The sequence below is a fragment of the Zalophus californianus genome, chromosome 5 (genome assembly GCF_009762305.2).
Source record: "Zalophus californianus isolate mZalCal1 chromosome 5, mZalCal1.pri.v2, whole genome shotgun sequence".
Taxonomy (NCBI): Eukaryota; Metazoa; Chordata; class Mammalia; order Carnivora; family Otariidae; genus Zalophus; species Zalophus californianus.
The window spans coordinates 3,121,958-3,194,046 of record NC_045599.1 but is presented as its reverse complement, the minus strand read 5'-3'; the positions used below and the strand labels follow the sequence as shown (position 1 = coordinate 3,194,046).

The 72,089-nt window shown below is 37.2% G+C and overlaps 1 protein-coding gene across 1 annotated transcript; it reads right to left on the bottom strand.

Annotated features, from left to right (window-relative positions):
• Window positions 1-44,921: 44,921 nt before the first annotated feature.
• Window positions 44,922-63,910, bottom strand: LOC113928443 (erythroid membrane-associated protein-like). The gene is made up of 7 exons (XM_035727775.1): window positions 63,895-63,910; window positions 56,861-56,881; window positions 55,496-55,516; window positions 47,466-47,486; window positions 47,362-47,388; window positions 47,197-47,223; window positions 44,922-45,531 (listed from the first exon to the last, which is right to left on the bottom strand). Exons 5-7 carry the CDS (start codon window positions 47,372-47,374, stop codon window positions 44,963-44,965), a joined length of 609 nt encoding a protein of 202 aa, XP_035583668.1. The 5' UTR covers window positions 47,375-47,388; window positions 47,466-47,486; window positions 55,496-55,516; window positions 56,861-56,881; window positions 63,895-63,910; the 3' UTR covers window positions 44,922-44,962.
• Between the last annotated feature and the right edge of the window lie 8,179 nt (window positions 63,911-72,089).

The following is a 72,089-nucleotide window of genomic DNA, read 5'->3' as shown; positions in this document are numbered from 1 at the left end:
GTGGTTCAACATTCACAAATCAATCAATGTGATAGGTCACATTAATAAAAGAAAAGACAAGGGCGTCTGGGTGGCTCAGTCGGTTAAGTGACTGCCTTCAGCTTAGGTCATGATCCTGGAGTCCTGGGATCGGGTCCCACATTGGGCTCCCTGCTCAGCAGGGAGTCTGCTTCTCCCTCTGACCCTTCCCCCTCTCATGTGCTCTCTCTTTCATTCACTCTCTCTCTCTCTCATTCTCGCTCTCGCAAATAAATAAATAAATAAATAAATAAATAAATAAAATCTTAAAAAAAGGAAAAGACAAGACAAGAACCATATGATCCTATTAATTGACGCAGAAAAAGTGTTTGACAAAATACAGCATCCTTTCTTGATTAAAACTCTTCAAAGTGTAGGGATAGAGGGAACATACCTCAACATCCTAAAATCCATCTATGAAAAGCCCACAGCAAATATCATTCTCAATGGGGAAAAAGTGAGAGCTTTTCCCTTAAGGCCAGGAACATGACAGGGATGCCCATACTCATCATTATTCTTCAACATAGTATTAAAAGTCTTAGCCTCAGCAATCAGAAAACAAAAAGAAATAAAAGGCATTCAATTTGGCAAAGAAGAAGTCAAACTCTTTCTTCTCACAGATGACTTGATATTCTATGTGGAAAACCCAAAAGACTCCACCCCAAAATTACTAGAACTCATAGAACAATTCAGCAACAAGGCAGGATATAAAATCAATGCACAGAAATTAGTTACATTTCTATACACTAACAAAGTGATGGGAGAAAGGGAAATTAAGGAATCGATCCCATTTACAATTGCACCAATAACCATGAGATACCTAGGAATAAACCTAACCAAAGAGGTAAAGGATCTGTACTCTAGAAGCTATAGAACACTTACAAAAGTAATTGAGGAAGACACAAAGAGATGGAAAAACATTCCATGCTAATGGATTGGAAGAACAATATTGTGTTTTTAGTCCATTTACATTCAGAGTGATTATTGATTTATATGTGTTTATTGCCATTTTGTTACTTATGTTTGGTTGTTTCTGAGGTTCTTCTCTATTCCTTTCTTCCCTTGCTCTTTTCTTTCATGATTAGTTGGTTTTCTTTAGTGATATACTTGGATTCCTTTCTTTTTATCTTCTGCCTGTCTATTACCAGCTTTGGTTTGTGGATACCACTACATTTGTGTATAACATCTTCTGCATATCACAGTCCATATGAAGCTGATAGTCACTTACATTTGAATCCATTCTTTACTCTTCACCCTCCACATTTTAGGTATATAGTGTTATATTTTTACCGACGTCCTTATTTTTACCTCTTTTTGCTTCCTACATTTCTTACTCTTACCTATGGTCTTTCCTTTCCCCTCAGAGTCCTCTTTAACCATTCTTATAGAGCTAGTTTAATGGTCATGAATTCCTTTAACTTTTGTTTGTCTGGGACACTATCTCTTCTAATCTGAAATATAGCTTTGATGCATAGAGCATTCTAGGCTGCAGATGTTTTCCTTTCAGACCTTTGAATATATCATTGCATTTTCTTCTGTCTTGCAAAATTTCTGCTAAGAAATCCGCCAATAGCCTTATGGGGTTACCCTTGTATGTAACTATTTTCTTTTCTCTTGCTGCTTTTAAAATTCTCTCTTTATTACTACGTTTTGCTGTTTTTTTTATTATGTTATGTTAGTCACCATACATCATTAGTTTTTGATGTAGTGATCCACGATTTGCTGTTTTAATTTTTTTTAAGATTGTATTTATTTTTCAACAGAGAGAGAGAGACAGTGAGAGAGGGAACATAAGCAGGGGGAGTGGGAGAGGGAGAAGCAGGCTTCCCGCGGAGCAGGGAGCCCGATGTGGGACTCGATCCCAGGATCTTGGGATCATGACCTGAGCTGAAAGCAGATGCTTAACGACTGAGCCACCCAGGTGCCCCACGATTTGCTGTTTTAAGTACTATGTGTCTTTGCATGGACCTCCTTGGGTTGATTTTGTTGGGGGCTCTCTGTTCTTCCTGCATCTGAATTTCTGTTTCCTTTCCCAGATTCATGTAGTTTTCAGCTATTACTTCTTCAAATAAATTTTCCCATCCTCTCTCTTCTCTTTCTGGGATCCCTATAATGCAAATGATATGCTTGATGGTATCATTGAGTTCCCAAAGTCTACTATAATTTTCAATAATATTTTTTCCCCTCTCATCTGCTGAGCTTGATTACCTTCCTTTACTCTATTCTCTGGGTAGCTGATTCACTCTTCTATTTCCTATATTGCAGTATTTATTCCATTTAGTGTATTTTTAATTTCATTTATTGTTTTGTTCATTTCTAATTGGTTCTTTTTTATCCCTTTGTTGAGGGTCTCACTGATGTCTTCCACTCTTTTCGCATGTCCAGTGAGTATCTTTATAACCATTACTTTATTCCTTCTGATATATATTACTTCTCTCCAACTCACTAAGGTCTTTTGCTGTCATGTGTCCTGTCCTCTCATATGGGACATCTTCTTCTGTCTCCTCATTTTGTCTATTTGTGTGTGTGTGTGTGTGTGTGTGTGTGTGTGTGTGTGTGTGTTTTCCCCTGTGTTAATAAAGTCAGCTGCATCTTCTCCTCTTGAAAGTAGTGACCTTAAGAAGAAGTGCTCTAGGCCCTGCAGTATAGTACCACCATGTCACAGTGGAAGCGCAGAGGAACCTGATGCTTGAGATGTGTCTCCTGTGTGTGATGTGAACGTCTGCTGTTGTGGCTGAGTCACTCTGTTCTTTGGTCCAGTCATCTGAAGTGACTCTCTTTGCCTGTTGTTGGCAGTGTTTGGTCCTGGGGTGTTAGCGAACCAGTCTGTGTCTGCTTAGGGTGGAGTTGAGTCAGACAGAGCTTTGTCAAAGATTCAGTAGCACCAAACTGCATGATATTTTCTCATGTTGTTCCCCAAGAAGCTTTCATTGACATATGTGGCCTGCAATCAGACTGCTGTCTACCCCCAGCCCACTGCTGGGGCAGCAGTTTGAGTGATGTGTTTGCTTATCATTCCCTTTCCCTAGGTCAAGGGTCAATTTGGAGTGGTGTGAGCCCTGTCAGTGCTTCATATATACTGCCAGGCCTGTAATTCCAATTTGGAAGGGCTCTGGCCAAGAGATTAATGGAGGGAACATATCCACAACTTTCATGGGGGTAGGACACACAGTGTTAACAAGGTCTGTGCTGAGGTCCTCTGTGAGAGTGGACCTGCATTGCTGAGATTCATCCAAGTCTGGCTGGCAAAGGTGGACCCACAGAGTACTGGGAGGGGGGGAGTGTGAGATGTGGTTTTAACAAGGTTTGTGTTGTTTTTTTGGGGTAGAGGACCAGCAGTGCTGGAACTGAGCAGGCCTCGTGGATGAGGCAGATCCACTGAAACATGGGGGTGGGGGCAAAATGCACAGTGTTAACAAGTTAACTAGGGAGTGTCAGCACCATGCTGGTTCCCACAGGTTGCTGTGTTTGGCTGGGTGATGGGGGCAGATAATGGTACTTTCCAGGTCCTTAGTTCCTGGAGAAGTCATCCAAAGATCCCTGGCCCCCCACCACATGCTCTAAGATTAGTATAAACAAATCTCCCTCCTCTTGCCCCGGGTGTTTCAAACTTTTTTTTTTCCTATGCCCTCTGTGGGCTTTTTGTTGTGTTGTCTCTCTAAGGGCAGGGACTCATTTTCCTCTCACCCTACTGACTCTCCCAGAGCTGAGCCCAGTAATTTTTAAAATTCCAAGTTTTAAGTCCCCAGGTTATAAGGAACTTACAAGATGTGGCCCCTCTGGTTTAAAGACCAAATGTTAAATTGTTTTCCTTAATCAGGGACCCCAGTGTGATAGTCAATTTCACTCTCCTCTCCATGTCTGTGGGTCCTTCCCTCCAGTGGACAGTCCCATGGTTCTGTTTAGATCTTCAACATGTTTCCACCCTACTTACCCTCTTTGATGTGTCCTTTTCTCTACATTTAGCTGTGGAGTTTGTTCTGTCTGTCTTCAGGTGGTTTTTGGAGTTATTCACACTGATTTGACTGTTAACTAGTTGTACTCATGGGATAATGTGAGCTTAGAGTCCTCCTACTCTGCCATCTTCCCTGATCTGAAAACTCTAGCTGATAGAATTCCTTATTAAAAAAATGTGGGTGCCTGGTTGGCTTACCCAGTTAAGTGTGTGCCTTTGGCTCAGGTCATGATCTTGGGGTCCTGGAATCAAGCCCCATGTTGGGCTTTCTGGTCAATAGGGAGTCTGCTTCTCCCTCTTTCACTGCCCCTTCCTCCTGCTCATGGTTTTTCTCTATCTCTCTCAAATGAATAAATAATATCTTTAAAAGTAAAAATAATAAAAAATAAATAAATAACCATTTAATTAATAAAACAATTCAGTGTATTATTGGATAAATTAATGGACAAACATTAATATTGATTTATGACTGTTAAAAATGTGGAAGAGTTATGGGTGTTATTCTCTATGACACTATAAAACATCAAGAAACATATTTGGAAATTATCTGAAAAACTATGTATAAAATCACTAGATTTTACTAAATGGCTTTAATGATATGAGTTACTAGAGAGAAAATTTATAATCCATGATTATGAAAAGCATATATTTTAAAGAAAGTTATCCTCCAAATTACTATATGTACACAAAGACATTTAAACAATTGAAAATTCTTCAGGGAAAGATGTATAAAGTTTGTTCCTGATGATTTGATTGCTCATAGAGGACTAAAATAAAATAAAATAAAATAACTGAAAAGAAAAAACATAACAGAAAATTCACTAAAGGCCGTTTAAAGCCATTAAGAAAACATGAACTACAACTAGATAATTAACAATGAGATTATATAAATCTCAAGATTTTACAGAAGTGCAAATAAAAACCATAATAATCTATAGTCAGTTTTTTTTTTTCATTCTCAGCCAGAGGAAAAATAAACTTGATAAATAAAATTGGCAACTTAATGCGGAAAATAAGACTCTCATTGTCTAAAGTGATGCAAGGTATTTACAAAATATTGGATCAGTTCTAATGAAATATAAAATAAAATTACCTGCAACACAGTAATTACTACAATATAAAAACTCTACACAACCACAATATCCATATTAGGTAGGATATTGTTAAACAAATTAAAGTGTCTGTAGATCTTTATGCAGCTGTTTAGCAAAGGTAATAGTTATTTGGCCCTCTTGTGGAATGACTTTCATGTAATATTGATGCATAAAAAATTAACTTACAGAATAATGTAGAATAGTATTTTTTGTGCATTGTATGTTGTTTGTTTATGCATGGTTTTGTTTGTACATTCATATCAGGGTGCTGTAAGAGTGTTTTCTTCTAGTCACTCAACTTAGTTTTAGTTACAAAATTCATAAAATAGAATCTAAGAAATCCCCCAACAAAAACACATACACACAGTTACTGCCACCACCAAAATGTCCCTCAAACATTTATGGCTTCTAAATCATCACTCAACACCACTGATTCCTCATATGTGTAAGTGAAGACTAGAGGAAAAAAGAAAAGATGACTAAGGGACTTTAAGCCATTCCATGCTTAGCTGTGCAATATTCTTTTTTTTTATGTGTGCATTATTCTTGTTGAAAAGTTATTCCATTCCATCCCAGCACAGAAGGCAATTGAATGCTTCTTATCCAGGGAAATAGGAGCATCTAAGAAATGGACTACCCATTTATTTAAAAAAAATCATCTTTGTTATATGCCAGGCTTTGTGTTAACAAAGGTGATATGTGGATATGTGTCTAATTCACAAGAGCTATGTCTAGTAAACATATTATGGTAACAAAGATGATAGAGTATCTGATTCTGGACACAATTCCTATGTGACATGGCATTTGAGGTTTATTTTGCTATAAGAAAACTTCTTGTGAATTTTGGTTTATTGTACAATCTCAAATGGACTATGTTTTCTCTCTCTCTCTTTTTAGTAATTCTGCAACCTCAATGATGCCTATTTTGATTGTTCTTTTAGGTTCTAATTTTTGCATTTATTTAGTATAGAATATGGGCCAACATTTGTATAGATACATCCCTGGGAACTCAGTTGAAAGAGAAGTAGATGCATGGTCCTGTATGTGGTGCTGGAATTCTTCCTTGAAGGCAAATAAATGATCCAAGAGTCCATGGGTAAAAAATTATTGAAAACATCAATATATTTCAGCAAAGTCCCAACATGATGAAGATTTACTCACCAAGACAAAGATTCCTATAAATAAGAGCCCCACAAATAAATCAGCCCTTTGGGTGTGAAATATAAAACTACCATTTTGTGGTTTCTGAAAGTTCTGGAATATGAAATTTGTATGTCTAGTGGGAAACAATTTAAGAATAAAAGGGAGAATTCCTCATATCAGTGAGGTCATATGATACATGTCTTTCTCTGATTGACTTATTTTGCTCAGCATAACACCCTCCAGTTCCATCCACATCATTGCAAATGGCAAGATCTCATTCCTTTTGATGGCTGCATAATATTCCATTAATCTCAGGAAACAAACTGAGGGTTGCTGGAGTGGTGGGGGGTGGGAGGGATGGGGTGGGTGGATGATAGACATTGGGGAGGGTATGTGTTATGGTGAGTAATGTGAAGTGTGCAAGACTGTTGAATCACAGATCTGTACCTCTGAAACAAATAATACAGTATATGTTAAAAGAAGAAGAAGAAGAAGAAGAAGAAGAAGAAGAAGAAGAAGAAGAAGAAGAAGAAGAAGAAGAAGAAGAAGAAGAAGATAGCAGGAGGGGAAGAATGGGGGGGAAATCGGAGGGGGAGATGAACCACGAGAGACGATGGACTCTGAAAAACAAACAGGGTTCTAGAGGGGTGGGGGGTGGGAGGATGGGTTAGCCTGGTGATGGGTATTAAAGAGGGCACATTCTGCGTGGGGCACTGGGTGTTATGCACAAACAATGAATCATGGAACACTACATCAAAAACTAATGATGTAATATATGGTGATTAACATAACAATAAAAATTTTAAAAAGAGAATAAAAGGGAGAAAACCCCTTAGCACCCTCATAGAAAAACATAATTCTACCCTGTCTTTTTTCCTGAACAATAAAAACTTATCCAGAACTACACAGCTTTGGTGTACTGGTGAAACTACGGGAAAAGAACAGAAAAATGTGGCAGGATATTTTACCACTCCTGGACCTTAACATAGTCATTGTTCTTACACTGTCTTGGAAGTAATTCTATCTTACAGTAATACGAGGTATCTTAGATTTTGTGAAGTATTTTACAACCCTCTGATAACTTTCCACAGTCTCTTTATTTATACATATATTACTCATACATGATAATCTTTTTCACTCCCCAATTATAAATAGGATAATATTATATGAGTTAGAGAAAGATAGCATTAGTTTAAGTGGAAATGAAAGTTGATGACACATTAAATTGATTATTGAACCTTTGGCAGTGCCACACTTCGAGGCCAACCTAGACATTTTAGCACATGCTGTCTCAGTGGGACATGGCTGCTCCAAGTGGTTGCAGCACCAAAGCTGGTACTGCTCATGCTGGTGCAGAAGCTGGAGCTACACCCTCTGTCACTGTGGTATGTGCTTGTTACTTCCTCCTACCACTCTCTCCAGGGAGAATTCCATGTTGGCCTTCATCTTCACATCACCAGTTTTGTTTTGTTTTGTTTTTCGTTCTAAGTAAGTTTTCTATGGAGGGGTACATTGCAAATACATAAATCATAAATAACAGCTCAATGAGTTTTTCATAAAGGAGAAACAGTCTTATAACCATCAGCCATATCAAGAAACAGACCTCACCAGACTTCCAGAGTTCCCTTTGCATGTCCTCGTGTTGCAATACCCTAGAAAGATAACTTATTCTCACTAATATCACTGTAGATGAAATTTCCCTGTTATTTTTAACTTTAGATGATGGAATCACTCATTTATATCTAAATTATTTCACTGAACATCATGCACATGAAATTTATCTGTATTATTGCATGTGTCTATTGGTAGTTGGTTCTCATTTCTGTGTAGTATCCTATTATATTATTATGATGCTATACTGTTATTGATGGACACTTGAATCATCTTTGGCTCAGGATTATTATAAACAATGGTTTTATATAGATGAATTTGGTATATATATGTACACATTATACATGGGATGTCAATTAATTATATTTGTAGATATGAAATTATCAAGCCATAGGTTTATCAGAAAATCCCAAACCTCCCAAAAAAGAAACTATTCCAAAGTAATTATAAATGAGAGTTCCCTATCACTTTGACAGTGCATTCTAACATGAATGCATATGATTGGAAAATATTGTTAATATTCCAGCAGTATAACTGCAAGAGAAGCTGGGGAAAATAGGCGCTGTCTTCCCTCTTGGAAAAGCATCAATACATATGCTGAGAAACCACACTTACAGGAAGAGTTTCCAAAATCACATGGCAGTGAAAACAAAAATAAATAAAAACTTTAAGAATGACAAAATGATAACATTGTACACCTAAAACTAATATAACACTATATGTTAACTATACTGCAATTAAAAATTAATAATAAAACTATAAATTTATATATATAGAATAGATGTTCATTAATTTTCTTTAATTCTTTATATCCATAGAATAAAATATAGAGACAATTGATTGTCTTTAGCTTAATGTTAATTAAATATTATATGGCAGGCATTTTCACTATTTGCACTAATGCTTTGAGGGAAATATTGCTATAATAATGCACTTTAATTGAAAAATTAGAAAACCACTGAAATAAAACAATCTAGTCAACAAACTATTGGCCTTAGACTGATACTCTTTGGGTCTATATTATTACTGTTTTCCATCAGAGCTTGCTACTCATAACTGAAAACGCAAAAGAGTGTTATCTTTCATTCAACTGGAAGGAGTTGAATTTGAACATTTCTGTTTTCAAAGTGGAACACTGGAGAATTATAGTGAATCAGTCCATGGAACTTGAGAGAGACTGCTGGCCTGCTCACCATATTCATTCCCTTCCCTGGGAGATTATTAGAATTTAACAGACTGAGATGGCAGGTTTGTCCATGACGTTTGCTTTGGTCAACAAATGGAAGTGAATGTCAATGAGACAAAAGTAATCAGTGTGTGTATTTGACCAAATTCTCTGCTCTCTGCCACAGCAACCAGGAAGATCCTGGTAGGTGCTACTTAGTCAGAATGAAGATGAAATTCCAGTGGGAACAAAGCTCTCAGATGGTTCATAATGGATTTGTCATATAAAAATAAAGCAATCTTTGTGGAATTAAGCTACGTCAAAAAAGTTATTTATTTTATCAACACCAAATAGTTTTTCTGACTAATATTTTACTCCTTTGTCAACACAGAAATTTGACAAGGGTGTATCTAGTTCTTATATTGTTAATAAAGCAGGTACACTCTAACTTGAACTGCTTACTTGGAGATTTTAAATATACATACTTTAATAGTTTTCACAACAAAGTACAGGTAATGGTGACATTTTTCCTGAGGCAAAGCTGTGTGGAAATCTGTATCATCTTATTAACCTGCAGTGGTCTTGGACTTGAAATTGGTAGTGGAAGGTGAAACTGGCCTTGTGTTAAATCAGGTGTCTATTTGGAGCAAAAGACAGAAAATATTCTGGCAGATTCTCAGAAGCACCATGAGTAATCATATCAATAACACCATGTTCATTCAAATGCCTTCTATTCTAGAACAGAAAGCTTTAATGGGTGGATGATTTAATTCTGCTTATTAGCTGATCCTTGGGACATTCAAGATGTTAAAAGTAGCTTGGCTCCAAGACTCTGGTTACAGTCTATTGGTTGCCTTCATTTTTCCTCTCATAAAAGTGACATATTTGAAACATTTAAATAGCATGTTTCATCTACAATTCCTGGTCTTGCCCACCTGTTCCTGGAATTTCAGCTTGCAGGATTTTTAAATTTCCTAATAACAGCGACCTTCTGTCAGTGTTTACAATACTTGGATAGTGAATGTAGAATATGTATCCAAGCTCCAGGAATTCTGTCATAGGTAAGAGACTTTAATCAACCCCAGAGAACAGCCATACACATATTTTCCAAATACAAGAAAATAACTAAGTACTATATATATGCTATATATCATATATATCATATATGATATATGATATATATCAGATATATATCTGTATCTATAAATCTCATATCTCCTTTAGCCAAACATTTATTGATGGACTGGACCCTTGGGTTGCTTCCAGACGTAAACTATTATAATAATGCTGTAATAAACATGGGGGTGCATATATCTTTTCTAATTTGTGTTTTTATTTTCTGTGTAAATACACAGTAATGGAATTACTGGATCATATGGTAATTCTATTTTAATTTTTTGAGGAATCTCCATACTCTTCCATCAGTGACTGTACCGATTTGCATTCCTATTACTAGTAAAAGGGTCCCCTTTTCTCCACACTTATTTCTGTGTGTCTGTGTGTTTGGTTTTGTTTTTAGCCATTCTAGCAGGTGTAATGTTATATCTCATTGTGATTTTAATTTGCATTTTCCTTATGATTAGGTATGTTGAGCATCTTTTCATGTGTCTATTGGCCATCTGAATGTTTTCTTTGAAAATATGTTTATTCGGGACCTCTTCCCATATTTTATTGGAGTTTTTGGGTTGTATAAGTTCTTTATGTATTTTGGATATTAACTCCTTATCAGATATATATTTGCAAATATCTTCTTATATTTATTAGGTTGCTGTTTTGTTTTGCTGTTGTCTTTCTTTGCTTTGCAGAAGCTTTTTATTTTGCTATAGTTCCAATTGTTTACTTTTGTTTTTGTTTATCTTGCCTGAGGACACATATCTAGAAAAAAGGTTTCTACTGCCAATACCAAAGAAATCACTGCATATGTTTCTTCTACAAGTTTTGTGGTTTCCAGTATCACATGAAGATCTTTAATCTATTTTGAGTTGACTTTTTCTGTATGGTGTAAGAAAGAGGTCCAACTTTTTTGGGTGGTGCTGTCAAGCTCTCTATTTTGTTCTGCCGATCTATGTGTCCAGATTTGTGCCATTGCCATACCGTTTTGATTATTATAGCATTTTAGTATACTTTGAAATCTTTAATTGTGATACCTTCAGCTTTGTTCTTCTTTCTCAAGATGGCTTTGGCTATTCAAGATTTTTTATGGTTTCATAAAAATGTTAGTATTATTTGTCATAGTTTTATGAAAATGTTGGTATTTTTTAAACTTGTGAATATTGACATTTCTTTTAATTTTTTATTATTGTGTTATGTTAATCACCATGCATTACATGATTAGTTTGTGATGTAGTGTTCCATGATTCATTGTTTGTGCATAACACCCAGTGCTCCATTCAATACATTCCCTCTTTAATACCCATCACCAGACTAACCCATCCTCCCAACCCCCTCCCTTCTAGAACCCTCAGTTTGTTTCTCAGAGTCCATAGTCTCTCATGGTTCATCTCTCCCTCTGATTTCCCCCCCTTCATGCTTCCCTTCCTGCTATCTTCTTCTTCTTCTTCTTCTTCTTCTTCTTCTTCTTCTTCTTCTTCTTCTTCTTCTTCTTCTTCTTCTTCTTCTGGTATTTTTAAAGGGATTGAAATAAATCTGTAGATTGTTTTAGGTAGTATGGACATTTTAACAATATGGATTCTCTCAAAGCATGGAATATCTTTCCATTTGTTTATATCATCAGTTTTTGTAATCAATATTTTACAGTTTTCAGAGTACAATTTCATCTCCTTGGTTCAGTTTATTTTTAGGTAAATTCTTGATGCATGGACAAATACAAATTTCTTAAATTATCTTTCTGCTAATTATTAGTGCATAGAAATGCAACAGATTTGTCTATTAATTTGGTATCCAGGGAATTTACTAAATTTATTTATCAGTTCCAGTAGTTTTTTTGGTTAAGTCTTAAGGTCTTTCTATATGTAGCATCATGTCATCTGCCAATAGTGACTGTTTTCCTTCTTCTGAATTTGGATGCCTTTTATTTCTCTATCTTGTCTGACTGCTGTGGCTGGAGTTCCAGTATTATACTGAAAAAATTGGTGAGAATGACATCCTTGCTTTGTTGCTTTTCTTAGAGTAAAAGCTCTACATTTTTCACCATTGTGTTCATGTTAGCTCTTAGGGTTTCACATATATCCTTTACTATGTTGAAGTATGTATCTTCTTTTTTTTAAATAATTTTTTATTGTTATGTTAATCACCATACATTACATCATTACTTTTTGATGTAGTGTTCCATGATTCATTGTTTGTGCATAACAGAAGTATGTATCTTCTAAACCTACTTTGAGTTTTTATCATGAATTGATGTTGTACATTGTTAAAAGCTTTTTCTGTGACACCTGGGTGGCTCAGTCAGTTAAATGTCCCACTCCTGATCTCAGTTAAGGTCTTGATCCCAGGGTTATGAGTTGGATATCTGTGTTGGGCTCCATGCAGGGTTGGAGACAGCTTAAAAAAAAAATTCCCTCTATCTGTTGAGGTAGTGCTATATTTTCATTCCTTTTTTTTTGTTTGTTACTCTGGTGTATCATATTGATTGATTTGCAAATATTGAACGACCCTTTCATATTCAGAATAAATCTGTTGATCATAGTGAACAATTTTTAAAACATATTGTTAGATTCGGTTTTGGTAATACCTGAAGATGTTTACGTCTATGTTCATCAGAGATATTGGCCCATACTTTTCTTTTTCTGTAGGGTTTTTTATCTGGTTTTGAAGTCAGGATAATGCTGGCCCTGTAGAACGAGTTTGGAAACTTTTCTTCCCCATCTTTTTTTTGGACTAGTTTGAGAAGAATACTACTATCCCTTCTTGAAATTTTTGGTAAAATGCACCTGTGAAGCCATTTGGTCCTTGACATTTGTTTATTGTGTATTTTTTTATTATTGATTCAATAATCAATTGATTCAATTCAATTGATTCATTGATACTAATCAGTGTATTCAAATGTTCTATTTCTTTCTAATTCAGTTTTGGAAGCTTGTATGCTTCTAGGTATATTACATTTCTTCTGAGTTATCCCAATTTTTTGGCATATACTTTTTTATGGTATTCTCGTAAACTTTTGAATTTCTGTGGTGGTTGTTATTGCTCTTCCTTTCTTTCTGTTTTGATTTATTTGAGTCCTCTCTGTCTCTTTCCTCTTTCTCTCTCAATAAATATGAATACAGGTGTATCAATTTTGTTTATCTTTTAAGATAGCCAGTTCAGGCTTCATTGATCTGTGTATTTTATTCTGTTTTGTTTTGTTTAATTTAATTCTATTTTATTTTCGATTGCATATTCTTTTCTACTCTAATCTTTATTATTTCCTTTTTGGGCTGGTTTGGATATTTGTCCTTCCTTTTCTAGCTCCTTTAATTGTAAAGTTATTGTTTACTTGAGGTTTTTCTTGGTCCCTAAGGTAATATTATATTGCTATTATCTTCCCTCTTACAACAGCTTTTGCTTTCAAAGATTTTGTATTTTTCTGTTAAGGCTTTACCATTTTAATGTTTGAAAATATATTTTTACTGGTGTGATATTACAGAGCCACTTCGTCTTTGCTGGAAACATTAAGAGTAAATAAATATAAAATTCAAATTTTCATAAGAGTTTTTTTTTGAAATTCCATTTTTATTAATATGTTATGTTAAACACCATACATTACACCATTAGGTTTTGATGTAGTGTTCCATGATTCATTGTTTGTGCATAACACCCAGTGCTCCAGGCAGAACGTGCCCTCTTTAATACCCATCACAGGCTAACCCATCCCCCCAACCCCCTCCCCTCTAGAACCCTCAGTCTGTATTTCAGGGTCCATCGACTCTCATGGTTCATTACCACTCCCCCTCGTTTCCCCCTTCATTCTTCCCCTCCTGCTATCTTCTTCTTTGTTTTTTTTTTTTAACATATAATATATTATTTGTTTTGGAGGTACAGGTCTGTGATTCAACAGTCGCACAATTCACAGCACTCACCATAGCACATACCGTCCCCAATGTCTATCACCCAGCCATCCCATCCCTCCCACCCCACCCACACTCCACCAACCCTCAGTTTGTTTCCTGAGATTAAGAATTCCTCATATCAGTGAGGTCATATGATACATGTTTTTCACGGATAGACTTATTGCGCTCAGCATAACACTCTCCAGTTCTATCCACGTCATTCCAATGGCAAGATTTCATTCCTTTTGATGGCTGCATAATATTCCATTGTATATATATATACCACAACTTCTTTATCCATTCATCTGTCGATGGACATCTTGGCTCTTTCCACAGTTTGGCTATGGTGGACATTGCTGCTATAAACATCAGGGTGCACATACCCCTTCCGATTCCTACATTTGTATCTTTGGGGTAAATACCCAGTGGTGCACAGTAGTGCAATTGCTGGATAGTATGGTAGCTCTATTTTCAACTTTTTGAAGAACATCCATACTGTTTTCCAGAGTGGTTGCACCAGCTAGCATTCCCACCAACAGAGTAGGAGGGTTCCCCTTTCTCTGTGTCCCTGTCAACATCTGTCATTTCCTGACTTGTTAATTTTGGCCATTCTGACTGGTGTGAGGTGATATCTCATTGAGGGTTTTATTTGGATTTCCCCGATTCCAAGCGATGTTGAACACTTTTTCCTGTATCTGTTGGCCATTTGGATGTCTTCTTTGGAAAAAATGTTCATGTCTTCTGCCCATTTCTTGATTGGATCATTTGTCCTTTGGGTGTTGAGTTTAAGAAGTTCTTGATAGATTTTGGATACTAGCCCTCTATCTGATATGTCATTTGCAAATATCTTCTCCCATTCTGTTGGTTGTCTTTTGGTTTTCCTGACTTTTTTACTGTGCAAAACTTTTTATCTTGTTGAGGTCCCAATAGTTCATTTTTGCCATTGCTTCCCTTGCCTTTGGAGATATTTCTAGCAAGAAGTTGCTGCGGATGAGGTCAAAGAGGTTGCTGCCTGTGTTCTCTTTAGGATGTTGATGGACTACTGTCTCACATTGAGGTCTTTCAACAATTTTGAGTCTATGTTTGTGTGTGGTGTAAGGAAATGGTCCAGTTTCATTTTTCTGCATGTGGCTGTCCAATTTTCCCAACACCATTTGTTGAAGAGACTGCCTTTTTTCCATTGGACATTCTTTCCTCCTTTGAAGAAGGTGAGTTGACCATAGAGTTGAGGGTCCATTTCTGGACTCTCTATTCTGTTCCATTGATCTATGTGTCTGTTTTTGTGCCAGTACCATACTGTCTTGATGATGACAGCTTTGTAATAGAGCTGGAAGTCCGGAATTGTGATGCCGCCAGCTTTGCTTTTCTTTTTCAACATTCTTCTGGCTATTTGAGGTATTTTCTGGTTCCATACAAATTTTAGGATTAGTTGTTCCATTTATTTGAAAAAAGTTGATGGTATTGTGATGGGGATTGCATTAAAAGTGTAGATTGCTCTAGGTAGCATTGACATCTTCACAATATTTGTTTTTCCAATCCATGGGCATGGAACGCTTTTACATCTCTGTGATTCCTCAATTTATTTCATGAGTATTTTATAGTTTTCTGTGTACAGATTCTTTACTTCTTTGGTTAGATTTATTCCTAGGTATCTTATGGTTTTGGGTGCAATTGTAAATGGGATCAAATCCTTAATTTCTTTGTTCTGTCTTGCTGTTGGTGTATAGGAATGCCACTGATTTCTGTGCATTGATTTTACATCCTGCCACTTGACTGAATTCCTGTATTAGTTCTAGCAGTTTTCGGGTGGGGTCTTTTGGGTTTTCCACATAAAGTATATCATCTGCAAACAGTGAGAGCTTGACTTCTTCTTTGCTGATTCGGATGCCTTTTATTTTTTTTCTGTCTGATTGCTGTGGCTAGGACTTCTAGTTCTATGTTGAATAGCAGTGGTGATAGTGGACATCCCTGCCGTGTTCCTGACCTTAGGGGTAAAGCTTTCAGTTTTTCCCCATTGAGAATGATATACCCTGTGGATTTTTCATAGATGGCTCTTATGATATTGAGGAATGGACCCTCTATCCCTGTACTCCGAAGAGTTTTGATTAAGAAAGGATGCTGTACTTTGTCAATGCTTTTTCTGCATCTATTGAGAGGATCATATGGTTCTTGTTCTTTCTTTTATTAATGTATGGTATCACACTGATTGATTTGTGGATGTTGAACCAACCTGGCAGCCCAGGGAAAAAGCCCACTTAGTCGTGGTGAATACTCCTTTTAATGTACTGTTGGATCCTATTGGCTAGTATTTTGTGAGAATTTTTCATCAGTGTTCATCAAGGATATTGGTCTGTAATTCTCCTTTTTGATGGGGTCTTTGTGTGGTTTGGGGATCAAGGTAATGGGGGCCTCCTAAAACGAGTTTGGAAGTATTCCTTCCATTTCTATTTCTTGGAACAGTTTCAGAAGAGTAGTTATTAATTCTTCTTTAAATGTTTGGTAGAATTCCCCTAGGAAGCCATCTGGCCCTGGGTTTTTGTTTGTTGGGAAATTTTTGATGACTGCTTCAATTTCCTTAGTGGTTAGGATCTGTTCAGATTTTGTGTTTCTTCCAGGTTCAGTTTTGGTAGTGGATACATCTCTAGGAATGCATCCATTTCTTCCAGATTATCTAATTTGCTGGCATATATTTGCTCATAACATGTTCTTATAAATGTTTGTATTTCCTTGGTGCTGCGTTGTGATCTCTCCTCTTTCATTCATGATTTTGTTGATTTGGGTCATTTCTCTTTTCTTTTTGATAAGTCTGGCCAGGGGTTTATCAATCTTGTTAATTCTTTCAAACAACCAGCTCCTTGTTTCATCGATCTGTTCTACTTTTCTTTTGGTTTCTATTTCATTGATTTCTGCTCTGATTTTTATTATTTCTCTTCTCCTGCTGGGTTTAGGCTTTATTTGCTATTCTCTCTCCAGCTCCTTTATGTGTAGGATTAGGTTGTGTATTTGAGACCTTTCTTGTTTCTTGAGAAAGGCTTGTGTTGCTATATATTTTCTTCTTAGGACTGCCTTTGCTGTATCCCAAAGATTTTGAACAGTTGTGTTTTCATTTTCATTGGTTTCCATGATTTTTTTAATTCTTTAATTTCCTGGTTGACCCATTCATTCTTTAGTAGGATGCTCTTTAGCCTCCATGTATTTTAGTTCTTTCTGACTTTCATCTTGTGATTGAGTTCTAGTTTCAAAGCATTGTGGTCTGAAAATATGCAGGGAATGGTCCCAATCTTTTGGGACCAGTTGAGACCTGATTTGTGACCTAGGATGTGATCTATTCTGGAGAATGTTCCATGGTCACTAGAGAAGAATATGTATTCTGTTGTTTTGGGATGGAATGTTCTGAATAGATCTGTGAAGTCCATTTGGTCCAGTGTGTCATTTAAAGTCTTTATTTCCTTGTTGTTTTTTTTGCTTAGATGATCTGTCCTTTTCAGTGAGGGGGGTGTTAAATTCCCCCACTATTATTGTATTGTTATTGATGTGTTTCTTTGCTTTTGTTATTAATTGCCTTGTCTACTTGTCTGCTCCCATGTAAGCGGCATAGATATTTACAATTGTTAAATCTTCTTGTTGGATAGACCCTTTAAATATGATATAGTGTCCTTCCTCATCTCTTATTACAGTCTTTGGTTTAAAATCTAATTTGTCTGATATAAGGATTGCCACCCCAGCTTTCTTTTGGTGTCCATTAGCATGGTAAATGGTTTTCCACCCCTTCACTTTCAACCTGGGGGTGCCTTTGGGTCTAAAATGAGTCTCTTGCAGACAGCATATCGATGGGTCTTGTTTTTTAATATAATCTGATAATTTGTGTCTTTTGATTTGGGCATTTAGCCCATATATACACAGGGTAACTATTGACAGATATGTATTTAGTGCCTTTTTATTGCCTATAAGGTGACTGTTACTGTATATTGTCTGTGTTCCTCTCTGGTCTATGTTGCTTTTAGGCTCTCTCTTTGCTTAGAGGACCCCTTTCAATATTTCTTATAGGACTGGTTTTGTGTTTGCAAATTCCTTTAGTTTTTGTTTGTCCTGGAAGCTTTTAATCTCTCCTTCTATTTTCAGTGGCAGCCTAGCTGGCTAGAGTATTCTTCACTGCATATTTTTCTCATTTAGTGCCCTGCATATATCATGCCAGTCCTTCCTGGCCTGCCAGGTTTCTGTGGATAGGTCTGTTGCCATCTAATGTTTTTACCATTGTAGGTTACATATCTCTTCTCCTGAGCTGCTTTCAGGATTTTTTCTTTGTCTCTGAGACTCGTAAGTTTTGCTATTAGATGTCAAGTTGTTGACCTATTTTTATTGATTTTTTGTGGGGTTCTCTGTGTCTCTTGGATTTTGATGCCTGTTTCCTTCCCAAATTAGGGACGTTCTCTGCTATAGTTTGCTCCAATATACCTTCTGCCCCTCTCTCTCTTTCCTCTTCTTCTGGGATCTCTATTATTCTAATGTTTCAACTTATGGTATCGCTTATTTCTTGTATTCTGCCCACATGATCCAGTAGTTGTTTATCTCTCTTTTTCTCAGCTTCTTTATTTTCCATCATTTAGTGTTCTATATTTCTAATTCTTCTGCTTCATTTATCCTAGCAGTTAGAGCCCCCATTTTTTATTGCACCTCATTAATAGCCTTTTTGATTTCGACTTGGTTAGATTTTAGTTTTTTAATTTCTCCAGAAAGCTTTCTCTAATAACACCTCTAATAACTTCCACACTTTTTTCAAGCCCAGGTCTTATCTTTAAAATCATCATTCTGAACTCTAGTTCTGACACCGTACTAATGTCCGTATTGAGTAGGTCCCTGGCAGTGGGTACTGCCTCTTTTTCATAGGTGATTTTTTCTGTCTTTTCTTTTGTCCAGAGGAAAATAGATGAATGAGAGAACAAAATGCTAACAGGGTAACAACATCAAAGAAAATATACTCTAAACAAATCAGAAAAGACCTGAAACTGGGGGAAAAGAAAGGGAAAGAAAGAATAAAGAAAAAGAAAAAAAAGGTAAAAACAAAAACAGAAAAAAACAAAAATAAAAACACAGAATATGATCTAATATGATCAGGCCGGTGCATAGATCAGTGCCACACATTAGATTCTGGGTGTATTTTGGGCTTAGAAGAAAGTGCCTCCCAAAATTTTAAAGAAAGAAAAACTTATATATATACAAAAATAAGGGTTAATACGATGAAGGGTTGGAATATGACTGTAAAGATGAAAATTATAAAAAGATTTTATAAAAGGAATTGATATGATAAGCAGTTGTTTGAAAAAAGAAAGAAGAGGACTAGAAAAAAAAGGGAGATAATGTGATCATGCAGGAGACTAGAACAATGCCATACTCTAGAGATTTAGGGTATATTTTGGTCTGTTAGAAGAAACTGTATCTCAAAATTCTAAAGAGAGAACAACTTATATATATATGCCAAAAATAAGGGTGACTACTATGAAGGGATAGAATATGACTCTATAAATGAAAAATAAAAATGTTTTTTAAAAAAGGGATTGATAAGATGTTGGTTGAAAAAGGGAAAAAGAAAAATTCAAAAAGAAAAGACAGTAAAAAAAATTAACTTTGAAAGACTAAAGAATCATGGTAAAAGAGCTATGCATTCTAAGGGCAGTATTCCCCTAGCACTGGAGTTCTGCCGTTCTCATTGAGCGGTAAACTTGGTCTTGGCTGGCCATTCTAGCTGATCTTCTGGGGGAGGGGCCTGTTGCCGTTGTTCCCAAATGTCTTTGCCAGAGGCGGAATTGCCCTGCCCTTGCCAGTCTGGGTTAAGTCATCTGTTCTGGTTTGCTCTCAGGAGATTTTGTTCCCTGCAAGCTTTCCAGTCGGCTTGGAGTTGGAGGATAAGAATGAAATGGCAGCCTCCCAATCTCCACCCCAGAGGACCCAAGAACTTGGGGCCCCACTCCTCAGTGCAGCTCCAGAGAAAAGCAGTCAATCACTCTCATCTCCCTGGTCTCTGCCACACTCCATGCTCACCCGGCCTGTGACCAAGCATTTCTATCTCTGGCACACAACCCCATGTGGAGTCTCCAAACCCAGCAGATCCCTGTGGTGTGCTCCCGTGCTGCTCCTCCCAAGGGAGGAAGGGGGTTCTCCCCGGATCTGCCGCTTGTTGGGTCCCTGCTGGAAGTGCAGGGGCCCAAATGTGCTGTGGATCAGGGTTTATGGCAACCCCGAGCTGAGTGCCCACTCCTCTGCTCCGTCTCTGCAGCCAGCTTCCCCGCTCTGATACCTGGGAGCTCTGCCACACTCAGGCACCCCCGGTCTTTCTGTGACCCCAAGGGTCCTGAGACCACACTGTCCCACAAGGGTTCCATCCCCCGCTTAGCCACTGGAGCGATGTCTCTCAGCAGAGCCAACTTCTAAAAGTTCCCATTTTGTGCTCTGCTGCTCTATCATTTGCCAGAAGCGGCCGCCAGAGGCCCCCTCCCCCGCCGTCTATCCTCCAGAATATCGTCTGGGATTCACTTCTCCGCATGTCCTACCTTCCAGAAAGTGGTCGCTTTTCTGTTCAGAGAGTTGTTGCTGTTCCTTTCTTTGATCTCCTGTTTGGGTTCATAGGTGTTCAGAATGGTTTGATCCCTATCCAGCTGAATTCCCTAGACCAGACAAAATCCAAGTCTCCTACTCCTCCGCCAACTTGCTCCGCTTGCTTTCAAAGATTTTAAACAGTTGTATTTTCATTTAATTTTTCTCCTGTAATTTATTTTTATCTTTCCTTTTATTTATTGGCTGCCCCATTCATTATTTGATAGCATGTTACTTAGCCTGCATGTGTGTGTTCTTTCCTGATTTTCTTTAAGTTGGTTTCCCGTTTCATATTGTTGCGATTGGAAAAGATGCATGATGTCATTCCAGTCTTTTATAATTGGTTGAGACTTGTTTGTGGTTTCAAATATGATCTATTTTCAAGAATATTACACATGCATTTGAAAAGAATGTATATTCTGCTGCTTCTGGATGAAATGTTCTGAATACAGCTTCTAGGGTCATCTGAACCCTAAATGTTCACATGTGTCATCAATGTGTCATCAAAGACACTGTTTCTTTGCTGCTTTTCTTTTTGGATAATCTATCCATTGATGTAAGTGGATGTTAAAGTCACTTATTATTATTGTATTACTGTCAATTTCTTCCTTTATATCTGTTAATAGTTGTTATGTATTTAGTTACTCCAATGTCGAGTGCATAAATCTTTACAATTATTGTGTCCTCCTGTTGGAATGTTCCCTTCATTACTATGTAGTGTTCTTATTTGTCTCTTGTTACTCTTTGTTTTAAGGTCCATTTTGTCTGATATATGTAGCGTTACCTAGCTTTCTTTTTGCTTCCATTTGCATGGTACCTGTTTTTCATTCCTTCATGTTCAATCTCCATGTGTCTATAGGCCTGAAATGAGCTTTTTTTAGATAGCACATAAATGGGTCTTATTTTTTCTCCTATGTCTCTTAACTGCAGGACTTAATCCATTTCCATTTAAACTAATTATTGATAGCTATGTACTTATTGCCATTTTGTCAGTTGTTTTATGATTATTTTTGTAGTTCTTCTATGTTCTTTTCTTGTTCTATTCCCTTATGCTGTAATGGCTTCTATAATAATGTGATTGGATTCCCTTTGTTTTTGTGTGTGCATTGATACAGGATTTTGATTTGTGATTACCATTCAGCTCATATATAAATTGTTATGCATACAACAGTTTATATTAAGTTGAAGGTCACTTAGATTTGAAACTATTCAAGGTCAAGTGGGTGGCTCATTCAGTTAGGCATTTGCTTTTGCCTCAGGTTGTGACTCCGGGCTCCTGGGAGCAGGCCCAGTGTCAGCTCCCTGTTCAGTGGGGAGTCTGTTTCTCCCTCTCCCTCTGCCCCTCTCCCTTTGCTTCTCTCCTTTTGCACCTCTCCCACTCATGCTCTCTCTCTCAAATAAATAAATACAATCTTTTTTAAAAATTGAAATTATTCTAAAAGCACTAAATTTTTACTCCTGGAGGGGCAGAGAGGGAGAAGGAGACTCTCCACAAAGCAGGGAGCCTGATGCAGGCTTCAATCCCAGGACCCCAGGATCATGACCTGAGCCAAAGGCAGATGTTTGGCTGATTGATCCACCCAGGTGTCCCATCTTTTCACCAATTTTTATAAATATAATTGATTTTAATGCTTTTATATTATGTTTGCACTTACCAGTGAAATTTTGTTCTTTCCTATTTTTTTCTTACTCCTGATTACAGCCTTTACTTCCACTCAAAGAATTCCTACTAATGTTTCTTATAAGGATGGCTTACTGGTGATAAACTCCTTTAACTTTTGTTTGGGAAACTCTTTATCTCTCCTTCTATACTGAATGATAACATTGCTGGATCAAGTATTCTTGGATGCAGGATTTTTGTTTGTTTTCCCTTTCAGTACTTTGAACTTGTCATGCCATTTCCTTATGGCTTGCAAAGCTTCTGCCAAAAAATAAATAGCTGATAACCTTAAGAGGTTTCTTGTTTTTTTTGAGAGATTTTTTATTTATTTATTGAGAGAGAGAGAGAATGGTAGAGAGAGAGCATGAAAGGGAAGGAGGTCAGAGGGAGATGCAGACTCCCTGCTGAGCAGGGAGCCCGATGTGGGACTCGATCCCGGGATTCCAGGATCAAGGGTTTTTTTTTATGTAACTATTTTCTTTGATCATGCTCCTTTTATAATTCTCTCTTATCACCACTTTTTTGCCACTTTAATTACTATGTCTCTTAGTGTGGACATCCTTGGGTTAATTATTTTTTGGGTGTCTCTGTGCCTCCTGTATCCAGGTGTCTGCTTCCTTCTTCAGATTGGAAAATTTTCAGCTACTATTTCTTCAAATACATTCTTTCTCTCTGCTTCTCTCTCTCTCTTCTCCCTCTGGGATCCCTATGATGTGGATATTATTACACTTGAAGATGTCACTGACTTCCCTTAACTTGTTCTCATTTTTGTTATCCTTTTATTCTTCCTGCTGTTTAGCTTGGTTGCTTTTCATTACCATGTCTTCCAGGTTGTTGACCATTCTTCTCTCTCCTCGAAACGTCTCTAAACTGCTATCAATTCCTTCTGGTATACTTTGTTGTTGTTGTTAACTCAGTTCTTGAGTTTCATTTCTAATTGGAGATATATATATATATATATATATATATATATATATATATATATATGAGAGAAAGGTGTCTTTCTGAATGTCTCACTGAGATCCTCCACTCTTTTCTGTAGTCTAATGATATCTTTATGATTATTATTTTTGATTCCTTATCAAGCGTATTGTTTATCTCTGTTTTACGTAGCTCGTTTGATGTGTTTTTGTTCTGTTCTTGCATCCGGGACCTGTTACTCTGTCTCTCCATTTTGTCTAACTTTGTGTTTATTTGTACATATTGGAAAGTCAGGTATGTCTCATGATCTTGCAAGTTGTGGCCTTGTGATGAAGAGGTCTCTTGGTGCCCTTTAGGGTATCAGAGTCAGGTGTTTCAGGGGTGTATCTTATGTGTTTTGTGCACCCTACTGTTGCATCTGGGCTGCCTGTGTTTTCAGTCCATCGCTGCAATAGCCCACTTTGTCTCATATGGTGCACCAGGCCAGGTTTGATCCCTGTTGTATTAAGGAGACAGTCTGGGGCTGCTGCAGGCTTGTAGTAGGGTGGTGTCAGCAGTCAGATAGGATGAATGTCCTCAATCCATCTGCCAGCTCTGCAGTAACACTGGCTTGCAGGCCTCTCTCCCTGTGCTCTCCCTCCCTGGGAAATGTTCATTGTTGGGCTGGGCCTGCCAGCAGACAGCTGTTTACCTTAGTCTGTCTGTTGAACCAGCAGTCACACTGAAATTTAGGGCTTCTCCCAAGGCTGCCCTCTGAGAGGTTTTGTTGTTGAGCAGAACCAGCAGCCTGACTATATGCCTGTCCCTCATCTGTCTCTGGGGCTCCAGTTGGCTGATTGGCTGGGCATTCTCTGCCCTGCAACCTATAAGGTTTGACTACTGGGCCTGCAAGCACACTGGTGTGGGGGGTTATTTTCTTTCTCTCAAGTTCAGGAGTCACTTTGGAGTGGCACAGTCCCTGCCTGTGTTGCTTGCATGGTGTGTCAGTGCAGGAGTTTCTTTGCAGGGAGGCCTATTGAGTAGGGCAGGTTGGATAGGGGTCCATCCACAGAAGATCAACGGGGTGGGGCATGTGTTGTTAGCAAGATACGTGGAGAGTGTTCATGCTGGTCCCCACAAGTGTCTGGCTATTTAAGCTGGGGGAAGAGGGAAAGAAAAGAGAAAAGGAGCCTGTCCAGTCTTTTGTTCTTGGAGAAATCTAAAAATCCCTGCACCCCTAGCACACATTCAGAGATTAGTAAATAAATCTACTTTATGGATACCCCAGGCTTATCCAACTACTGCTTCTATGCTATATTTTGGTGAGGTTATTTGTTATACTGTCTCCTTAAGGGCAGAGACTCAGTTTCCTATTGCCTTCCAGCTCACCCAGAACTAAACCTACTGATTTTTAAAGTACCCAGAATTAAGCTCTGTTGATTGTAAAAACCCACAAAGTTAAGTTCCACTGATTTTCAAAGCCAAGTATGAAGATGACTCATCTTCCCAGTGTGGGTCGCCCATGCCTGGGGTGCTCGGTGTGGGGTCTGATCCTCTCAATTCTCTATGCTTGTGGGGTCTCTCCCATTCATGGTTAGTCTGGCTGAGGGCTTGGTTCCCAGCCCTAACTCCACACTTCCTATTATTTTCAGTGTGGCTTCTCTATAATTAACTGTGGAATATCTGATCTGCCAGTCTTTGAGTCGTTACTGAGTTAGTTGAGGTGATGTGTCTGTTATCTCAGTGTGTCCGTGGAATTTGGTGAGCTTAGGATCCTCCTACTCTGGTATCTTGCCAGACTTCCTGACCTGGAGAGCCTAAACCTTTATTATATATCCTTTTTTTTTGTTCTTGTCAGTGAGATTGATCCTTTTAAAATTTTATTTAAATATACAATAGTACATAATGTGACAAAGACAAGTTGTTTTTGAACAACTTGTGTAGAACAAGAAGTTCTACATACTTACTACACAGAACTGACAGCTGTAAGAATTTTGTGTTACATGATTTTTAAAATATCTTTTGCATGTTGTTTTGGTCTGTTATCATTTTTTTCTTCTTTCTCTTTTGTCAAAGGCTATTGGCATCATATACTAATGTATATCATATAAATTTTTATTTTTTATTTAATTATGACATACATTTTTACATATTTATGCAACCATAAGTAATGCACAAGTTGATCAGTCAACCAGAAAACAGGGTCTCTATTATGTGTTTAGCTAGAAGCACTGGATATGCAGCATTGAACAATACAGAAAAGAGGCAGCATAACAGGAACTTAGGTTTTAGTTGAAGACAAATATTAAACTCATAGGTAATACAATGATAATATAAATTCAGATAGGCACAATTTATAGATAAATCACTAATTTAAATGACATGGCTTAGACATGCATCTTGTAGTAGGTGATGTTTGGACTGAGCATTGAATGAGATGTATTCAGCCATGATAAAACATGAGCAAAGACCCTGATATGGTATCCTTCTCATTGAATCCTACTGTTATAAAGAAGGGGAATAAACAAAGGGGAGAAAAGTTCTGTTATGAACAAAACTGTGTCCACCCCTCAAAAGCTTTTGAAGTCCTAGATCTACAGTATTTGATGGTAACTTGAAGCAGGATTCAGAACATGTTAGACATGTATAATGTTCAAGATGCATCCTTCCTTGGAGTCTAGGTGGACACTTACTTTAAAAAAATAATGCCACTTACTTAGACCCAGGAATATTTTACATTTATATATGAAAGGGTACAATTAAATGTTGGTATTTACAATTGCGGTATCTTTAGAAGATTTTAAGTACGATTTTACCATTAACAGCTTGTTTATTTTTATTTTTAAAATATTTTATTTATTTATTTGACAGGGATAGAGGATAGATAGATAGATAGATAGATAAATAGATAGATAGATAGATAATAGATGATACATAGAGAACAAACAGGGGGAGTGGCAGGCAGAGGGACAGGAAGAAACAGGCTCTCCCTTGAGCAAAGAGCCTAATGTGGGGCTTCATCCCAGGACCCTGGGATCATGACCTGAGCTGAAGGCAGACACTTAACTGACTGAGACACCCAGGCGCCCCCATTAACAGCTTGTTTAAAATATCTGCATCCAAGAAGCAGCTAAACTCCATCCTTCAGTGGCAGGTGGAGAAGGAGAAGGAAGCAGAGGAGATAACAGCTGACAATGATCCTGAGGAACTTTTCTGTGGCCTGGTTGTGTGGAGCTATCCCAGGGATTAGAACAAGATCTATGCCATGGGAAAAAGGACAGATTGAGAGTATCAGTCAAAATATGTTATTTTATTTTAAAAATGGGAGTTGGTGTATGTTTTTTTGTGTTGTGAATTATACAGTGAACAGATAAATATGTTTGAAGACGTCCGTGTAAGATCTATGAGAAAAGTACAAACTCCTATAAATAGTAATCAGGTAAAAAATAGAACTTTTTCAGGACACATTAATCTATTAATGCTCCTTATCACAGTCTCTTCCTTCAAACTAGAAATTCTCAAAAGGGCAAAATCCCTCCCCCCTCAAGGGGACATTTGGCAGAATATGGAATCAGTTTTAGTGGTCACTAAGGGCAAGGGCTAGGGTTGCCACTGGCATTCAGTGGGGAATGGATAGGGAAACCACTAAACATTCTACAATCCACAGAATAGGCCCCACAACAAAGAATCAATTGACCCAAAATGACAATGGTGGGGAGGTTAGGAAAGTTTCCTTATGGAAGTTTGTATAAATGTTTCTCATTGCCTTAGGGAAAAAATATTTATTTTCTATATTTAAGACTGTAATTTTTGGGCCATAGAGTGCTTCCTAATTTGAATAATGACAAAATATTTTCCACAATTACTATAGGAAGTTATAGTCACATCAGTACTTTATGAAATTTTCATTTGTTTTATTTCCTCACCAATATTTTGTATCCTATGAATATTTAATATGTGTAAATATGTTAGTTATAAGAAGATATCTCACTGTGGTTTTAATATGCATTTTCCTAATTGACAGTGGGTTGAATATTTGTTCATGTGTTTATTAGATATTTGGATTAGCTTTTTCTTGAAGTGTTTTTAGCTTTGCCTATTTTTTTATATTTCTTCATCAGACATGTGGAAAATACTCTTTTTCATTTGGGGGCTTCTTTGATCCCCTTTATGATTTCTTTTCATTAATAGAACTTGCTTATTTTAATATAGTCAGTATCATCCACTTGTTTTAGTGTCAGTAGATTTTGTGTCTTATTTGAAATATTTCCCTTAGAGTATAAAGACAGTGACCTACATGATTTCCTAAAAGCTGTATATTCTTTGGCTTATATTTAGAACTGAAATCCACTTAAATTTGACACTTATCTCAGATATGAAGTAAGAATGCATTAATACTTGTTCCATATGAATACCTACTTCCCTGATCATCATTTATTAAATGTGTTTTATTTCACTGCTGCTTTGCACCCCTCCCTTGGTCCCTGCATGTCTGTAGGTCTTGCTATGGCAGAAGGGATGAGAACCAGCACTTCATCCTCATTGAGCTCCAGGCAGAATCAGTCCTGTAGTGAACATTATATATCCTCATGAAAGCCATTAGCAGGAGTCACACTGAGCAAGCCCTCTTAGTGTGGGCTGCATTTTGCGCTATACTCCAAAAAGCTGCATTTTCTGTTCAGGCAAGTAAACCAGATGTAGAGCTGCCTTTGTCCCAATGCACTGAAGTCTCAAAATGTTTGTGTTCCAAAACTTTCATTGTAGTAACTTCTATGGTAGAGGAGGGGGGATGAGGTCACATAAGGGTGAAGGGACCCTCTAGTAAGAGATTGACAGAACTGTATAATGCTCCTTTCCATTGGGAAGTGACAGATTTACTGCCCTTTAGCAGACTTGTTGGGCAGACTGACAGGATGAGCCATCAAGATCTTTAAAAGGGGTGGCAGCCCCTTCTCCAAGGCCTCTCCACATCACAACCATCTGACACGTCCTTTCCTCCTCATTTCTTCTATTGATGACTTTCAGTTCTCGACAGTTATTTATAGCTTCCCTCTCATTATTTTTTTTTCCCATTTCTTCATATTGTAGCATCTTTCTCAGGCTGTATTCTGAAACCCAACATGTATATATGCTCCAGGCCATGAGCTTCCCTCATCCATCCATCTGCCTGGCAGCTTCAGCTGCCCTCAATATCTGGAAAGTTCTTTACTTCCCAAAGAATTAGATACTGGCACATTCCTGGGGAAAATGACTTTCAGAGTTTAGTATCAGGACTCAAGATCTATAAAGAACTTCTTAAATTCAACACCCAAAAACCAAATAATCAAGTCAAAAAGTGGGCAGAATATATGAAAAGACACTTCTCTGAAGAAGACATACAAATGGCTGACAGACACAAGAAAAACTCTTCATCATCATTAGCCATCAGGGAAATTCAAATCAGAATCACATTGAGATACCACCTTACACCAGTTAGAATGGCAAAAATGGACAGGGAAAGAAACAACAAATGTTGGAGAGGTTGTGGAGAAGGGGGAACCCTCTTACACTGTTGGTGGGAATGTAGGTTGGTACAGCCACTTTGGAAAACAGTGTGGAGGTGCCTCAAAAAATTAAAAATAGAGCTACCCTATGACCCAGCAATTATACTCCTGGGTATTTACCCCATAGACACAGATGTAGTGAAAAGAAGGGCCACATAGACCCCAATGTTCATAGCAGCAATGTCTGCAAGAGCCAAACTGTGGAAAGAGCTGAGATGCCCTTCAACAGATGAATGGATAAAGAAGATGTGGTCCATATATACAATGGAATATCACTCAGCCATTAGAAAGGATGAATACCCAACTTTTCCATCAACATGGATGGGACTGGAGGAGATTATGCTAAGTGAAATAAGTCAAGCAGAGAAAGTCAATTATCATATGGTCTCACTTATTTGTGGAACCTAAGGAATAACATGGAGGACACTAGGAGAAGGAAGGGAAAAATGAGGGGGGGAATTGGAGGGAGAGAAGAACCATGAGAGACTATGGACTCTGAGAAAGAAACAGGGTTTTAGAGGGGATGGGGTAGGGGGGATGGGTTAGCCTGGTGGTGGGTATTAAGGAGGGCAGGTGCTGCATGGAGCACTGGATGTTATATAAAAACAATGGATCATGGATCACCACATCAAAAACTAATGATGTATTGTATGGTGACTAACATAACATAATAAAATTAAAAAAACAAAAAAAGGTCTGATAGCTTAGGAGCAGGCAGGAGTGAATCATGTCCCTATGAACTCATTTGTTTTAGAAGAACCCCCAGTGATTCCTCCGCAATTCACTGGTTTTTCAAAGAAGAGTTTCAAAGCAATGCTATAGAATATACACAAATATATTAACCCTGCCTTAATAAAGGCAGGCCCTTTCAATTATTCAATTACTCAGTCAACAAATATTTATTGAGTGTTTACTATGTACTCCTTACCATGCCAGGTACAGAAAAAACAATGAAAAATAAGACAAGCTTGGTCTCTGCTCTTGGTCCTATGCTCATTGTTGGGAAATGCCACATATACAAAGAAATACATTTAAAGTAAAACAAAAACAAAAACAAAATCCAACACAAATATATGGTTCAGAAGCACTGAAGGCAGAGAATAATTAGCATTACTCAAGTAATTTATGACCCTAATCGACATTGAGCCACATGCTGCAAACCTAAGTTAATGGTGTCTTTCTGAGCTCTCATTCTGGAAAAAGCACCATGTCAGATACTGTGGATAATTGTCAAGAATGTTAAAGATATTCAGTTCTCAAACTTTATAATTTTATCTTGCTCCCTCAAGAATGTAAGATGGAACATATATGTCAGAAAATTTGTAATCAATTAAAGCGATGTAATATACATTAAAAAAAAGGAGTCAGCCTAAGTGACTGATGCTCAACCACTGACTTTCTTTAGGACTTTCAACTCCAATGAAATGTTCTGTGCTATTTGGCTGTAACAAGAGCATGAAAAATGCCCTCCAGCATATTTCTGGAAAAAAAAATTCCAAGGAATTTTTCCCAGAGCCTACAACTCATATATTTCTCTGATAATCCTCTGTTACCAGTTGCCAAGGACCTTCAGCTGGCTCATAGTTCAGGAACCCACTGCAGGATACAGAGCTGCTTTCCAGAGTTCTCATCGTGCTATAAAAATAAAGCCATTGGCCAAGCCCAAGACTTAACACTGACGACATCAGGACTTCTACTCAACAAAATCCACATGTTTATTCTTGCCCCTTATGTTAGTTTTGCTTCTCCAATTTTCACTTTATCCCCATGCTAAGGGAAAAACAGGTCACATTTATTTTAGGGCAATATCTGTTTTTCAGGAATTATTGTGCCATTTTTACAGTCTAGATTAATGATATGGTCAAAATAAGTTTCTGGATGGCACCTGCTAAAACTGCTTCCAGGAAGCAGAACTCTACTCCACAACATTTCCTCTAACCATTGTATCAACAGAAATGTAGACATTAGTCATATCTGGGATCTGAAATGTTTATTCATTTCCCTATTCAGTGCCTTCTTAATCTCTGCAGATTTCCCTAGAAATATCTTTATCATACTTCCCCTGAGTCTGAAAGTCTATAGCTTCACGTTCTGACTAACTAGGAGTCCCTATGACTTTCTTATGTTTTTCATTTTCAAATTTTTATTTAAATTCCAGTTAGTTAACATATGGTGTTATCAATAGTAAATATTATTTAACCATTATTATTAACCAATATTATTTGGTTTCATGAGTAGCATTTAGTGACTCAACATTTACATATAACATCCAGTGCTCCCGGTGTTAGTGGCCACAAGTGGACTCCTAAATATACATCACCTATTAACTCCTCCCATACCCACCTCCGCTCCAGAAACCTTCAGTTTGTTTGTTATATTTAAGAGTCTCTTATGGTTTCTTTCCCTCTCTCTCTTTTCGTTCCTCATTCCCATTAGTTCATCTGTTTTGTTTCTTAAATTCCACATGAATGAAATCATATGGTGTTTGTTGTTCTCTGACTGACATATTCCACTTAGCATAATACCCTCTAGCTCTTTCCATGTCTTTGGAAATGGCAAAATTTCATTCTTTTCGAAAGCTGAGTAATATTCCATTCTATGCATATATGCCGTATCTTCTTTATCCATTCATGAGTCAATGGATATTTGGGCTCTTTTATAGTTTGGCTATTGTTGATAATGGTGCTATAAATATTGGGGTACATGCACCCATTCAAATCTGTATTTTTCTGTCCTTTGGGTAAATACCTACTAGTGCAATTGCTGGATAGGAGAATAGTTTTATTTTTAACTTTTGAAAGAAGCCCCATGCTATTCTCAAGAGTGGCTGCAGCAGGTTGAATGCCCAGCAATGGTGTAAGAGGGTTCCCCTTTTTCCACACCCTCAACAACATTTGTTGCTTACATTTTGTTAATTTTAGCTGTTCTGACTAGTGTGAGTTGGTAACTTATTTTTTTATTATGTTCAGTTAACCAACATATAGTACATCATTAGTTTTTGATGTAGTGCTCAATGATTCATTACTTGCGTATAACAAGCAGTGCTCATCACAACACATGCCCTCCTTGACACCCATCACCTGGCTACCACATCCCCCAACCCCCTCCCTTCCATAACCCTCAGTTTGGTTCCCGGAGTCCAGAGTCTCTCATGGTTTGTCTCCCTCTCTGATTTCATCCCTTTCAGTTTTCCTTCCCTTCCCCCTACGGTCCTCTGTGCTATTCCTTATGTTCCACATATGAGTAAAACCATACGATAATTGTCTTTCTCTGCTTGACTTATTTCACTTAACATAATCCCCTCCAGTTCCACCGATGTCCATGTAAATGGTAGGTATTCATCCTTTCTCATGGTTGAGTCATTTTCCACTGTATATATGAACCACATCTTCTTTATCCATTCATCTGTTGAAGGACATCTCGGCTCATTCCACAGTTTGGCTATTGTGGACATTGCTGCTATAAACACTGTGGTGTATGTGCCCCTTCTTTTACTACATCTGTATCTTTGGGGTAAATACCTAGTAGTGCAATTGCTGGGTTATAGGGTAGCTCTATTTTTAACATCTTGAGAAACCTCCATACTGATTTCCACAGTGCTGGTACCAGCTTGCCTTTCCGCTAACAGTGAAGAAGCGTTCTCCTTTCTCTACATCCTTGCCAACATTTGTTGTTTCCTGTCTTGTTAATGTTTGCCATTCTAACTGGTTTAAGGTGGTATCTCATTGTAGTTTTGATTTCGATTTTGATTTTTATTTCCCTGATGTCTAATGATGTTGAACACTTTTTCATGTGTCTGTTGGCCATTTGTGTGTCTCCTTTGGAGAAGTGTCTGTTTATGTCTTCTGTCCATTTTTTGATTGGATTATTTGGTTTTTGGTTGTTGAGTTTGAGATCTTTATAGATCTTGGATACCAGCCCTTTATCTGTTATGTCATTTGCAAATACCTTCTCCCATTCTGTCGGTTGTCTTTTGGTTTAGGTGACTGTTTCTTTTGCTGTGCAAAAGTTTCTTATCTTGATGAAGTCCCCAAAGTTCATTTTTTGCTTTTGTTTCCCTTGCTTTTGGAGACATGTCTTGAAAAGAAGTTGCTGTGGCCAATGTCGAAGTGGTTACTGCCTATGTTCTCCTCTAGGATTTTGATGGATTCCTGTCTCACATTGAGGTCTTTCATCCATTTTGAGTTTATCTTTGTGTATGGTGTGAGAGAATGGTCCAGTATCATTCTTCTATATGTGGCTGTCCAAATATCCCAGCACCATTTACTGAAGAGACTGTCTTTTTTTCCATTGGGATATTTTTTTCCTGATCTGTTGAAGATTAGTTGAACATAGACTTTTGGGTCCACTTCTGGAGTCTCTATTCTGTTCCATTGATCTTTGTGTCTGTTTTTGTGCCATTATTATACTGTCTTGATGCTCACAGCTTTGTAATATAGCTTGAAGTCTGGCATCATGATGCCCCCAGGTTTGATTTTCTTTCTCAACCTTCCCCTGGTGACTCAAGGTCTTTTCTGGTTCCATACAAATTTTAAGTTTCTTTGTTTTAGCTCTGTGAAAAATGTCAATGGTATTTTCATAGGGATTGGATTGAAAGTGTAGATTGCTCTGGGCAGCAAAGACATTTTAACAATGTTTATTCTTCCAATTCATGAGCATGGAATTTTTTTTTTTATTTCTTTGTGTCTTCCTCAATTTCTTTCATATGTGTTCTGTACCTTCTAGAGTAGAGATAGTTTACCTCTTTGGTTAGGTTTATTCCTAGGTCTCTTATGATAATTGGTTCTAGTGCAAATGGAATCAATTCCTTAATTTATCTTTCTTCGGTTACATCTTTAGAGTATAGAAATGCAACTGATTTCTGTGCATTGATTTTGTATCCTGTCATGTTGCTGACTTTGTGTATGAGTTCTAGCAATTTTGGTGTGGAGTCTTTTTTGTTTTTCACATAAAGTATCATGTCATCTGTGAAGAAAGAGAGTTTGACTTCTTCATTGCCAATTTGAATGCTTTTTATTTCTTTTTGTTGTCTGATAGCTGAGGCTAAGACTTCTAGTACTATGTTGAACATTAATGGTTAGGGTGGACATCCCTGTCATGTTCCTGACCCTAAGGGAAAGGCTCTCCGTTCTTCCCTATTGAGAATTATATTCGCTGTGGCTTTTCATAGATGGCTTTTATGATGTTGAGGTATGTTCCCTCTATCCCTATGCTTTAAAGAGTTTTAATCAAGAAAAGATGTTGTATTTTGACAAATGCTTTTTCTGCATCAATTGGTAGTATCATATGGCTCTTGTCCTTTGTTTTATTAATGTTCTCTCTCACATTGATTGATTTATGAATGTTGAAACACCCTTGCATCACAAGAATAAATCCCACTTGGTGGAAGGATAATCCCTTTAATGCACTGTTGGATCCTATTGGCTAGGATCTTGAGTGTTTTGGCATCCGTGTTCATCAGGGATATGTGTCTGTAATTTTCCTTTTTGAGAATGGTTTTGGGGTCAGGTTACTTCTGACTTCGCAGAATGAGATTGGAAGTTTTCGTTCTATTTCTATTTTTTGAAACAGCTTCATCAGAATAGGTACGAATTCTTCTTTAGTATTTGGTAGAATTCTCCTGGGAAGCCATCTGGCCCTGGATTCTTGTTTTTTAGGAGGTTTTTGATTACTGCTTCCATTTTGTTATTGGTTATTGGTCTATTCTAATTGTCTATTTCTTCCTGTTTCAGTTTTGGTAGATTGTAAGTTTCCAGGAAGACATCCATTTCTTCCAGATTGCTTAATCTGTTGGCATAAAGTTGCTGGCAATAATTTCTAATAATTGTTTCTATTTCCTTTGTCTCTTTCTTTTCATACATGATTTTATTGATTTGAGTCCTTTCCTTTCCTTTTGGATAAGTCTGCCCAATGGTTTATCTATCTTATTAATTCTTTCAAAGAACCAGCTTCTAGTTTAGTTGATCTGATCTACTGTGTTTCTGGTTTCTATTTCATTGATCTTTGCTCTCATCTTTATTATTTCTCTTCTCCTGCTTGGTTTAGGGTTTTTTTTGTTTTGTTTTGTTTTGTTTTGTTTTTCTGTTCTTTCTCCAAGTCCTTTAGGTTAAGGTTAGCTTGTGCATTTGGGATTTTTCTAATTTTTTTGCGTGAAGCTTGGATGACTATGTATTTCCCCCTTAGGACCATCTTTGCAGTATCCCATAGGTTTTGGACCAATGTGTTTCCATTCTCATCAGCTTCCATGAAATGTTTATGTTCTTCATTAATTTCCTGGTTGACCCATTCATTCCTTAGCAGGATGGTCTTTAACTTCCAAGTGTTTGAATTCCTTCCAAAATTTTTCTTGGTTTTGAGTTCCCGTTTCAAAGCGTTATGGTCTGATAATATTCAGGGAATAATCTCCATCTTTTGGTATCAGTTGAGACCTGATTTGTGACCCAGTGTGTGGTCTATTCTGGAGAAAAATCCATGTGCACTCGAAAACAATGAGTATTCTGCTCTTGTAGGATGGAATGTACATATTTCCAAAGTCCATCTTGTCCAGTCTGTCATTCAAAGCTCTTGTTTGTTTGTTGATCTTCTGCTTAGACAATCTGTCCACTGCTGTGAGTGGAATGTTGAGGTCTCCTACTATTAATGTATTGTTATCAATATGATTCTTTATTTTGGTTATTAATTGGTTTATATAATTGGCTGCTTCTATGTTGGGGGCATAGACATTTACAATTGTTAGATCTTCTTGTTGCACAGACCTTTAAGTATAATATAATGCCCCTATAGGTCTTTGGTTTAAAAAATATAATTTGTCTGATATGAGAATTTGTACCCCAGCTTTTTTTTTTTTTGAGGTCCATTAGCATGGTAGATTGTTCTCCATTCCCTCACTCTCAGTCTGGAGGGGTCTTTAGGTTCAAAATGTGTCTCTTGCAGACAGCAAATGAATGGTTCCTGCTTTTTTATCTAATCTACAACCTTGTTTCTTTTGATAGGAGCATTCAGCCCATTTACATTTATAGTAACTACCGAAAGATTTCAATTTAGTGCCATTGTATTGCTTGTAAAGTCCCTGTTTCTATAGATTTTCAGTTTCTTTCTGGTCTATGTGACTCATGTGGTCTCTCTTCTTTTACAGAATCCCCCTTAATATTTCTTGCAGGGCTGTCTTCTTGGTCACATATTCTTTCAGTTTCTGCTGGTCCTGAAAGCTCTTTATGTCTCCAACCATTTTGAATGACAGCCTTTCTGGATAAAGTATTCTTGGCTGCATGTTCTTCTCATTTAGTACCCTGAATATATCTTGCGAGCCCTTTCTGGCTTGCCAGGTTTCTGTGGATAGTTCTGATGTTATTCTCCTGTTCCTCCTTCCATACGTAAGGAACCTGCTCTGCTGGACCATTCTCAGGATTGTTTCCTTGGTTGTGTAATTTGCAAGTTTCACTATTATCTGTTGGGGTGTTGATCTATTTTTATTTATTTTGAGAGTCATTCTCTCTGCCTCTTGGAGTCAAATGCTTGTTTCCTTCCCCAGATTATGGAAGTTCTCAGCTATGATTGGCTCAAATATATTTTCTATCTCTCTCTCCACCCCCTTGGTTATCCCAATAATTCTGACATTAGAAATGTTTCATGGTGTCATTAATCTCTGCAATCTTTTCTCATGTGCTACTAGCAGCCTATCTCTGTTTTCCTCCACTCTCCCCTTTCCCATCAGCTTGTTTTCTAGATCACTAATTGTCTCTTCTGCTGCATTTACCCTGGCTCTTAGTGTATCCAGACTGCATCTGATTCATAGCAGGTTTTATGTCGGCCTAATTAGATCTCATTTCTGCTCTTAGAGATTCTATATTGTCACTAATACTGTTTTCAAGCCTAGTTTTTGACTTCATTATTGCTGTCCTGAATTCTATCTCTGATGTGTTGCCTATATCCATAGCCATTAGTTCTGTGGCAGAGGACATTGTCTCTGGATCTTTTCTTTGTTGAGAGCTCTTCCTTGTCATTCTGTTGAGGAATGGTTGAGTAAATGATCAGAGTCCAAACCATCAACCATGACCCAAGCACAATGCACCCTAGCAAAATCCAGAGTGGTTAGAAGCCACCACCGAAAAACAAAGCCAAAATAAAACACAAGAATAAAATTTGTAAATTAAAAAAAATTCTAAAGGGGGTAAGAAGGGGGACTATAATCTCTCAGTGTGGACAAAGCAAGGTTTATCGCTTGTTCCTGGGTGTATCTTGGTTTGTGTGTTAGAGGACATTACTCTCCAAAATTACAAGTAAAGTAAAAATATATATATATAAAGGTAAAATTGAGTAGTGAAAAAAGGACTACAATAAAGCAATAAAAATATAAAAAAATATAGCTGTGAAAAAGTACAAGTTAAAAATCTACTATGAAATATAAGTGGATATAAAAACATTAGCTTAAGTGAGCAAAAGGTAAAAAGAAAAAAAAAACAGAAAAAGCATAAGAGAAATAAAATAAAAAAGAAAAGAGACTTTTATCTGAAAAACAAGCCATGAGGCAATGCCTGGAGCTCAATATATTATTTATCCCTAGCATTGGGATTTTACAGTCTTATGGGGTCCATATGGTTGTCATCCAGCTGTTCTTCCAGGCTGTCTTCCTTGGGAGGGACTTGCTGCGCTGTTTCTCAGGTAATGCTCCTTGGATGGAGTTGCCCTCCCCCCTGTGGGGGGACTGGGCTCAGTGGAAACAGGTTTATTGATCATTTGTTCTCTGGCAGCTTTCTGTGCCTTCCCAGGGTCAGAGCAAAAATGGCTGCACTGAAACCTCTGGCCTAGAATAGAAAAATTATAGTGTCCTCTCTTCACTAAACCCTCTAAGACAGTCTCCATTTCTGTGTGTGCCACTGAGAACAGCAGCCTCCTGCAGCACGCACCCACAGAGACGCTCTCAAACATCGTCCCAGGCGCCCCGTCGTGACCCTGCCCTCTGTGCTTCTAAAATGGGGAGTTGCTGCCACGGGCTCACATGTACACCCGCAGCTCCTGGATCCTGTCTGGGCCCTGCTCTAAAGCCCTTTCCTGGCCGCTACCACTCTGCGAATTTTTGCCTGGTTGTGGGCACAGGCTCCTGATTTTCTCAGACTGCCCAAGAGAAGAGTGATTCTCAACCAATCCGGCTTGCAATTTATTGTGATCGGAGCTGAGATTCCCTTCCTGGGCTCGCTGACCATAACCTGCTTCCTGGCTCCACTACTCAGGTACTCTGCTGGTCCAGGAAGCCCCTTTAGCTCTAAAGCCTCTCATATCCCATGACCATAATGCTCTACCTAGAATTCTTCCTTTTCACTTCCAGAGCCCCTTTCAGAGAGGGATGTCGTTTCCTAGAGCAGATCTGTAAGGGTTCTGATTTTGTGCTCCAGTGTTATATCACTTTCCTGGAGCCAGCTTATGGTGACTCCCTCCCCCTTATGTTTATCTTCGGATATCTCCCCACAGATTTACTACTCTGCACTTCTTACCTTTGCAAAAAGCAATGCTTTTCTGATTGTAGAGATCCAGATATATATTCTTACATCCCAGGCTGATTTCGTGGGTGTTCAGAATAGTTTGATAGATATCCAACTAACATAATAAAAAAGAAAAAGAAAAAGAAAAAAAATATATATGTATTCCAAGCAAGTGGTCGAAAGTCCAATGAAGACTCAGAGTCACATCCAGTTTGTGAACCCCAAAAAACTCCACAAGAGTTGGAGTGAGTTCTGAGTGTTGAGAGAGATTGGGATGGTGCAGGGCAGAGACAGAAAAGGCTCAGAGAGGTGTGTTCTAGGTAGAGGGAGAGAATAGTATTACAAAAAAAAAAAAAGATATCCAGCTAAATTCAGGGGACCGGTTGAAATGGGGTCCCCCACTCCTCTGCCATTTTGCCCCTACTTTGGTATCTCATCTTGATTTTGATTTGTATTCCCCTGCAGATGAATGATGTTGCACATTTTTTCATATACCTGTTAACCATATATATGTGTTTCTTTTTGAGGAAAAATAATGTTCATGTTTTCTGCCCATTTCTTAACTGGATTATTTGGTTTTGGGGTGTTGAGTTGATAAGTTATTTACAAATTTTAGGTACTATTCCTTTATCACATATATCATTCTCTCTTTTTTAAAATATTTTATTTATTTGTTTGAGAGAGAGAAAATGAAAGATAGAGAGCATGAGAGGGAAGAGGGTCAGAGGGAGAAGCAGACTCCCTGCTGAACAGGGAGCCCGATGTGGGACTCGATCCCGGGACTCCAGGATCATGGCCTGAGCCGAAGGCAGTCGCTTAACCAACTGAGCCACCCAGGTGCCCTCACATATATCATTCTCAAATATCTTCTCCCATTCCGAAGGATGACTTTAGTTTTATTGATTGTTTCCTTCATTTTGTAGTTTTATCCTGAAGAAGTCCCAATAGTTCATTTCTTTGCCTTTGTTTCCGTTGACTCTGGCAATGTGTCTAGTGAGAAGATGCTATGTCTGAGGTCAAATAGTTTGCTGCCTCTGTTCTTCTCTAGGATTTGATGGTTCCATCGCTCTCCTTTTGATCTTTAATGCATTTTGAGTTTATTTTGTCTATGGTGTAAAAAGCGGTCCAGTTTCATTCTTCCAGTTTTCCCAACACCATTTGTAGAGGAATCTGCCTTTTTTTTTTTTTCCATTAGCTATTCTTTCCTGCTCTGTCCAAGATTAGTTGACTGTATAATGGTGGGTCCATTTCTAGGTTGTTCATTCTGTTACATTGAACAATGTGTCTATTTTTGTGCCAGGACCATATTGTCTTGATGACTACAGCTTTGAAATAAAGCTTAAAGTCTGCAATCATACCCTCAGATTTGCTTTTATTTTGCAAGATTGCTATGGGTTTTAGGCCTTTTTGGTTCCATACAATTTTAGGAATGTTTGTTCTAGCTCTGTGAAAACCATTGGTGGTATTTTGATAGTGATTTCATTAAATGTGTAGATTGCTTTAGGTAGTGTAGACACTTTACCAATATTTTGCTTCCAATCCATGAGCATGGCATGTTTTTCAATTTCTTTGTGTCATTTTCAGTTTCTTTCTTATACATTCTATAATTTTCAGAGTACAAATCTTTTACTTCTCTGGTTAAGTTTATTCCTAAGTATCTTATGTTTTTTGATGCAATTGTAAATGGTATCTATTTACTGATTTCTTTTCTGCTGTTTCATTTTTGGTGTATACAAATGTAACAGATTTCTGTCCATTGATTTTATATTTGTGACATTGCTGAATTCATATATTAGATGTAATGATATTTGGAGACTTTCAGGTTTTCTACATGAAGTATCATTCCTGCAAATAGTGAGTTTCATTTCTTCCTTGCCAATTAAGATTCCTTTTATTTATTTTTCTTTTTTCTTTTGTTTTAAAGTTTTATTTATTTATTTGTCAGAGAGAGAGAGAGAGAGTATAAGCAGAGGGAGCAGCAGGCTGAACAGGCAGAGGGAGAGGCAGGCTCCCTGCTGAGCAGGGAGCCCAATGTGGGACTTGATCCCAGGACCCTGGGATCATGACCTAAGCCGAAGGCAGAGGCTTAACTGATTGAGCCACCCAGTCATCCCATAGGATCTCTTTTATTTCTTTTGATGTCTAATTGCTGAGGCTGACATCTAGTACTATATTAAATAGTCTTGTTCCTGACTCTCTCAGTTTTTCCCCATTGAGGATGTTATTATCTCTGGGTCTTTTGTACATGGCCTTTATGGTGTTGACTATGTTCCATTTATACCTACTTTTTTATTAATAATAGATGCTGTATTTTTTCAAATGCTTTATCTGCATCTATTGAGAAGATCATATGGTTCTTACCCTTTCTTTTATCAATGCTGTGCATCATGTTGATTAATTTGTGAGTATTGAAACACCCCTGAAACTCAGGAATAAATCCCACATAATTGTAGTGAATAATTATTTTAATGTGCTGTTGGATTTGATTTGCTAGTATGTTGTTAAGAATTTTTGCATTCATGTTTATCAGGCATGTTAGACTACAATTATCTTTTTTAGTGGGGTTTTTGTTTGGTTTTGGAAACAAGGTAATGCTGGATTTGTAAAATGGACTTGATGTTTTCCTTCTATTTCTATTTTTTTTTTTTTAATATGAGAAGAACAGGTATTTACTCTTTAAATGTCTGGAAGAATTCCCCAGAAAGCTATCTGGCCCTGGGCTTTTGTTTTTGGGAGATTTTTGATGACTGATTCAATTTCTTTGCTGGTTATGGGTCTGTTCAAATCTTGTATTTCTTCCTGTTTCAGTTTTGGTAGTTTATATCTTTCTTGGAATTTGTCCATTTCTTCTAGATTGCCCAGTTTGTTGGTATATAAATTGTCATAACATTCTCTTATAGCTTTTTGTATTTTTGTGGTGTCGGCTGTGATCTCTCCCCTTTCATTTCTGATTTTATTTACTTGGGTCCTTTCTCTTTACTTTTTGAAAGGTCTGGCTACGGGTTTATAAATTTTATCAATTCTGCCAAAGAAATACCTCTTCAGTTTCATTGATCTGTTTCTACTTTCTTTGTTTCTGTGTCATTTATTTCTGCTCTAATTATTATTTCCCTTAGTTTGCTGTATCACTGATTCGTTCCTCTGCTTCATCCATCCGCATTTACATGTAAACCATTCGGGTTTGCATTTCAGTTACAGCTTTTTTTATTTTTGGTTTGACTGATTTTTAAATCTTTTTTCTCTGTAATAAGCGATTCTCTGTTGTCTTCTATGCTTTTTTCAAGCCCAGCTCATATCCTTATAATTCTTGTCTAAAATTCTGTTTCAGACACCTTACTTATATCTGTATTGATAAAATTCCTGGCTGTTACTTCTTCCTGTTTTTTCTATGAGGGTGAATTCCTCCATCTTGTCATTTTGTCTAGGTCACTGTTTTGTGTGTGTGTGTGTGTGTGTGTGTGTGTGTGTGTGTGTGTGTGTGTGTGATTGTTATGAAAGCCAGTTATATTCCCACTCCTGAGAGTAATGGTTATATTAAGAAGAGATCAAAAAAAGGTGGGGGAGGAGTCCTTTATGCAGTCTGCTGTTGTGTTTTGTCTGTTCCTACCATCAGGTGAGTCCTCTGCAATTTCTTATTCCCTGCAGTTGGAGATATTTGGACCGCTTCTTCCACTGTGTGTCAAATTTTAACTAGCTGTGTTTTGTTCTGCTTTTTAAGGAAGCTAGATAAAAAACAAAACAAAACCAAACAAACAAAAAACCTATTTCCCCTAGAGCGTAAGCTATGCAGCAATCTATGATCAGTAGACTTAGTGTGTGTAAGGAGATTGTGCTGCTCTTCTGGGGGAGGGGTCTGCTGCACTGATTCTCAGGCATATATGTCCTAGTAATGATGCACCTGCAGGGCACAAGAGGTGGGCCATGTTGTATGTCATTCCAGTCTCCACCAGGGGGTACTGTGTTGCTCCCTGAAGTGATTAGTTCTGATAGGCATGGGGGGAAATTGTGTGACTGCTCTCTCATCTCTGGAGCAGCAAGTTCGCATCACTCTTCAGGAAGCCCTCACAGGAGAGCAAACAATGACCCCTCTTTTGTCACCAGCTTTGTCAAATCCTTGCCTTCACTCTCTGTCTGAGCTGTCTACCTGCCAGGCAACGCATTACCCCTGTGCTTTATCTCAGGTATGTGGCTGGGTTTCAAAACTCCAAATTAACAGACCCTGTAGGATGAATCCATGCTGATCCTCTGAGTTAGGGTCTCACTGTAATTTTGCCATTTGCAGATTTGTTCCAGACATGTCACATGACTGCACAGTGGTTTGGAGTTTATTGTGAAACACAGCAAAATGCTGGCACCAATGTTTGCAGCCTTCAGCCGGAATCTCTGTTCCTATGCTAATGGAAAAGGGCATCATGTTGGCCCCACCAGTTATTTTGTCCCTGGAGAGGCCATGCCACCACTCCCAAATGCACTCCAAGAAGGGGAACTGCTTCTCCCTGTGTGACCTAGGGGATCATCAGACCAAGATGCCCACTCCTGGGTCTCCACCTTCCTTCCCCACAGGAGCACTGCTAAGCCTGCAAGCATGACCCTGGTGATGGCACAGACCTTTAAAACTAGACTTTGCACTCTGCTGTTATAATAACTCAAGTAGTCAGCTCCTCTCCTTTTCCAAGTCAATGGTTTTGGACACGAATTTTTCTTGTGTAATCCCCTGCCTGCTGCTTTCACTCTCTCTCTCCCTCTCTCACTCCTCTCTGTGATCAGGGCTTCCTCCCTTCTGTAGCTCCCACAATTCTTGTCTCCCTCAAATCAACTCTCCTCAGCTCCTACTTTTCATGAGGTGGATATTTTTCTCCATTTAGATATGAGGTTTGTTCTCTCAGTCCTCAGATCAATTTAATGTGTATTTAGAATGATTTGATATTTATCTAGCTGTGTTTGAGGGATGAGGCAAGCTTAGGGTTCCCCTACTCCTCTCCCATTTAACTCCTCCTGATTTTCTTAGTTTCAATTAAAGCAGAGTTTCAGGCATCTCAGCAAAATGAGGTTGTGTTGTGTCTTGTGTAACTGGAATAATTAATTTTGGCAAATTATTTTCGCCATGAATTTCCCCCTTGTCCTAATTTTTCCACATTTTCTAAATCGTATTCTACAAGACAGTTTAATATTAGAGGAAAGACAATTCAATATATTAGAAGCCACTTCTCCTTAGCATTTATCTCTGCCCTCTAGCTAAAGGCTACCCATAAAACACCCATAATTGAATGAGTCGGGTATATTTCTCACTGCAATAAGGGAAAACATACATTTTTGGGGACTGTGGAGTGTCTGAGTGAAGGGATATTAGAGGTAACAGGAATAAGAACATTTTTACTTAATTATTGTTGTAATGAGCAACATATATTTATCATTATTACTATTTATTTTATTATTTTTTGTAAAGGAGAGTTTTTACTTGATCATTGTCATGAGCTATGTTTAGAAGGCATTTCAAGCTCATTTTTCCCTCATTAGTTTTTCAAAGGCCCTGAAATAGCTGGGGACCTTTTTCCTGCTGTTAACTTGAGGAGGCAAAATATGTCTGTATTTTGGCTTGTCAAGATTCCTTTCTCAGCCACTAGGCATCCTATAGTACATGATCTAATTTTCACTAACATGTATTCTCTTAAGGAGACAGCATCCCAGAGGAGTTCTTTCTCATGGGCCATATTCTAACCTTCAGGAAACATGAAATCTTCACCCAGAAAAGCTCTTACTGTATAATACAGCACTCCTCCATCACACTACAGAGTAGCCAGTGGCCCTTCTCTCACTCTCAACATCCCAGGGAGAAGGCAAACATAAGTCCACTGTGTTCTTTAGATTTCATAAAACGGACTGACTAACCTCTTCATTTTTTTCCCATATGTTTTAAGTGAGGGGCAGGCAAGCATAACATCTTCCAATTTTCTGGGACAGTAACTCAGAACACACCTACAGAGCTTTCTTAAAACCTCCATACACTCTCTTGACTTCATTAAATATCCCATGCCCATGAACAGGTAGATTCTTGTAACCAGATTTAGGCCTTCCTTTAAAATAGCCTATGATGGTGGATTTGGTATTCGTTTGGAATAGTTCACTTATTATTATTATTATTTTGTTCAAGGATTTCATTTTACCATTTTTACTTATATATTAAATATTTTATTATAATATGCCCAATGGTCTGTTAGTGGCACAAAGAAAATCCATTTCAGCTCAGCCTGTCATGTTGCTTCAGCTACTTACCTCTGCAACCTCATTTAAAACCATTCTGCCCCAACTTCATCTGTGCCCCATGTGTCTTCTACTTTCTCACCCAGGCCCACTCTTACTGCACTTCATGTTGTCTTGAATTGATTTAATTTCCCTTCACCACTTGCATAAGTAGATACATCTTTTGGATATTTCATTTATGTTCTGTAGGTTTGAACGTCATCAAGTAAATTCTACAGCATGCAATTCAAATCAAATTATTCTTGTCCATTAACAAAAGTACATACTTGGGACTGAAATGATAAAAAGATATAATTTATAACATCAAAATGATGTTTAGATTTATTTGAAGGAAGAAATCCAGCATTCTAATCTTTCTAATATATGTAGATTTATATCAATATTATATGTTTATTTATAGATATTAGATATTCTATATATACAAATGTTCTATATATACAAATCTATATATATAATATCTATCTATATAGATAGATATTATATCCATATCTATATCTATCTATATCTCTTTCAAGTTTCAGCAGATTTAGAATAAGGCATTTCTTCCTCAGTCACACAGAACATCTTCTTCCTGGCTTGTTTATGTACCTTAATGACAGGATGGTCAGAGGGTGTTCATTTTGACCATTGTAGAGGGGGCCAGGATAAAAGTATGGTCTCAAGGCCTCAGTGAAGCACTCTTTGTAGGTGTAGATGTGAGTCAGGTTGGTCACGTTATAAAAGGACACCCTCCCAGCCTCATAGTCCAGGAAGATTCCAATAATCTCAGGAGATTCCTCAAGGTGGAGTGTTATCCGTGGATTTGCAAGAGCTTGGTAGTCCTTACTTCTATTCAAACACAGTGTCCAGAACCCAGTTTCTGGGGACACGATGATTTCTCCTTGTCTGCGGATAGAATGTTTACAAATGCCCAGAGTCCATTTTTCTTTCTTTTTCACATTCACTTCCCAGTAGTGTCTACCTTTGGAAAAAAATTGCTGACCTAATACACAGACTAGGTTTTCAAACCGCTGCCTACTTTCGGGCAGTTCTTGCAAGGTATCACCTCCTTTCACACTTTTATTGTCCTCAGCAACTCGGAGATATCGGTGAGCTGTCTCTGGATCCAGGGTAACATTTTCTATGGAAGAACATGTTGTCAGTCTTGGCTGTGATCAATAATAATCCACAATAATTAACACAATGTACAAGTGCCCTTCTTCTCTCTAGGATCTTTCTCTAGCTTTCCTCAAATGAAGTTGCTCCTTTCACTCGGGTCATTTTTTTTATATCACTTCTATTTATCAACTCACACACTTGAGAACTTGATATTGAGCATTTGTTCAGAATGGGGAAAAAAAGAATACTTAAACATACAGATTTTTTTCTAGTCAAAATATTTTTTTCAAATGCCAATATTACATTGAACACTTATTATGTGCCTAGTGCTATTTGAAACACATTTATAAATATTTAATTTTCATAACAAAGCAATAAAATGGAGAAAGGTTTTTATTTTTAGTTGAGACAACAAAGATTTAGAGAATTTTGTCCAAATATTATTACTAATATCCATCAATGTTTGGGTTCAAGTCCATATCTATCTAATTCAATTTTGAATTACTGAAAAATATTTATATATATTTACTTTAAATCTGAATGTTCTGACAATTTAAACTCTGTTCTAATGAACTCTTTATTATCTAATGAACTTTAACTAGATTTACTGAATTACTTTTTCTCTAACGACTTTATATAGGTACAAATTTTCATAGATTTATGAATCAAAATATAATTTTAAGGTGTTGGAAACGTATAAACACACAAACCTGATATAAAAATGAAATGGATATCTACCTAATTACACAAGATTCTGTTAATATAGGCTATAAGTATTTCTCTTATGAAGTAATAGTTGTAGGTAAAACTAAATTTTACTTGTGTTAGTATAACCCCAAAGAAAATTCCACTAGCATTAAAGTGATATAAAAATAACTAAAAACTCCTATAGGTTAACATTGTAAATAGAAGATTAAAGATTAAAGATTAAAGCCACTTCAACTCACTTGCTCATGGGTATTTTTTCAAAGGAATATCTGATATATGGACTGTATTTTTTTCAACTAGTAAATGTGCTTGTAAAGTTGTCTAATGAATGTGAATATTATGTCAATTAGTTATATAAACTGGAGAAATCTCCTATCAGTACTCATTGTATAATTTTTTATAAAACAGTGTATTGATACCTGACTTTTCTTCCTCATAGCATATGTGTGAGAATTAAATGAAGATACTTCATTTGAACTAATTAACAGGAACTTGTAACATGTAACACAAATTGCTATTGTTCCTAATATTAAACAAAAGTCATAAATTTGACAAATCAAATGAAGGAACACTGATTGTGATCCATAGGCAATTAGTGTCATTGTATCATTAGCCTCTATCCTAAAGTAGATGAGGGGCAGCCTACATTTACCCCATTTCCTGTCAGTTACCCCCTATAACCATCCCTCAACTCATTTCTGGTTCTGAAAAGCATGTTGATGGTATCATTTTGGGTTATAATATTCTGCTTCCCTCCATCAATGAATCTCAGAGAGCAGCATCATTTGTGATATATAAGGAGCTATAGCTATAAACTACTCAACAATAAACAGGATAAAATGGAAGTTTTGGAGAAAAAATAAAAGTGTGTATGTATTCTGTGTGAGTTTGTCAGTGTGTTACAGGTTCCCATCTCTGGTGGCCCAGTGTGCTGGCTAAAAATAAGAATCAATATCCAAATATTTCAGTCCCTAGTTACCTGCATATCTTCGAGCAAGTTTCAACCCTAAAATAAAGAAAAAGGAAAAGAAAATTATAGTTTCAAAATCAAGATTTAGCAGTGAGTAAAGGAAGAAAGTGATGAGTGGTCAAAATGCAGGTGCATGAGTCAGGGCTTGAAGTGGGGGCCCTTTTCATTACTCACCTTCTTCTCCCATGAGTTTTATCCTTTCTGAAAGAATAGGATGTAGTGAGAATTTGCTTTGACATATATTTAGATTTCTATTCTGACAGAGAAATATTACTTACCAAGTTCTTCATGAAGCTTTCCTGAAAAGCAAAACAGTGACAAATCCTTGTGAGAAGTTGGTTAGGAGTTGTTAAGTAGACTTTCTAATGTTTACACATGTAAATCATTTGTGTAAAAAAAAAGAAAAAAGACAATGGTTGGATTTAAGTTACATATTTGGAAAATAATAGTTTATCTTTTAAAGATTTTCTTTATTTATTCATGAGAGACCAAGGGAGAGAGAGAGGCAGAGGCAAAGGGAGAAACAGGAGCAGGGAGAATGATGTGGGACTCAATCCCAGGAGCCTGGGATCATGACCTGAGCTGAAGGTAGATGCTTAACTGAGCCACCCAGGTGTCCTGGAAAATAATGGTTTAAAGCCTTTTGGTTGGTTTTGATTTACCATAATTCAAAGGATTACAATGGAGATTTTTGCCCAGAAATAGACTCTCCCAGGTGTTTGCATTAAGCACATGGACTCCTGCAGACTCCCAAACCGAAGGCATAAATTTAAGAACGCAGAACTGAAAGCACCAGTGAGGTTTGGCTATAATATCTGTTTCTCTGTGCCTGAAGTATTAAAAACTAAATGCAGTATTTCTGTTAACAAATGCAAAATTGTCACAATATGATTACTATATTAAGAAAAAATTTTAGTACATTGTGAATTTTGCATTTTTTATATGTGATTTTGTGGTATGGAAATCTGCACCCCATTGAATCTAGAGGTGTAGAAATACATAAAATATATAAACACACACACAAATACACACATATAGGCACACAGCTCAGAAAGACAATGACATACACCCATCCACAACTGCTATTACAATTTTCCTCACTGCCACTTCACAGTGACTATAAGCTGCCACCCCCCCAATGGTGCACAGATCCATTTCCTTCCTTTCTTTGGTTTTTATGCTTATTTCTTTTTGCTCTTTTTCTCTCTTTGTTTTTAATTTCTGTCATTATTTTCTATTAATTTTATTCTCTTCATTTGCACAAGTTGCTGGAGATGGAGGTAGAGGTAGGTAAGGTACATGGACCTACATTAAACTTCAGGTCTCTTTCATGGTAAAGTGTCATATTATTGTAGTGTGTAGATATTTCCTAACAATTTATCAAGTATAAAATTCTGTAACCATTTTGCTAGATTTTTTTTAAAGATTTTATTTATTTATTTGACACAGAGAGACACAGCGAGAGAAGGAACACAAGCAAGGGGAGTGGGAGAGGGAGAAACAAGCTTCCCACTGAGCAGGACCCTGGGATCATGACCTGAGCCAAAGGCAGATGCTTAAATACTGAGCCACCCAGGTGCCCCTAGGTTTTATTTTTTTAAAGCATGTCATCAACAAAGGTTTTGACTACCTTGCCTGTAATGTCATGTTATGGACTGATTTTCCTTCTAGAAAAGTCTTATGTTAAAATCCTAACCCCCAATGTAATCATATTAAGAAATGGGGGCTTTGGAAAGTAATTTGGTCATGAGAGTTGAACCCTCATGAATAGGATTACTGCCCTTAAAAAAAGAGACATGAGCACTTGTTCTTGGTCTCAGCTTTCTGCCATCTGAGAACACAGTGAGAACAAGGTCATTTGCAAACCATGATGTGGACTCTCAGACACCAGATCTGCTGGTGCCTTGACCTTGGATTTCCCAGTTTCCAGAACTGTGAGAAAAATTAACAAAATTTTATGACAACATACAGAATGGTAGAACATATTTGCAAGTCCTGATAAAAGAATTAATACTTAAAATATATCCAAATGATATAAAATATTTGCTAGTCATGGTAATAGAATTAATATCCAAAATATATAAAAAACATATACAACTCAATAGCAAAAAGCAATCTGATTAAAAATTGGGCAGAGGAAATAAGTACACATTTTTCCACAGAAGACATATAAATGCCCCAAAGAATATATATATATGCATCCACAAGCAACATTTATTACATTTTATTTATGAAATTTCTAATTAATTGCAAAATTTTCCTACTTATCTAGCACATTTTTATTGAGGGTCTTCTTCAGACCAAGATCTATTTTCATTGTAATGAGTATGACACAGTCTCTCCACTCACAGAGTCATTGACAAGCAGCCTGCCAACTGAAACACACTTCTAAAAATCAAGGTGTTTAAAAAAAAAAAATAAAAAAAATAAAAAATAAAAATCAAGGTGTTTTAAGAGAGCAAGAAAGGTCACCAGAGGCATTGCTGCTGACTTTGACAAGGATTATATTTTTTGTGTCTAATTACAAACATCATTTGTTACAAAAATAATATGTGTTAATTTATTTTGGAAAACAAAAGAGAGGAAAAAACATCCCATCGGGTTTCCATTGCCTAGCTACAACCCCTTTAAAATAATTAGCTATATTCTTATTATCTAAATATCCAGAATATTCTTACACCACAATAACAAAAAGTTATTCTATAATAATGTTTTCATAATGTGTTTTATTCTATTCAAAATTAATTAAATTTAATATTTTCCATGAAAATAAACACTCTTCTATAGTATAATCGAGTGACTGGTTTCCTTTTATATAAATAACATTCAATAAACTAGCTCATTTTTGTGCATTGAATTACTGATTTTCCCTTATCCTGATAAAAGTAAACAAAACTATTGATCCTGAGGTATCTGAGAACAAGAATAAAAGAGAAATTACACACAGAAAAACGACTATGTTAAAAAACATATAAAGTTAAAATACAGTTTATTACTTAAAGACCAAAGACAAAACAATAAATTGAAACAGAGAATAAAGTTTAAACCTATTTTTATTTGGCCAAGTGTCACTGAGGGTTTGGTACTAATTATTGGAAATTTAGGCAATTGAAGAGATCAATAATGGTAAGAGAGTTGAGGAATTACTAATACTGGAGTATTGAGTTTTATTACCATCTCAGTGAACAAAATCAATGTATCCAGTTACACAGACAAGGAAGAGGGCCATTTTGTTTGTACTTCCTTCTCCATTACCTCCCACTTCATCCTCCACCTTGAGTTCTTCATTGCAACTTCTAGATTCTCATTCCATCATAGGTTCCCACCATCTCATCACCCTCCTGAGTCTTTCTCAACTACTGTGGAAGTTCCTATACTGGTCTCCCAATGCCCACTCTTGCACACATGAGTGGATTCTCTAATGCAGTCTTTTTTAAAATGCAAATCTTATCATCTTATTAGGTTAAATCCCTCCTCACTCAAAATTTCTCAGTTCATTTCACCACTCTTAGGACTGATATTAAATTCTAAAAGTGGCAGGTTGTTTATGATCTGCCTTCTGTCTACAACCTCTGTCATATTTTCTCCTAGTTATTTACATCATGTTTCTTCAATTTTTTTATTCTTGTTTTAATCTGGGTGCACTAGGAGAATAATATGTGCTTTGTATTTGCCTATGTATTATCACTGGAAAGCACAATTTTTTGGATATAAAACACTTTGATAAATAAATGTACATTATTGATGATGATGATGATGATGACGACGACGACGATGACGATGATGATAAATATATTTTCTTGTCAGTATATGTCCCACATGACTAACCTACCTTCCTTAAACTATACATAAATGCTTTCTTTCTTCCATGTATGATTTTTTTTTTAATACGAGAAAAGTTGTTCATTGACATTCTTTTTCTAATGAATTCAAGTTTTTCTTTACTCCAAAGAAGTATTAATTCAATTCTGGGAAAATGAGAAGAATTATGGGAAATGCAATGAATTTATGTGTAGTGGTTTTCAGATTTGGATTAATCTTAAATTAATCTGATTTCAATCAGAATGGGTTTATATTATATAGACCCACTCGGAGTACTTTTACATTTGATTAACAGTTTTCCTTATATGAGAAGGTTTGTCACACAGAAAATGTAAATCTGAATATGATTCCAAAGTTGGATAAAGCAGGGACAGTATTGTAAACATTATCATGTAGGTCTCCAGGCCAAGAATTACAGAGTCAGAAAGAAACCACAGATTTTACACAGGATTTCTTTTTCATTAAACTACTGATTTTACACAGACCAGTAGATTTATGTAATACCTAAATAATATATATAATTAGTAGCATTGAAGACTAACCATGAAAGAGTAAATAAGTAAACATGCATAGATTTCTTAGACTTGTTTATTTAGCAATTGTATAGCTCACAGTAGATTCTCCCTAGCTTTTGTTTTTGTTGTTGTTGCTGTTGAAATGAAAATGTTATCACTGTACCCCTTTTGTTGTTTAATATTTTATGATACCCTGAATTTCTTGGATAATATTTAAAATTCTGTTTCCTGGATCACATTCAAAATTCTTAGAATGGTAATGAGATGTTGCATTTCCCAGCCTTTGCATACCCTAAAACCCTGTCTAGGCTTTCTGAACCAGAGTCAGCTGGATAATATATGTATCCTCTAATAGAATCATGGGCTCACCTCCCCCAGATTTAGTGCTTCTTGGGCTTCCTGCTTTTCACATGCTAGTCCTCTCTTTGATCTACCTGTTTCTTCAATACCACTAGGTTCATCTGTTACTGCTTCTTCAGCAAATCCACAATCTCGTGAATAAGTCCAAACTTACTATTGTATGTGTCTGTGGTATCATGAAACCTCTTCCATAACACTTATGAGAATATTTGTTTACATTTATCATTTAAATGTGGAATGTTTATCTGTCCTGAGATAGAAACTTCCAAAATGAGAGTCTTTTTTTTTCTGTTTCCTAAGCAATGACTATAGAATAGGCAATTAATTATTACATGCAAAAAGAATGCCTGCCCTCATCAAATGGAGCAGATGTAAGACCTGAGTTCCAGCCCTCACCAGAACTAGCTAATGCATCTGGTTTTTCTTCATTTATGGCTAAAATGTCCACTGTCTTATGAATACTATATTTACTCTTTAAAAAGTAGCAGAAAGATATTTTCATTGTTTCTAAATATTTTTAGGTCATAAGTGGGGTGTTGGATTTTGGCTTTTTTATAATAATGAAAGAATATCAAGTGTGGAATGTTCAAAAACTGCTTCAGTCAAAAATAAATATCATTCTCTTTTCTGTTTTCTCTATATAAAGAAATAAACAAGACAACAGTATGTTAGAATGTGTCCTTGTATCTCTACTCATGGAAAATCTGTCCCAGAACTTGGTCCCCATTTGACAACAGAGACCCTGAGACTTGGTGATCCAGTATCTATCTCTGACAGAGATGGACACTTATTTTCTGAATAATAATAATACTCAACCCAAAAATACTATTAGATTTGTAAATGTGTTTATATGAAAATAAAACAGGATATTTAAAAGGGTATCTCTTGGATTAAGTCTGAAAGTTGAGAAAATAGGTCCAAGGACCTACAAATTCTACCCATTCTTCCCAGAATAGGGGGTAGTCTGAAACAGGCCTTCAGATCCTTAATTTATCACAAGATTATTCACAGTACTTGGAAGCTGATAAGAAGAAACTGAAAACAACAACAACAACAACAACAACAACAAAATTACTTGCTAAGGATTTGTAAGGATTTCCTCAGAGGGAAGTTTTGCTTTATCATACCTCGTGTTAATGAGGTGGTGTCTTAACATATTCAACTCAAGCAATAGATCCTTTATTTGAACAATCATAAAAACTTAAGTCATGCCTTTTGGAGTTTTAGAAATAGAGAGGTAACTTTCTGATTCACACCATAAAATGCTCCAAACCATAGGCTGTTTACCCCTACAGTCTTGGAAACCTCCCACATAATCTGAAGCTAATGCAAATTTGTCCTCCAGAGCAAACCCTACATGGTTGCAGAATTAGAGTCAATTAGAATTTCCATGGTTTTTACCCTCAACCACATCATAAGAACTCATTATTTTGAGTATTTCACATAAGAGTCAGCAGATGTCCTCACGGCCTTTCTTGAAAAGTTTCTTTTTTTTTAAGATTTTATTTATTTGACAGAGAGAGAGAGAGAGCACAAGCAGGGAGAGTGGGAGAGGGAGAAACAGGTTCCCTGCTCAGCAGGGGCTCAATCCCAGGACCCTGGGGTCATGACCTGAGTCAAAGGCAGATGCTTAACCAATTGAGCCACCCAGGCACCCCTTTGAGAAGTTTCTTAAGTAGATAAAAATATAGTATATTTCATGGATAGTACCAAATTAATTTAAATAAGTACCTTTTCAAAATAGCTATTTCTTAAACATTTAACCAAATGACACTATAGAACACAGTTATATGTGCATTCATTGGTTTATAGAATAACCTGGAAATCATTACATTTATGCAAGAATCAACCTCATTTAATCTCACTATTATCCTTTCAAATAAACTTCCCAGAATACTTTTTCCATATAGGTTTTTTTTTAAGATTTTATTTATTTGACAGAGAGAGACACAGCAAGAGCAGGAACACAAGCGGGGGGAGTGGGAGAGGGAGAAGCAGGCTTCCCGCTGAGCAGGGACCCCGATACGGGACTTGATCCTAGGAGGCTGGAATCATGACCTGAGCTGAAAGCAGCCGCTTAACGACTGAGCCACCCAGGCGCCTCTCCATATAGGTTTTAAGCATTAAATTTCCCAGGCCATGCAATGCCCCTTGCCCTTCCTTCTCTCACCTCCTATGAAGCTTCTGGTTCCTCAAGGGAAAAGAGCTGAAGATGGAGCAGAATGTGGATTTGTGGAAAGGAAGGAGAAAAACTTGTTTCACAAGAGGATTATCTGTACGTTTAGATGTTATAATGCTCACTCTTTTTTCTGGGGAGAATTTTGGTAGATTCCTCAAGGATCCTAATTCCCAACCTATTTATATAATTTCATGGGGTATGAGTACTTAGTAAATCTCCTAGGAACTCCTCCCTCCCCATGATTCTCCTGAGATCTCATAGAGCCTAACCTGAAGTCTCAACAAAATACATTTCTAGGCAGCTCCAGACCAATATTCTTCACCATGCCTTACTTTTGCCTCCGAGGAGTATGTCCAAAGACATGAGATTCAGAAAAATATAAGATGAAGTCAGTGTATGGTATAAGAGATTGTGTTAGAATTAGGTGTTTTTTAAAAGCTAGACCAGGGAAGAATACAAAGCTCATGCTCTCTTTTCTTATATAAGCTAGAAAAATAAGGAGCAAAACAAAAGGACAAAGAAAAATTCATAAATAAAAGTTAATTTTTCCACCCACAGGTACTGGTGGACTGGCCACCCTTAGCTCTGCACTGACAAGGGTACTGACTCTCATTAAAAAGGACACATAGCACTGACCAGTCCCATGTGCAGAGCACCATGCAAAGTAATAATGAGGGGTTGCATGGTTGTGAGGCCCCATAGAGTACTCTGTGAGGGTTCAACAGGTTCCCACAGGGAAAGCAGTATTAGTTGGGAAATGACCACAGAAATAAAATATATCAGGAATAGGGAAAAACAAGTGCAAATACACAGAGATCAAATTACTGTAAAAATATTCTCCTAAGTAACAAGGTCAAGAATTAAAAAAACAAAAGCAAAACAAAAAATATGGACACAATATATCAAAGCATATACCTATTATATTTTAACAATTTAACATATCATATAAAAAATGTAAAGGCTTAAAAGAGCAAAATATTGGTGGTAATATATTTGGTGGGCATATAAAATATAAATTAACCTTAATTATTATTTAATAATAATAATTTAGGAATTAGAAAAAGAAACTAGGTGAAGATCAAAATTCACATATTGATTTATATTTTAGAAGTAATAGCAGTGAAAATCATAAAGGAATATCTGATTATTTTATTTGCCTTTAAAAATTAAGTCATCTAATAAAAAATAGAAATATTTAAACAAAGATTTCACAGTGTGACTATTTTAAAATGCTAATTGGTTATACAATCTATAATTATAATGTTACAAAAGTACAACATAGTTTAAACTGATAACTAATCATATATAGCAAGATCATTTAAAAGAATTGACAATTTATGATATGGAAATCAATTGACAATATAATTTTAGTAGATCAAATATAATTTTCTATGATAATTTTTCCTCTAAAATATAAACAAATACTACTCACCTTTCTGAGTGATTAAGAGTTCTGTGTAAAAACAAAATATGTAATAAAGAATTCAACAAAGTATATGTGGAAGAATTTCTAGAGAAGCAGACTTTACTCAAATATTTCAAGCTCTGACTTGGTAAAATATTATCCAAGTAGGTGAAAATAAGACATAGAAAAGAGAGATAAAGAAGCAAGCATTGTGTGCATCATCTCTAATGGATGATTTCTAAGAGATTCCAGAGTATCGTGAATTATGCCCCTAAATCCATCATTTACAGTCTCCGTTCTTCATGAACTAAGTCAGTCCATGGAGATCTATTTGTATAGAGCTCATCTTAAAATATTCCCCCCCAAAAGTTCATGCAGATTACACATGGTGTCTGAGCTGCAAGACACTGGGACAAGATCACTGAGCCATTGCAAGGGGGAAGCATCCAGAGTCAGGAGTAACATGAAACAGCCAGTCATACTTCATTGCTCATCCCAAGAATAAGTTCTGGGTATTGAAAGACATATTTTTTTCCCCTGGACACTTGATAAGGGGCATAATCTGATGATAATACAAATACCAATTCATACACTGGAAACTGGAATGCAGCAGGTTATGAAAGATTTTAAAAATTTAGGGAGACAGATTAGATGAGAAAGAATCCTCCAGACATAAGGAAGTTTCAAAAATGCAGAAGAGAAAAAAGGTTCTCCAAGTGCGTTTTATACAAGCTTCCTTTTCTCAAATCCAGTGGAAGTAGGTTAGCAAGTAAAACATACATGCAAACTAATATACAAAAATTGAGAATAGCTAACATCAGTAGAGATTTGATGATGGATCATGCTGTGCTCTGCATTGAAATGTAGAACCACATGCCTTTTCAGGATTTCTGGGGGATTTACTGCAGAACTTCATTTAATAACTTTCACAGGTATTAACCTGTAGAATCAAACCAATATTTGCAAACTTCAAGGAATTATAGACATGATGATCCAACAGAGCTGTAAGATACTTGAACAATCTAAGATAAAAGGAAAGGAAATGCACAATTTCAAAACCCAAATCAGTATTTTTTTAAGATTTTATTTATTTATTTGACAGAGAGAGACACAGCGAGAGAGGGAACAAAAGCAGGGGGAGTGGGAGAGGGAGAAGCAGGCTTCCCGCCAAGCAGGGAGCCTGATGTGGGGCTCAATCCCAGGACCCAGGGATCATGACCTGAGCTGAAGGCAGATGCCCAACGACTGAGCCACCCAGGAGCACCCCCCAAATTAGTATTTATTTCCTTATATCTTTACAGACTTTTTTCTCTTAAATCTTTCCTTCAAAAACTGCCTGACTTTTAAATTGTGATCAATGCATTAAACACAGGGAAGTAATGGATGACTTACCATTCTCTTCTTGAAGTTTACCTTTAAAAATAAATACACAAATAAGTTAGAGAGTGAAACTAAAAATTCTCACAGTTCATTGCTCTGTAAAGATAGTGCAGCTTATAAAAGATGTAGCTGGAAATTATATATAGTATATGTGAGCCAAGTGTTGTGCAGCTGGATAACAAATAAATAGAAGTTTCACCCATATAGAGTTTCTTGGCAGACTGTTGAGAACCCATACCATGATTCACAGAGCTCTGAGCCAAGACCCTCCAACAGTGCTCAGGGAGACATTCATTCTCTGTAGCACAGTGTGACTTGTTGGGTGAGTATTTAGTAGTTCTGATCTGCCCTACATTAAAGTATCCCCAAAGGACAACACTGTAACAAGTACTAGCCATATTCTTTTAAATGATTTAAAACAGCTTGGATAATAATCACTCTGACATTATTAATTGCAGATATGATAATTGGAGGAGATCATTCAAAGAGACTGAGAGTGAAGTATATATCTCCAAAATCACATATCTATGCTCAAGAGAGTGCAAAATGTTAGTATTTTAAACCTTCATTCATCCAGCAAGAATCTTATTTTTTTTTTCATTGAAGAATAATTGACATGATGTATTTTATAGTTTCAGGTGTACAATGTAGTGACTCAATGTTTATATATTTTATGAGATGATCAGCAAAAAGAGTCTAGTTATTATGTAACACCACACTTGATTGATTTGATACAGTGCTACAAATTATATTCTCTATGCTGTAAATTACATACAAACAGCTTATTTATTTTGTAACTGGAAGATTGTACCTTTTAATCCCCTTTACCTATTTCATCTATTTCCCCAGCCACATTCCCTATAACAACCATATGTTTGTTCTCTGTATCTATAAAGAGTTTAGGTTTCATTTTGTTGGTTGTTTTGTTTGTTTTTTTAATTTAATTTAATTTTATTATGTTACGTTAGTCACCATACAGTACATCATTAGTTTTTGATGTACTGTTCTATGATTCAGTGTTTCGTATAACACCCAGTGCTCCATGCAATACATGCCCTCCTTAATACCCATCACCGGGGTAAGCCCTCCCCTCCACCCTCCTCTCTAAAACACTCAGTTTGTTTCTCAGAGTCCATAGTCTCTCGTGGTTCATCTCTCCCTCCAATTCCCCCCCTTCATTTTTCCCTTCCTTCTCTTAATGTCCTCCATGTTATTCCTTATGTTCCACAAATAAGTGAAACCATATGATAATTGACTTTCTCTGCTTGACTTATTTCACTTAGCACAATCTCCTCCAGTCCCATCCATGTGGATGTAAAAGTTGGGTATTCATCCTTTCTGATGGCTGAGTAATATTCCAAATATTCCATGCTCTTGGATCAGAAGAATAAACAATGTTAAAATGTCTATGCTACCCAGAGCAATCTATACTTTCAACGCCAACCCGATCAAAATTCCAATGATATTTTCCAAAGTGCTGGAGCAAACAATCCTAAAATTTCAGAAAAGACCCTGAATTGCCAAGGAAATGTTGAAAAAGAAAAACAAAGCTGGGGACATCACACTGCCTGATTTCAAGTTATATTACAAAGCTGTGATCACCAAGACAGCATGGTACTGGCACAAAAACAGACATATAGACCAATGGAGCAGAATAGAGAACACAGATATGGACCCTCAACTCTATGGTCAAATAATCTTTGACAGAACAGGAAAAAATATGCAATGGAAAAAAGTCTCTTCAATAAATGGTGCTAGGAAAATAGGACAGCTATGTACAGAAGAATGAAACTCAACCATTCTCTAACACCCTACACTAAGATAAACTGAAAATGGATGAAAGACCTCAATGTGACACAGGAATCCATCAAAATCCTAGAGGAGAACATAGGCAATAACCTCTTTCACATTGCCCACAGCAACTTCTTTCAAGATACATCTCCAAAAGCTAGTGAAACAAAAGCAAAAATGAATTTGGGGGACTTACATCAAGATAAAAAGCTTCTGCATAGCAAAAGAAACAGTCAACAAAACAAAGAGGCAACCCACAGAATGGGAGAAGATATTTGCAAATGACACTACAGACAAAGGGCTGATATCCAAGATCTATAAAAACATCTAAAATTCAACACCCAAAAAACAAATAATCAAGTCAAAAAATGGGCAGAAGACATGACCAGACACTTTTCTGAAGAAGACATACAAATGGCTAACAGACACATGAAAAACTATTCATCATGATTAGCCATCAGGGAAATTCAAATCAAAACCACATTGAGATAACCCCTTAAACCAGTTAGAATGGCAAAAATGGACAGGGAAAGAAACAACAAATGTTGGAGAGGTTGTGGAGAAAGGGGAACCCTCTTACACTGTTGGTGGGAATGCATATTGGTACAGCCACTTTGGAAAACAGTGTGGAGGTGCCTCAAAAATTTAAAAAAATAGAGCTACCTGGCAATTGCACTCCTGGATATTTACCCCAAAGACACAGATGTAGTCAATAGAAGGGCCATATGCATCCCAATGTTCATAGCTGCAAGGTCCACAGTAGCCAAAGTGTGGTTGTTTTGTTGTTTTTGTTTTATTTTTTTAATTTTTAAAATTTTATTATATTATGTTAGTCACCATACAATACATCATTAGTTTTTTTATTATGATATGTTAATCGCCATACATTACATCATTAGTTTTTGATGTAGTGTTCCATGATTCATTGTTTGAATAGAACACCCAGTGCTCCATGCAGAATGTGCCCTCCTTAATACCTATCACTAGGTTAATCCATCCTCCCAATCCCCTCCCCTCTAGAACCCTCAGTTTGTTTGTCAGAGTCCATAGTCTGTCATGGTTCATACCCCCCCCCATTTCCCCCTTCATTCTTCCCCTCCTGCTATCTTCTTTTTTTTTAAACATATAAAGTATTGTTTGTTTTGGAGGTACAGATCTGTGCTTCAACAGTCTTTCACAATTCACAGCGTTCACCATAGCACATACCCTACCCACTGTCTATCACCCAGCCACCCCAGCCCTCCCACCTCCCACCACTGCAGCAACACTCAGTTTGTTTCCTGAGATTAAGAATTCCTCATATCAGTGAGGTCATATGATACATGTCTTTCTCGGTTTGACTTATTTCGCTCAGCATAACACCCTCCAGTTTCATCTACATTTTTGCAAATGGCAAGATTTCATTCCTTTTGTTGGCTGCAGAATATTCCATTGTGTATATATACCACATCTTCTTTATCCATTCATCTGTCGATGGACATCTTTGCTCTTTCCACAGTTTGGCTATTGTGGACATTGCTGCTATAAACATCGGGGTGCACGTACCCCTTCGGAACCCTACATTTGTATCTTTGGGGTAAATACCCAGTAGTGCAATTGTTGGATCATATGGTAGCTCTATTTTCAACTTTTTGAGGAACCTCCATACTGTTTTCCAGATTGGCTGCACCAGCTTGCATTCCCACCAACAGTGTAGGAAGGTTCCCCTTTCTCCGCATCCCCACCAACATCTGTCCTTTCCTGACTTGTTAATTTTAGTCATTCTGAATGATGTGAGGTGATCAGAAGGCATGAGCAGACATTTCTGCAAAGAAGACATCCAAATGGCCAACAGACACATGAAAAAGTGATCAGCATTGCTCGGCATCAGGGAAATCCAAATCAAAACCTCAATGAGACATCATTAGTTTTTGAGGTGGTGATCCATGATCCATTGTTTTTGTATAACACCCAGTGCTCCATGCAGCACCTGCCCTCCTTAATACCCATCACCAGGCTAACCAATCACCCCTCCGCCCTCCCCTCTAAAACTTTGTTTGTTTCTCAGAGTCCACAGTCTCTCATGGTTCATCTCTCCCTCTTATTTCCCTTCCCTTCTTTTTCCCTTCCTTCTCCTAATGTCCTCTATGCTATTCCTTATGTTCTACAAATTATTGAAACCATATGATAATTGACTTTCTCTACTTGACTTATTTCACTTAGCGTAATCTCCTCCAGTCCCATCCACGTGGATGGAAAAGTTGGGTATTCATCCTTTCTGATGGCTGAGTAATATTCCATTGTATATATGGACCACATCTTCTTTATCCATTCATCTGTGGAAGGGCATCTCGGCTCTTTCCACAGTTCGGCTATTGCGGACATTGCTGCTATGAACATTGGGGCGCATATGGCCCTTCTTTTCACTGCATCTGTGTCTTTGGGGTAAATACCCAGGAGTGCAATTGGCGGGTCATAGGGTAGCTCTATTTTTCAATTTTTGAGGTACCTCCACACTGTTTTCCAAAGGGGCTGTACCAACTTGCATTCCCACCAACAGTGTAAGAGGGTTCCCGTTTCTCCATAACCTCTCCAACATTTGTTGTTTCTTTCCCTGTCCATTTTTGCCATTCTAACTGGTGTAAGGTGGTATCTCAATGTGGTTTTGATTGGAATTTCCCTGATGGCTAATGATGATGAACATTTTTTCATGTGTCTGTTAGCCATTTGTATGTCTTCCTCAGAGAAGTGTCTTTTCATGTCTTCTGCCCATTTTTTGACTTGATTATTTTTTTTGGGGGGTGTTGAGTTTGAGAAAATCTTTATAGATCTTGGATACTAGCCCTTTATCTGTAGTGTCATTTGCAAATATCTTCTCCCATTTCATGGGTTGCCTCTTTGTTTTGTTGACTGTTTCCTTTGCTGTGCAGAAGCTTTTTATGTTTTTATTTTTATAATCCATATGTAAGTGAAATAACATATTTGGTTTTCTTCATCTGATTTGATTTTCTTCATCTGAATTATTTCACTTAGCATAGTAGCAATTAGGCAGACCCATGTACTCTCAAATGGCAAGACCTTATATGTCTGATATCATATATATACTTATATTTATACCATATATATAGTTTAATATATCAATATATATATAGATAGATATAGATACATACATCTTCTATATCTGATATCTATCTTTGGACATTTATGTTACTTCTGTATCTTGATTATGTAAATAATGCTCTGATAAATAGAGGAGAATGTATGCCTTTTTGCATTTTTGTTATTTTCTTCTGATAAATAAATACGTAGTACTTGGATTACTGCATGATATGGTAATTCCTTTTTTGTTTTGTTTTGTTTTTTTGAGGAAACTTAAAAATTTTTCAAAAAAGCCTGCACCAGATTATATTCCCACCAAGAGTTCACAGTGTTCCCTTTCCGCATCTTTGCCAACATTTCATGTCTTTTTGATAATAACTGTTGTGTCAGGTATGTTTTCATCTGTGTGTTTAGATGCTATAATGGTTACTGTTTTGTGGGAGATTTTGTTAGATTCCTCAAGATCTTCCCTCCCATTTCCCAGCTTACTTATATCCTTTCATAGGGTATGAGTACTTGGTAACTCTCTTAGATACTCCTCCCTCCCCATGATTCTCCTGAGTTCTCATAAAACCTAGCCTGAAGTCTCAGGCAAATTCATTTCTAGGCAGCTCCAGACCAAGATTCTTCAGTATGCCTTATTTTTGTCTCAAAGGAGTATGGGCAAAGACATGAGGTTCACAACAATATAAGATGAATTCAGTATAAGAGATTAATTAAGACATAAGGGATTGTGTGAGAATTAGGTGTTATGTGATCTTTAAAAGCTAGACCAGGGAAGAAAACAGAGCTCATGTTCTCTTTTCCTACATAATCTAGAAAAATAAGGAGCAAAACAAACAGACAAAGAAAAATTCATAAAAAAACATCAGTTTTTTTTTTCCACCCAACAAGTACTGGTGGATTTGCCACACTTAGCTCTGCATTGATCAGGCTACTGAATCTCAGTAAAGAAGGACACATAGTCCTGAGCAGTCCCATGTGCAGAACACCATGCAAAACAATAATGAGGGGATGCATGGCTGTGGGGTCCCATAATATTCTCAGTGAGGGTTTACTAGGTTCCCACAGGGAAATGCAGATTTAATTAGGAAATGATCAAAGAAATGAAATATTTCAGGAATAGAGAAAAACAAGTGCAAATGCATAGAAATCAAATCACTATAAAAATATTCTATGTAACAAGCTCAAGAGTTAAAAAAAATCAAAACAGACAAACAAAAATATATGAATACAGTATATCAAAGATATGCATCTTATATTTTAACAATTAAACATATCATAGAAAAAATTGTAAAGCCTTAAAACAGCCAAATATTGGGACACCTGGGTAATGCAGCCATTTAAGCAACTAACTATTGGTTTTGGCTCAGGTCATAATCTCAAGATCATGAGATCAAGCACCAGTCAGACTCTGTGCCCAGCGCAGAGTTTCCTTTTGATTTTGTCTCCCTCTAACCCTTCCTCCACTCTCTCTCTCACACTCTCTCTCTAAAATAAATAAAAACAACTTCAGAAATATAGCCAAATATTGATGTTGATGATGTTGGCATCTTATCATATAAAATACAAATTATCATTAATTATCATTTAGGAATTAGAAGAAAACCCAGATGAAGATCAAAGTTCAGGTATTGAGTTGTATTTTATAAATAATCGTAGAAAAATCATTAAGGAATATCTGAATACCTTACTGGGCCTTTAAAAATTAAAACCTAGGGGTCCCTGAGTGGCTCAGTCAGTTAAAATATGGGACTTATAGTTTCGGCTCAGGGCTTCATCTCAGAGTCATGGGTTCCAGCCCCTCACTGGGCTCCATGCTCATTGTGGAGTCTACTTGTGCCTTCTGATCCTCCACCCACTCATGCTCTCTTTCTCTCTCTAACATAAATAAATAAAATCTTTTAGAAAATTAAAGAATCTAATAACATAGAAAATAATTGGACAAAGATACTACAGTGTGACTGCTTTAAAATGCATACTGGTTATACAATCTGTAGTTATAATGTTACAAAAGGACCACATTATTTCAAATGGTACCTAATCATATATAGGGAGATCATTTAAAAGAATTGATAGTTTATGATGGGAAAATCAGTTGCTAATATGACTTTCATAAATCAAATATATTTTTCCATGATAACTTCCCCTCCAAAATATAAATGAATACTACTCACCTTTCTCTGTAGTTAAGAGGTCTGTGTAAAAACAAAGATATAATAAAGAATTCAACAAAGTATCTGCGGAAGAATCTCTAGAGAAGCAGACTTTACTCAAATATTTCAAGCTCTGACTTGGTAAAATGTTAGCCAGGTAGGTGAAATTAAGTGATAGAAAAGAGGGAAAAGGAAGCAGGCATTGTATACACCATCTTAAATAGATGATTTCTAAGAGATTCCAAAGTATCATGAGATATGCCCCAAATTCCATCATCTACAGTCTCCTTGCTTCAAGAACTAGGTCAGTCCATGCAGATCCACCTGCTGATTGTTTGGAGCTCATCATAGGATATTCCCCAAAATTCATGCAGATTCCACATGGGGTCTGAGCTCCAAGAGACTGGGACAGCATCACTGAGCCTTTGGAAGGGGGAGGCATCCAGAGTCAGGAATAACCTGAAACAGCCAGTCAGGCTTCATTGCTCATTCCAAGAAGAAGTTCTGGGCATTGAAAGATATAATTTTTCCCTGGTCACTTGATAAGGGGCATAATCTGATGATAATACAAATAGGAATTCATACCTTTGAAACTGGTATGCAGCATGTGATGAAAAATTTTAAAATCTGAAGGAATCAGAGTGGGTGCAAAATTATCCTCCAGACATGGGACAATTTCAAAAATGCATAAGAGAAAGAACGCTCTCCAAGTGCATTTTACACATGTTTCCTTTTCTCAATACTAACTTATGTGGGTTAGCAAGTAAAACCTACATGCAAACTAACAAACAGTGAGTAAGAATAGCTAACATTGGTAGAGATTTGATGGTGGACCGGACTGTGCTCTGCATTGAAATGTAGCACCATGTGCCTTTTCAGGATTTCTGGGGCATGTACAGCAGACCTTCATTTAATACTTTGCCCAGGTATTAACCAGCTTCTCCTCTCTGTAGAACCAAAGCAATGTTTGCAGTCTTCAAGGAATTATAGACATAATGATCCAACAGAGTTCATGGACACTTGGACGATCTAATTAAGACAAAAGGGAAGGGAAAGCACAATTCCAAAACCCCAGTTGGTATTTATTTCCTTATATCTTTACAGATTTTTTTCTCTTAAGCTTTCCTTCAAAAAAATGCCTGACCTTTATATTGTGATCAATATATTAAACACAGGGAATTAATGGATGACTTACCATAATCTTCCCGAAGTTTACCTTTAAAAAGAAATATACAAATAAGTTAGAGAGTGAAACTAAAAATTCTCACAGTTCATTGCTCTGTGAATGTAGTGAGGCTTATAATAGAACTAGAAATGATATATTTTTTGTGTGTGAGCCAATTTTTCTGCTGCTACATAACATATAAATAGAAGTTGCAACCACACAGAGATTCCTAACAGACTTTTGAGAACCCTCACTGTGATTCACAGAGCTCTGAGCCATGACCTTACAACTGCTCAGGGAGATACCCATTGTCTGTAGCACAAGTGTGACTGGTTGGGTGAGTATTTAGTATTTCTGATCTATCCTATGTTAAAGTATCCCAAAGGACAACACTGTAACAAGTACTAGCCATATTCTTTTAAATGAGTTGAACCTGATGAATAATAATCTCTCTGACATTATTAATTACAGATATGATAATTGGAGATCATTCAAAGAGAATGAGAGTGAAGTATACATCTCCAAAATCATATATCTATGCTCAGAAGAGTGCAAAATGTTAATATCTTAAACCTTCATTCATCCAGCAAGAATTTTATTTTTTTATTGAAGAATAATTGACATGATATATTTTATTGGTCTCAGGTGTACAATGCAGTGATTCCATATTTATATATTTTATGAAATGATCAGCAAAATGAATCTAGTTATTATATATCACCATACAAAATTAATACAGTAATATTGATTATATTCCCTATGCTGTACATTACATACATGTCATTTATTTTTTTTCTTTTAAATATTTTATTAATTTGATGTACAGAGAGAGATAGTGAAAGCAGGAACACAAGCAGAGGGAGTGGGAGAGGAAGAATCAGGCTTTACACTGAGCAGGAAGCCCGATGGGGGGCTCGATCCCAGGACCCTGGGATCATGACCTGAGCCAAAGGCAGACGCTTAATGACTGAGCCCCATCTTATTTATCTTGTAACTGGAAGATTGTACTTTTTAAAAAAATTGTTTATTGTTATGGTAATCACCATACATTACATCATTAGGTTTTGATGTAGTGTTCCATGATTCATTGTTTGTGCATAACACCCAGTGCTCCACGCAGAATGTGCCCTCTTTAATACCCATCACCAGGCTAACCCATTCCCCCACCCTCCTCCCCTCTAGAACCCTCAGTTTATTTTTCAGAGTCCATTGTCTCTCATGGTTCGTCTCCCCCTCTGACTTACTCCCCTTTATTCTTCCCCTCCTGCTATCTTCTTCTTTTCCTTTTTTCTTAACATATGTTGCATTATTTGTTTCAGAAGTACAGATCTGCGACTCAACAGTCTTGCACAATTCACAGCGCTCACCATAGCACATACCCTACCCACTGTCTATCACCCAGCCACCCCAGCCCTCCCACCCCCCACCACTCCAGCAACACTCAGTTTGTTTCCTGAGATTAAGAATTCCTCATATCAGTGAGGTCATATGATACATGTCTTTCTCTGATTGACTTATTTCACTCTGCATAACACCCTCCAGTTCCATCCACGTCGTTGCAAATGGCAAGATCTCATTCCTTTTGTTGGCTGCATAATATTCCATTGTGTATATATACCACAAGGAAGATTGTACTTTTTAATTACCTTTACCTATTTCATCTATTCCCCTAGACACATCTCCTATAAAAACCACCAGTTTGTTCTCTGTATCTATAGATCGTTTCTGTTTTGTTTTGTTTGTTAGTTTGGATTTTTTGATTTCACATAGAAGTGAAATGACATGGTATTTGGTTTTCTTTATATGATTTATTTCACTTAGCATGGTACCATTAGGTATACCCATGTTATGTCAAATGACAAGATCTCATTTTTTTTATGGCTAAGTATTATTCCGTTTTCCATATATATAGATATATCTCCACTCTCTAGTATAATATATATATTCCATTTTCTAGCATATACATTATATATGTGTATATACATAAAATATATACATCTATATATAGTATGTATATATATTTATAAACTGTGTGTATACATACCTATATATATTTATATACATGTGTGTGTGTATATATATGTTATATTATATAGTATATATAGATGTGTGTGTGTATATATATATATATATATATATATATATTCTTTATCCATTATCTATCTTTGGACATTTATGTTACTTCCATATCTTGGCTATGTAAATAATGCTCTGGTAACGTAGGAGAACATACGCTTTTCGAATTTGTGTTTTCATTTTCTTCTGATAAATACATAGTACTTGAATTACTGCATAATATGGTAATTCCATTTTTATCTTTTTGAGAAACCTCAAACATTTTTCAGTAATGGCTGTACCAATTTATATTCCTACCAAAAGTTCACAGTGCTCCCTTTCCACATCTTTGCCAACATTTCCATTCTATCTGATAATAAATCTTGTGACAGGTATATGATGACATCTTATTGCTGTTTTGATATAAACTTCCCTACTGATTAGTGATGTTTAGCATCTTTTTCTGTGACTGTTGGCCATCCACAAATCTTTTTTTGGAAATGTCTAGTCAGATGTTCCGCCCATTTGTTAATTAGGTTATTTAACTTTTTGATATTGAATTGTATGTGATTGTTACATATTTTGGATGTTAATCCATTATCAGATATATCATTTGCAAATATCTTTTCCCATTCACTAGGTGAATTTTCATTATGTTTATTGTTTCTTTTGCTGTGCAAAAGCTTTTAGTTTGATCTAGTACTAACAGTTTATTTTTGCTTTTGTTGTCATTTCCTGAGGAAACAAATTGAAGTAATGATTGATAAAACTTATGTCAAAGAACTTACTGCCTATGTTTTCTTCTAAGAGTTTTATGGTTTAGATCTTACATTTGAGTCTTTCACCCATTATGAGTTTACATTTGTGTATGGTGTGAAAGCGGGAAAATTTCATTCTTATCCAAGTATCTGTTTTGTTTTCTCAGCACCATTTAATGAAGGGACACTTTCCTCAGTGTATATTCTTGCCTCATTTGTCATAGAATAATTGACAATATAAGTATGGAGTTGTATTTGGACATTTTATTCTGTTGTACTGACCTATCTATGTGTCTACTTTTGTGCAAGTACTGTCTTGATTATTATGTAGTGTACTATCAAAGATTATTTATTCATTTATTTGACAGAGAGACACACAGAGAGAGGGAATACAAGCAGGGGGAGTGGGAGAGGGAGAGGGAGAGGGAGAAGCAGGCTTCCCACTGAGCAGGGAGCCCGATGTGGGGCTCGATCCCTGGACTCCAGGATCATGACCTGAGCCGAAGGCAGACGCTTAACTACTGAGCCACCCAGGCGACCCTGTAGTGTACTATCAAATCCAGAAGTGTGATATCTCAAGCTTTTCCTTCCTTATCAATATTGCCTACTTCAGAAATAAGATTGTGGCAGAGTAGGAAGACCCTAGGCTCCTCTCATTCCTCAAATACAACTAGATAACTATCAAATCATTCTGAACATCCAAGAAATCAACCAGAGGAAGAGAGAGCAATCCCACAACTACAGGGAGAGAAGGGGTCACAATGGGGAAGGTAGTAGTGGAGTTATGTGGTTTGGTAGAGAAATGGATCCTGGGTGCCACAGAGGGGAGGAAGCCTTGGTTGCAGAGAAAGACTAGAGAGAGAGGAACGGACAGGGGAATGCAGAGGGACAACACTCCCCCAAAGCTATTGGCTGGGAAAAAAAAAAAGAGTGGCTGATTTTTGTGAGTTTTTTTTTTTTTTTTCCCCTTCAACCAGCAGGGATTAGACTGGCATTTTAAGGTCGGTGGGCCTGGCTGGGAGAGAGCCCTGAGGTGCTGCTCTGCTCTGGGGGAGAAGGCTGGCAAACTCCCTGAGGGCAGTTGGTTTAATTCCAAGAACACCTGGGGCACGTAGTGGGTTGGGGGGATGTTTACTCTTCTTGGAGCACTTCAGTTAGAGATGCATTCACAGAGAACCCTCTATAGTGATAAAAAAGCACTTGCACCCTTTTCCTCTCCTACCCTTCAGAATAGGCATAGAGTCCTCTGTCAAGGGCAGCTTGACCACAACACTGACTGCCCAGCCTGCTTGCTCCAAGCCCCACCCCCCTGCACTCTGATGTGATTGCCCTTCTCACTGAAACCTGCATCAGTCCCAGTGAGGTGAGACCCTTTCCCTGAAGACCAGTACAGGCCCCTCCCCACACCATGTCCCAAAAGCCTGGTGTTGTAAAAGTCAGCAGGCTTGGCTGGGATAGAACCCAGAGGGCACGGAAATGCTCCTGGAGAGAAGACAAGCAAACCCAGAGGCAAACCGCATGAAAATGATGATCTGAAAAATATCAGGAGACTACTGACTCTACCGGGAGTGCTTCCCTGAGAACAGCAGGTATGGAGACCCCTCTCTGGAGAAAAAGAAGTTGGCTGGTGCCATTTTGCTCTCCCATCCCTCAGTATAAACACAAAAGTTACCTTTAGTAAACACCACAGTGCTGACACTGGCTGGCTGCTTAACACGCTTACACCAGATTCCACACCCACCCCTGTGCTTTGCCTCAACTGCCCTGCTCCATCAAATATGCCTCAATCCCAGCATGGCAGTCTCCTTCCTCAGAGTACCAGCACAAATCCTGCCCACACCATGCCTCCTGAGCAGACAGTTCTTCAAGGCTTCAGTTGTAGTGGAAGAAGCATCAGGTCTCATTTAATAAGCTGACCAGAGAATACATAGGTCCTAGTTAAAATTCACCACCCTCTGGCTCAAGTCTAAACACTGCCCACAGTAGGCAAGGAGAGCCTCTGCAGAGGATTGCCTGAGGGATACAGCAGCCAAAACACAGCAGCACAGTACAACAGCACACACTAGAGACCTAGACACTCTATGACTCTTCTTCAGGAAGCCATTACTCCCAGGTACAGGAAACACAACAGGCTTTCCTAACACAGAGAGGACAAAGACTTAGAGAAAATGCCAGGATTGAGGAAATATCTGAAATTAAACAAAAAGTTATGGTCATAGCCATAGATCTAAGTAAAACAGATATAAGTAATATGCCTGATGGAGAATTTAAAGCAACCATCATACGATCCTAGCTGGGTTTGAAAAAAAGAATGGAAGACTTCAGAGAGGCCTATATTGCAGAGACAAAAGACTTTAAAAAAAAAGAAATGAAAATAAGATAACTGAAATTTGAAGCACACTGAGTATAATGAACACAAGGTTGGAAGAAACAGAGGAATGAATTAGTGATAAAGAAGATAGAATAATGGAAAACTATGAAGCTGAAAAAAGAGAAAGGAGAATTATGGATTATGTGAATAGACTTAGGGAAGCCAGTGACTCCATCAAAGGTAATAACATTTGTATCATAGGAGTCCCAGAAGAGAAAGAGAGAAAAAAGAAGAAAGAATGTTTATTGGAAGATATAATAACAGAAAAGTTCCCTAATCTGGGAAAGGAAACAGACATCTAAATCCAAGAGGCACAGAGACCTCCAAACAAAATCAACAAAAGCAAGCTCACACAAAAAATTTATACCTAAATTTGCAAAATATAGTGATAAACAAACAAACAAAAAATCCAATAAACAGTAAGAAAAAAGAATCCCCTAACTCACAAAGAAAGACCCATAAGGCTAATGGCAAATCTCTTCACAAAAACTTAGCAGGAAAGAAGGGCGTGGCATGGGACATTCAGTGTGCTGAACGGGAACGCTCTTACACTGTTGGTAGGAATGCAAGCTGATACAACCACTCTGGAAAACAGTATGGAGATTACTCAAAAAGTTAAAAATAGAGCTACCCTATGACCCAGAAATTGCACTATTAGGCATTTACACCAAAGATAAGAGATGTAGTGAAAAGAAGGGCCATATGCACCCCAATGTTCATAGCAGCAATGTCCATAATAGCCAAACTGTGGAAGGAGCTGAGATGCCCTTCAACAGATGAATGGATAAAGAAGATGTAGTCCATATATACAATGGAATATTACTCAACCATCAGAAAAGATGAATACCCATCATTTGCATCGAATTGAATGGAACTTGAGGGGATTATGCTAAGTCAAATAAGTCAGTTAGAGAAAGACAATTATCATATGGTTTCACTCATATATGGCACATAAGGAATAACATGGAAGATAAAAGGCGAAGGGAAAGAAAACTGAAGGGGGGAGATCAGAGAGGGAGACAAACCATGAAAGACTATGGACTCTGGGAAACAAACTGAGGGTTTCAGAGGGGAGGGGCTGGGGGAATGGGGTAGCTGGGTGATGGGTATTAAGGAAGACATGTGTTGTAATGAGCACTGGGTGTTATATTCAACTAATGAATCATTGAACACTACATCAAAAACTAATGATGCACTATATGGTGGCCAACTGAATATAATAAAAAAAAATCTAAAAAAAAAACATAAAAAAGAGAGTTTTTCAGACAAATAAAGGAATTCATGACCACTAAAGCAGCACCACAAGAAATATCAAAAGGGATTCTGTGAATGGGAAAGAAAGAACCAAAGTGACAAACACATAAAGGAGCAAAGAAAATCTCCAGAAACACTGACAAAACAAGTAATAAAAAAAATGCAAACAAGTAATAAACTAAATACACATCTATTAATAATTATTATGAATGTAAATGGACTAAAGTTTCCATTCAAAAGACATAAGATGTCAGAAAAGATTAAGAAAACAAGACCATCTGGGGTGCCTGGGTGGCTCTGTCACTGAGCGTCTGCATTCGGCTCAGGTCATGACCCCAGGGTCCTGGGATTGAGCCCTCCATCAGGCTCCCTGTTCGGTGGGAAGCCTGCTTCTTCCTCTCCCACTCCCCCTGCTTGTGTTCCCTCTCTCGCTGTCTCTCTCTGTGCTGAGGGTTGCTGGAGTGGTCGGGGGTGGGAGGGATGGGGTGGCTGGGTGATGGACATTGGGGAAGATATGTGCTATGGTGAGCGCTGTGAATTGTGTAAGACTGTTGAATCACAGATCTGTACTTCTGAAACAAATAACGCAACATATGTTAAGAAAAAAGAAAAA

What these genes read in the sequence shown, in the direction of transcription:
- LOC113928443 (XM_035727775.1), bottom strand. An exon ending in ACTTGCTCGAAGATATGCAG is followed by an intron (nt 45,532 to 47,196) that starts GTAACTAGGGAC and finishes GTTCTTCCATAG; the next exon opens with AAAATGTTACCCTGGATCCA.